General features: G+C 42.0%; 3 protein-coding genes across 3 annotated transcripts; 1 reads left to right on the top strand and 2 right to left on the bottom strand.

Moving 5' to 3' along the window:
• Positions 1–15,687: 15,687 nt before the first annotated feature.
• Positions 15,688–46,561, bottom strand: rnf144aa (ring finger protein 144aa). Its single transcript, XM_075448884.1, has 8 exons — positions 45,942–46,561; positions 29,109–29,259; positions 28,031–28,135; positions 26,057–26,117; positions 24,609–24,825; positions 23,117–23,264; positions 22,586–22,675; positions 15,688–21,081 (listed from the first exon to the last, which is right to left on the bottom strand). Exons 2-8 carry the CDS (start codon positions 29,241–29,243, stop codon positions 20,950–20,952), a joined length of 888 nt encoding a protein of 295 aa, XP_075304999.1. The 5' UTR covers positions 29,244–29,259; positions 45,942–46,561; the 3' UTR covers positions 15,688–20,949.
• A 2,413-nt stretch (positions 46,562–48,974) lies between these two features.
• rsad2 (radical S-adenosyl methionine domain containing 2) lies at positions 48,975–51,192 on the bottom strand. Its single transcript, XM_075447483.1, has 6 exons — positions 50,780–51,192; positions 50,531–50,692; positions 50,139–50,368; positions 49,901–50,050; positions 49,509–49,541; positions 48,975–49,310 (listed from the first exon to the last, which is right to left on the bottom strand). Exons 1-6 carry the CDS (start codon positions 51,102–51,104, stop codon positions 49,146–49,148), a joined length of 1,065 nt encoding a protein of 354 aa, XP_075303598.1. The 5' UTR covers positions 51,105–51,192; the 3' UTR covers positions 48,975–49,145.
• Positions 51,193–52,163: 971 nt separating this feature from the next.
• On the top strand, positions 52,164–56,477 carry cmpk2 (cytidine monophosphate (UMP-CMP) kinase 2, mitochondrial). Its single transcript, XM_075448215.1, has 5 exons — positions 52,164–52,836; positions 53,067–53,181; positions 53,535–53,736; positions 53,898–54,131; positions 55,317–56,477. The coding sequence occupies exons 1-5, from the start codon at positions 52,246–52,248 to the stop codon at positions 55,435–55,437; spliced, it is 1,263 nt and encodes a 420-aa protein (XP_075304330.1). The 5' UTR covers positions 52,164–52,245; the 3' UTR covers positions 55,438–56,477.
• The last annotated feature ends 15,395 nt before the right edge of the window (positions 56,478–71,872 follow it).

Below are 71,872 nucleotides of genomic sequence, written 5' to 3'. Positions count from 1 at the left end.
CTCACACAGAAAATCAGAAGGCTTCAGCCCTGCCCCTCCAAAGCTGTCATGTGAACTCCCGCCTTTTGTTTAATTTACATTTTGAGGCACAGCCCATCAATTCCCCCTCTTCCTGCTGCCCCCTGCCAACACCACCACCCCACCACACCAACTGGCTTCATCCAAAATGCTGAGTTCAAACTAATTAGTGACATTTGGCCATTTGTGAAACTTTTTCCTCTCCAAGCTCAGCTTCTGTTAGGGCATCGTCTCTTAGTTTATGGCGAACTGAGGTATTTTTCATCAGTATGAAAATGTTCGATATTGTAGAAATGTAGCAAAAAGCCTTTTCTGATTAGAAATCTGATGCAGATTACAATATGAGTTTCCACTGACTAGTCAGGTGCAAACAAAGGATAGTAAAGGAATAAAATTCCATTATCTCAATTTCCATTTTTCCAAAAATGAAAAGAACGAGCTATGAAACAATGACTGTGTTTATGTGCGTAAGCATATGCTTTTCAGCAAATGCAAGGGTTTGCTATTATCACAAGAGACATATGTCTCACTGATTAACAGTAGCTCTCACTATGAAGGCAAACATCTGCGGGGACAAAAATAGGTAGATTATGTGTTAAAATGATGATGTGAAAGACTGATGACTTGAATTACACAAATAAGCAGTAGATTTTTATAGCAGTAGAAGTGCAGAACATGGGACTGGAGATGAAACACGCTGTTAAGAAAAGTCTCAGGTGTGTTGACTGTGACTTTTAAGCAAGCCTAGGTAGGTGTTTTTCTACATCCAGCTGTTATAGTGCCATACAGCTACTATACAACCTCAGTTCCAAAAAGGTTCCAAAAAAATCGTCGTAATCCAATATTCTATTCACAATTGAATATGAGAAAAACAACTGATGTTGAAATTGACACATTTCACTATCTCATGAAAAAAATTAATTTGATGGCAAGGCACATATTTACAACTGTGTGGCATCTTCTTTTCTTTTAACAACAGCCCATAAATGTCTGGGAACTGAGGAGACCAGTTGCTGGAATGTTGTTCCATTCTTGTGTAATATAGGATTCTAGCTGCTCAACATCCTGGGTTTTATTGGTCATATTTTGTTTCATGATGCACCAAATGTTTTCAGTTGGTGAAAGGTCTGGACTGCAGGCAGGCCTGTCCAGCACCTACACTCTTGTACTATGATGCCATGGTGTTGTCATAGATGCTGTTTTTGGTTTAGCATTGTTTTGCTGGAATATATAAAGCCCTGTCTTAAAAAGACGTAGTCTGGATGGGACCATATGTTTCTTATGTACCTCTCAGCATTGATGCAGCTTTTCCAGATGTGCAAGTTGCCAGTTCCAAAGACAATGATGCACCCGCATGTCATCAGAAATGCAGGCTTTTCAGCTGAGCGCTAAACAAGATTGAGGGTTCCTCTCTTATTTAGTCTGAAGGACGCGTCGTCCGTGATTTCCAAAAGAAATTTAGATCCGTCCGACTACGGAACAGTATCACACTTTGCACCAGCCCATTTTCAATGAGCTTTTATCCAAGAAGTGGCGTTTGTCGATGTTCACATGTGGCATGACAGAGCTTTAACCTGTATTTGTGGATGGCATGGTGAACTGTGTTTACAGACAATGATTTCTGGAAGTGTTCCTGAGCCCATGCAATGATTTCCATGACAGAATCATGCCTTTCTTTAATGCAGTGCTGTCTGAGGGCTTGAAGATCAAGGCATTCAATATCGATTTTTGGGCGTGTCCCTTGAGTACAGAGACGTCTCAAATTCTCAAAATCTTTTGATGATATTATGTACTGTAGATGATAGAATACTATATCTAGTCTTTAAAAAAATATGTTGAGGAATATATATATGTATATATATGTGTGTGTGTGTATTGCTGCCATGAAATTCGTTATAGTTGAGGATATTTTTGTATTCTATCTTTTTTTCAACCCTAACCCTTTATTACTTGGTTTCATATATATGCTAGCTGTATATGTATGTATGTATGTGTGTATGTGTATATATATACATATATGTGTGTGTGTATATATATATATATTTATATATATATATATATATCTATATATATATATATATCTATATATATATAGATATATATATATAGGGCCTATCCCCTTAATTTGCTCTTCTGTTTCCATTGTGATGTACAGGTAAGATCTTCCAAGACTCTTGAAGTATAATTTTCTGATAATTTTGTGACATTGACAATTAATGTTTGTCAATTCCAAGTGTCCTACTGTTGTGAAGTCATGAATATAAATTTAGATAAACAATAGAACAGCAGTGGAGAGGACAGAAATTGTTATGTTGTTGATGATGGTGTTGTTTGAGTGAGCAGCATCCTGCTGCTCCTCAGCTTGCTTCTGATGGGCTGCTGGTTTTTTGAATAGCTAAGAATGAATGTTGGGTTGCTCCCTCCCTCTCTCCCCCTATATTTCATGTTTGTATTGATAAAAATAAATCATACATATCAACATATTAGTTACAACACAAACACTGAATATTACTGTATACTTTAAGAGGCCAGGAAAAAACTGTCCCTAAGAAGAAGGCTAAGGCTTCTTTAGATATGGTAAATACGTTAATTAAACATATTTGCCATATTAGCTGAAAAGAAAACAACATTATTATTTCTGCTGTACATATGTTTTTTATGCTGGCCGTAAATGGCAGGAACAATTTGTCAGAGTAATACGACGGCTTCTTTGAAATTGAAGTTGAGTGACGAACTTAGCAGTCAGTGTTTGCAGTGCTCTCAGTTTGGAGAAGGCTTCTGATCAAGAATTTATGACGAGAGAGTCTGTTACTCAGACGGGTCAAAAAGGCAAATTCTTAACCATTTGAAACGACTACAAAATTAAAAGATTTGTTTCTTCTTCTTTCCCTGTTAGAGCTCAACCACCCCAATTCTCTGGAGGTAACTAAGTACTTCCTGTAACACTAAGTACCCCCCCCGAAAAAAGAAGGAAAGAAAAAAATCTTTAAATACAGCCTTAAAGGGACATGCAGCTGCACATGTTTACTAGCTATTTGCTGTCAAACTCAGCATGTGAAAACAATTGTATTATTTATGATTTTTTTTTTTCTGATTCGAAAAAAGCCCTAATTTAGTTCCAATGCTGGAAACAGCTGAACTACCAAAAGAGCAGCGATGAAATGGCGTTTCTAGACTGATTGGCACAAACTTTGTGAAATACAATGTTTTAATGACAATAAAAGGTCATTTTCTCTCTCGGCCTGCAGACATGACACTGCTGGCCCTGATGGCCGGCCTGTTAGACACATACTTCAAAAAATCAGATCAGATCCTGCACTGGTTGCATATTATATGTGTTTATCACAACATATTGATATTATGTTATCTGTTTACTATTTCCTGACTTCTTTTATCTTCAAATTCAACTTCAACTCTATGCAGTTTTCAAACAGAAACGCCACACAAAGTACTTTCCAGAGCTGAAGCAAAGCTCTCTTATTTGAAGGTCCCTTCTTGCCTCAAGGCCAAGTTTTCTTTTTGCCCAGAATCTTAATGCAGTTCTCATTTTAAAGGGTCATCAATAAGGCCATCCTAATGGATTTGTACAATTCGGATACCTCTACCAATGCAGATATCTCTGCACAAAACTGGTCTCCATGGACACCGACCAAGGTGAACTCACTTCTCCTAGACAGGCACACAAAAGCTTGCTAAGCCTCTTCAAAAGCTCAATTGGACAAAAACGACAAAAGACAGAATCACTATAGGCTACCCCCAAAATACAATCCTCATGGTCAAACATGGTAATGCAAGTGCAATGTTTTGGGCTTTTTTGTGGCCAATTGACAAAAGAGCATCATGATAAGAGTACTACATTGGGATTCTCAAGGAAAACATCTGGCAGCCTGCAGAAAAAGTTGGCCTTGGTCTATTTCCATTTTCACAGCAAAATATCTAACTAAAATGGCCAACAAATCATTAACACAAAACAATATAAACATTTTGGAGAGGAGACCTGAATCCTATCGAGAGACTGCAGAAGGAACTAAAGACCAGAGAAATGAGAACCCAGGGCTTCAGACCTCAAAGACTCGTAGATGAGCCTCGTAGATGAGCATCGTAGATGAACAGGAGACATGCAAAAAGGGCATTTATTATTTTTGATTGCTTCCACTGATTGTAAATAAGGATATTGCATTGGAATGTTTTATTTTCTTTTTAACGGTCTTAAATCAGTTTCTTTAGATATTCAAAATTTCAGTAGAAGATGCAGTCCTGAATGACTGATAGCCTTATATGTCAGAAGTATGCTCTAAAATGGTTGAATTGGTGAAAAGCCCATTTTAGCGTGTTATGGCTGCCGTATCATTTTCCTTTTTTTTTTTTTTTACATGTTATTAAATTCTTGTCGTTGGATGATGGGAGTCATTGAGTTGCAGATTTTCCTGTTAGACTATCCTCCTGAGGTGATCGGACTCAGATCCATGTGACAGAAGTCAGGGCATAAAACTGTTGTGTCTGTCTGGTTGTATTGCACAGGTGCCTAATTACTCACATTATCACAACACCCTTTCCCCGCCTGACTAGAAGAGTTACATCTTGTCCCAAACTGTGTGCTCCTTAGAGCCTTCCCAACAGAGGTGCATACAACTTGTATGCTACTGTGAGTTTTGATTTGAGTATAGGCCTACCGTGTTAGTTCCTTATAGAACTTTTAAAGCATTTTTTAATCTTCAAAAAAGGTGGCTGCGAGGCTGGAAGTTTCTGCCAAACTTTCTTGTACCGCTGCGTTGTAGTCTGGGTGTGAGGGGATCGCTTGAAAATGTGCAAACAGCAGAACGTGGTGAGGAGTGGAGCGGTGCAGGTGAGGAGAGGGGAAGCAAAAAGCTGACAACGTTAATATGGAACCAAAAGGAGAGTGCAGCCTGGCAGTCACTCAAATCCTGCACCTGCACCTTTCTAAAACAAGCTCTCCGGTGTACTTCTCTGGCTGCTTCTCTTTTTGTTCAGCTCATTTCTCTCGTTTTCCTCCTCCCCTTCTCTCTTCCTTTTCCATGTGCTGTGGCTTGGGGCGTTGTCATTTTCGGCATGTTTTCTCTACACTGTGCACTCTGTGCATGTGTTAATTGCGGCCATCCTTGGGGAAAGGCAGAACGATGAGGAGGACCTGTTTGAGAGCATTCGTGCCAGGTTCTCTGGTACGACTCAGCGTGGAGCTACAGACACCTGGTCTGCCTGAAGGGCAAGAGGAAGGTAGTCTTGCTTTTTCTCTTCTTCCTCCTTCTGCCCTCCCTTTGCTTTTTATATTCGACCTCTCTCTCTCTTTCTTTCTCTCACTTTGACGTATACTCTCTCTGTCTCTGCTCTCCTCGAGCTTGGAGAAAACAGCTGCTGTACAGCCTGTGCACAGGCATCCCACCTTACCAGCCCAACCTATCCCATCAATCATGGCACACTACTTACTGCTGCTTGTATGGATGCAAATCTGCTAGAAAGAAATGTGGAACTTTGTGGGTCAGTAACTTTGAAACAATTTTTCCAGAACGCCCAAGGCCATGGGACCGGCTTAAAATGCTTCTTAAGTTACACCAGTAGTAGTTTGACCATCTTCTGAAAGTTACCCATTCAGCCAAGATTGCATCTTTTTGCAATTCAGATTAAAGTGTAAAAGTAGCTGTAAAGAAGTAAATATGGGTAATAACTTATGGCGTTTATCGTTCCCTGTTACTCCCTCAAAACTTAATCAGGACTTGTTTATAGTACCGTGTACTTTTCTTTCCTTTCCTTTCGATTACAGATGGCGCCCCCCAATGTGGGTTGGATCTAATCATCAAACTGTAGGATATGTTTTCAGTGTGTCGCTGGGCACAGCAGTGATCAAGAGGGCAAACTCTCAGAAGTCATTCTTAAGTATTTGCTTGTGAACAAGCAATTGAAATCTGCATGAAGTGGTTTTGGATGCGAATGTGGAATTTTCTTTGCAGCGCTTTCAATCCCAAATAAATCAAAACTTTGTTTTTCAGTATGAAAAGTCGTGAAAAAGCTGAAAAGAGGGCCGGAGTCACATCTATCTTTCTCCCTCACTGAGAAATACTGAATAACACCTGCCTCGACTTCTGCTAGGGTTGGGTTGACCAAAGAGAGCAGTGCTTGTTCAACATCTGCATCGGCCTCTAAAAAAACTGATGTAAAAGCCATAAATTCAGCTTAAGATGGAGCATAAGAGATTTACTTAAGCTTGAGCTTCAATCAGACCCATAATCAGATAAGGGATCAAAATAGATATTTGTTTCATAGTGGTTAGTAAAGTAAGCAAATTTTGTTCATGGCTGCCAGGAAGCTAGAAAATTCCTAACCCTATCTTTAGATCTTAATCTTAATGTTGGAGCAGATATCATTGAATATATCTGTGAATATTAACGAACATTAATGTTTTCTCTTTGATAAAAATGCTTTTTCTACAGACTCACAGACACACCATCACATTATATCTACATAGGATCTTATTTAACATTCGACTGAGGGTGTAACTCTGTTTGTCACCACATTGTGACTCAGATTTATAGTCTGTGGTGCTTTGTCACTTTGTAACTGTTCCTTGGCCTTTTCACTCAACTTTGACATTCACCATCAGCTTTGTGGCCATATGTGCACATGGTGGTTGAGTGATGAGAAAGTTGCCCGTTTTCATATTCAAGTCTGACATATTGAGGAATGGAAAGATGCTCGTGGAGTGCTTGTGGGCAAAGACAGTGACATACGGACACAGTTTCTCTCCCTCTCAGATACACATGCGCACACAACTCTTGGTCAGCAGCACAGATGAGTTCTGGGAAAACAAGCAGCTGCAGGAGGAGGAAAGGACCATAAGGCTGGACGGCTTGCCAAATTTCATCATCTATTATGGATTGCCTGCGATGCACACTCCACTGCAACCAGGGGCATCTTTTAGATTCTCATGCAATTGCAAATTTGCGTGCACACACGCATGCATGTGCACATGCATGCCTTTACATACAATGTGGTGCTGCAATTTAAATCCCTAAACCGTATATAACTGGAACCTAAAAGGCAAAACTGAGGCTTCAAGAAAATGTTGATGCAATGATGTTGTTCTGGATTTAATTTACTTTATGATCAGATAATAATTCTGCTAAAGTGAAAATGAATTACCGCATTTGGCAACTGCTACAGAGCCAATTGAAGCGTTTCCTCCATCAAGGTTCAATTTTGTAATTCAAAAATAAAAAAGCAACACCATAGCCATCTCTCCACCTTTTCATTAAACTGTCCCTGGCACTTTCTGTTGCACAGACAGACATATACCTATGACATACTTCGACCTCAGCCACCACCGGGGATCCAGAATTAGGGGGCCAAAGGGGCCATTAGCTCCATGTTTTTGTTCTTTTTTTTTTTTCCGATATGAGTTTCTTATTAAATATGTTACATTAACCTTTTACTTTCTTTGACATACTTTTCACGAGAAAGGACCAAATTACTTTTACATCACAACGCAGCACTTGTAAGGATATTCTAACTTAGTTCTATGCATTTGAAGTTTTTCACATCTTATAATTTTCTCCTTATTGGAATATGGTTAAATAGCAACAGGATGCCCACAGTTTGTTGGCATTAGCTCAACTCATAGTGCGCTTCCATCTCAACTGCAAGTTTTTTTCATTTGAACTGTGGTACTACGGGTGACAAGAGACTTTAGTTATTAAAGTTTGTGGACATGCTGTGAGAGAGAAATAGCTGAAAACTGACACCTTGCTACTGATGCAGAAAAGACCAGAATCAAGAGAAGGGTTAATGAGGCACTGAAAGTGTTCAAAGTTGTGATGATGATGTGTAATGGTTGCAATTTAAAAAAAAATTCTCACCCAATGCATACATAAGTGAGAACTTGTTTTTTTAATAAACCTCTCGTCATAATTAGCTACTGTCTATACTCCTGCTGCTCAGCTGTGCTCATTGCTAACTTTAAGTATTAGACATCTAAAGTGTTGCTTTTTGTTGCCATATAGCAGTTAATAAGAGTTTGTTCACTAAACCATAAACTTAAGTGCATTTAATAAGATGAGGCTTTTTTTTTTGCTTAATATCTAATGTATCTCAGTGTCTTGCTGAATATCAGGTCTTTTGTTTTTTTATTCTTATCCATGTCAGTTCACTAGATTTTACAGCAGCCGCAGCAACACCCAATATCTGAGCAACTCCCGAGTGATCGTCTGCCAATCTGAAGGTCGGTGATCGGATCCCCTGCTTCCTCAGACCACATATCATGGTGTCCTTAGGCAAGACCCAAGTTTCCACAGATCATCAGTGTGAGTATGTATGATTGAGGGGAAAAAAAGCACTACATAGCCCATAACACTGTATAAACTGAGAAGTGCTGTATGAGAGTGTGAATGTTGCTCATCGTGTTGAGGCACAATGAGGAGGATTGAGGCTAGAAGAGCATAGAATATTTTCTCTGAGTTGTGTGTTCCCTTTATGCCTAAAGCATTTAAAACATGGCAGTCACATGGTGGCTGAAGCCCTGTCCTCCTTTAGTAGATTATCAACAGTTTAGGAAATTAAAAGTTTTTCCCTTTTTTTTACGAAATTCCTTTATCTATAGGTTTATGATCATATGTTGTTTAGTCCAGTACTACTTGAGAAATACACCCTGCATCTATGCCTGCATCACATCTCAAAAAACTAGCAACTTTCTGGATATCTTTTCGGTATGCTCATAACTGGCACTGGCCTACACTGTCCCCACCCCTGTGGAGTGCAGCACACATCGCATCCTATGTGAAAGCACTTTAATAAGGTTTTTTGGGGACATACTAACGATCAGATGCAAGCCTCAATATTTAACTCTCAAGAGTGTCAGCTGCTAGTTTCCATAGAGCAACTAGCTCTCAGCTGCCGCAGGAAGCAAGATTCTGGCTACTTACAATGGTCTTCTGGGTGCTGCTAGCTCTGTTAGCTGTTAGCTACTGTTAGCTTTTTCTGACTCTGGGAGTGTCATGCTTACTCCAGAAGCCAAATGAATTATAGAAGTTGTCAAGTGAAAGTATCAGAATAGCAGTGTTTCACTTTTTGTTGCTTTCATCAAGCAGTTCTTGAAGACACTAGCCCATAAACTCTGAGTTAGCACTGAGAACTGGCCCAGCTCCCAGAGCTAGCAGAAACTCCAGGTTCCTGGATGATGGAGATGTTCCCAGAACCAGTGCGGCCCCTAGTTCTGTTTATGAGCTCCCAAATTGTTGAAAGCAATAGAAATTTACATTACCATTTTGATACTTTCACTTGCATATGACCATGTAGAATTCCTTCTGCTTCTTGAGAATCCCACTCTGGTTCAAAGAAATATGGCTGAATCGGTAGGCCTATTGGTCATTGCGTAGCACAGGGAAGCATTATCTGCCATCGATGGAGATGTGGGCAAGGCCAGATTTTCATGTATCTCATTCACTGAATGAGAAGAACGGTGTGGAATCATCTTGCAAGCATTTTTGAAGGCATGAAAGTTGTATTCAGACAAAAAACTTTGAAATTTACTGTTTAGAGGAACACAGAACTGCTGGAGTGGGACGTTAAAAGTTCAATTTAGTTTTATTTGTTGATGGGGATATCAGTAATAGGAGCGTTGCGATGTGAATTACAATGGATGCCTTGCTGGCCTGAACATACCTTTGCTCATCCTGTGGTTAAACTTTATATGACATTCCTGTTTCCATCTTCAGGAAGGGAAATGGGATAACTTGTTGTTGTGCATGTTAGTGCATCTTTTCAGGGGGAACACTTTGGCAGGCACCATTACCGCCCAGCGGTAAATTGCCTTGTAAATTACAGTGCCGGGGTAATAAAGCCAGATTTGTATATCACCGGGAGTGGAGACTGTGTCTGTCTTGTAAATTTAATTAAACAGCAGGTGCAAAATCAGGTCATATGGCTTTGATGTGCCCCATGTGAGAATGACAACCAGACAAAGATTCTAATACGAGCAGCATTAACATATTTTTGCATGTGGCGGTCGGCTTGTACGGCTGTAGGGGGAGCCTTGCCTATCACCTTGTACTGTATTAAATTTCCCCAAATTAAAGTGGATTCAAATTAGCTGTCACCTTCAATTTTAATAGATGTACAGCAAAATAAGTAGTTAAGCTCTTTGAAAAAAATTGCTTCTTGATTGTTTAAAGTGCGCATAAACGCCGCCATTATCAACACCTTGCTGAAACACTCAGACTAATTAGCTTTTATTGCCTGTCTATTGTGCTGTACATTGCAGCACACTAGAGCTAACCTGTTAGAATCAAGAACTTCATTAGAACACGAGAAATTAATTCAGTACTCGCAGAAGAGTTTGAGTAAAAACGATTTTTCTAGCCAACTAGAATTGTGTTTTAATATAGAGCTCCCTCATGTTGATGTTCACTGAAGCCAAAAATCATCCTCTTATGGCCATGTTGACCTGTGACACTGTCACTGTGCTGTCTGAGCTCCAGAAGGCCCTTTCCTGTACGTCGGTTTGAGCGCTCTGCCAGAGCCCACGAACATGTCAGCGCCATCAGTTGACCTGTCTGCAACACCTTCGCTTGTTTCTTTTCTTTTTTTTTGTTGGGAGGAAGTGGTTGATAATTACCACCTAGGATGTAGCCATCTGTGCTGCCCTTTCACGGCCTGTTAAGCTCGCTTTTCAGAAAGTTTACTGTTGACAGAGGGCAGGCAAGAGGAGTGAACGCCAGAACGTGCTGTAAGACTGCACACTCAGGCAGTATTAAAAGCAGCGTTATGGAGCTGATTTACAGGGTGGAGGAGGTGAAGGAGTTGGTGTTACAGTAAAGAGGGGGAAGAGCAGGAATTATTGAGGCTGGCTAAACTCATTAATTAACTGGGATTAATAGGGACCCTGGAAATGTACATGTAAATACAGCTTCTGAACTTCAAAGCATTTACGCCAGATTGATGAGTTTCCTCATTACTGAGTCAGTTTCACGGTGACCACACAAGTTCACAATCCCTGTCTTGTTTTCGTCGCAGCATGTGCACTTTCCTCCTGTTCCATCTCTGTAATGTTTCATCAGACCCCGTCCATCACTCATAGCTACCTATTGTCATCAGCCACGGGGGACACCTGTGTGTCTGCAATAAAACAGCAGTTATCGTCAAGCTGTCAGATATCTGTCACTGTGGCAGGATCTATGTGGAAACCTTCACCGGCAAAAGCTGTCAAATTTCACTGATTCTTTAATGAGAAAAAGCCAAGTTGAAACCACAGGCACGAATAGTCTCTCTGTGTTTGTGTGTTTGAGGATGGAGTGGGCTGAGGGAACAGGTGCATGGCTGGAAGCTGTGGTGGTGGAAGGAGCAGTGGGAGCTCGGTACAGTACGTCATCTCTGATAGCTGATGTTTACAGTCCCACTACTCAAACACATCAACTGCCACCGACTAAAAAGACAAATGACTGACATTATTTGAGGAGCAGTACACTGAAAATTGGTTTAGCTCAATTTGACAAACTTTGTTGTTCAATTGACAGATAGAATTAGCCTCAGGTAATTAAAAAAAAAAATCTATTAGTGAACTGCAGTGTAAACTGAACCATGGTATTCCAGTGCAGAATTACCTGCAAAGCCAATGTCTAATCTTCTTGAGTCTGTTGTATTGCATTGCATTGCATTTGCATCAAACCCCATGGTCTTCACTATTTTCAGGGATGTCATCATGACAGAAAACAGTTTGTTAAATTTCCCTGCGGCCCTCAACAACCGTTATCCTCACCAGGCAGACATGCGCTCCCAGCAGGCCTTTCAGAGCCGAGGTAAGGAGGCTCAGGTGAACGACCCCGGGCAAACTTCTCCCAGATAAAATAGAAAGACAGGCGGGAGAGTGGAGAATCAGACACGGGGCAAGGAAAAGCAAAAATAAATGTAGAAAAAGAAATGGTATGAGGTGGATGGGTTCAGGCAGAAGTGTGGAGAGGATGAATTAAAGCAAAGCTGAAGGTAAAGGGAGACACATGACAAGTGGGAGAAGGAAAGGGAGACAGGTGTGGAATCAAATCTGCCATCGACACTGACAGTTAACAATATATAGAGCCACTTGTGCAAAGCAACAAGGATTACTAGTGAATATTTGACACTTTTGTTTGATGAATGTTGGACAATATTAGGCTGGATGGGACTGGAATTTACAGTCTGTGGTGTAATGGTGCTGTCCACTGCTCCTACTGGCCTCCTTATGACTGTTTAGAACATCTGATAGTTGTGCAATATTACATTACAGTTTCACGAAAAGGAAAAAACATAAGCATGCTAGTTGCAAAAACAAAAAAAAAGCCAGACACATTTAATGTTTTTGGTGCCTTAAAAATGTAGTAGCTCAAAAAAGTAGTAGATTTCGTAAGCAAGAGGGTGTACTAATTGTTTCATTTCTGCAACTGCTACGTTTTGTGCTATGGACCAATGTAGCTGTTACACAAGCCGATGTGAGGCTGCATTGTACAGAGACAACATCAAATATTTAACAGTGACGTCTTAAAAAGACGAACAATAGGGAGGGGTTCACCACCAGAATTCGGGGATCATCATCCATGGTACATAAGATTCAGAGAATCCAAATGAAATCTCTGTATGTATGGGACAAGGATGAGAACCGGTAACAAATAGCTGCAATCTTGTTTTCCTAAGGCAGCCCTGCATTAAAAACAAAATAGATTCTGTAGTGCAAATTATTGCATTGGTTCTGAAACCCTTGTGAAAAGCATTGTTAGGGGACAGTCTTCTTAATCTAAAAGGTTCTATAATCACAAATAGAACAAAAATTGCAAGTCTAAATTGATGAAAAAGTTTGCCTCTAAATACTTGCAAATCGTTATATTCATATACACATTTTACACTTTCCCAAGCATGTTGTAGAAGTTGCAGTAGCCTGTAATGCTGATCATTGAAATGCAAACCTCTGACCAGAACTTGTTTGTCACCACAGACATGTGGATGGTATCCATGTAGTCATGCAACTCCAAGCAAGAAAGCGACAGGTTTTTCAAAAATGATTTCTAAAGTATTTTGATAATTACAAGATTTCCATTATATACGTCACCACTGTGCTGCCAACTACTTGCTGGAGGTCTTATCTACGTAAATTATTGTAAGATTATCAAATACAAATGCACATCCTTTTTTTTTTTCCCCCACTTGGCAGACCACAGCCCATCCCGAACAACAAGAAGCTAATGAGAGCTTACAGGTGTCATAGGCTTCAGGGACAATGAGAAGTACAACGACACGCTGAGATAAAATAGATCAGAGGCGGGGGCCCTGTCATCTAATGACAGTCAGTGGCTGCTGTACAATGGCCCCTGGACACAACTAAAGAATCCTGTATGCTTTGTGGAAGTATGCCCAATATTAATCTGAAACCCTTACTGTGAGCTGGCAGGGAGCTTTTAGCTCTTTATGTGTTCATTCAAATGCTACCCATCAGTGTGACATATCAGGACTGAAGACAGCACCATTACAACTCGTATCAAATCTCAAAGGGACGGAAAAAAAAAAGGATACGATTCATATCGTCTTATACACCACTTGAGTGTGTATCCTTTCCTAAATGGCACTCAGGCAAACAAACGATGGTGCTGAACTGTACAGAATGACTTTAGGATTAATTTGAACATGGGTGATTTGAATATTTTTAAGAGGTGTTAGATTTATCCTCAACAAGATAGGAATACACATACTTTTTCATCTGTCTGCAGAAAATGCATCACTTGGTATTGGACTTATTCAAATGCATGATGTGGGACTGTTGACGGAGAGCCTGTGCTCTTTCAGACAGCACTCTAACTCCCCCTTCTGGCATACAGATTTTTAATTAAAAGTAAGTTTATTTGAACATTACTTGCTTTTATTATTATTATTATTACTGCTTTTGAATTCACTATAAGAAAGCTATACACTGAAATCTGGTCATAAAACAATGGAGAGACATTGGGACACTCAAAGCTACAGAAATCTGTTAGTCTTCGATCTGCTACCATTTTGATGAACAAATGTAAATGATCATTTTCCATTCGACTGTAAACTAAGTCTTTGGTTTTTAGTCTGCGCGTCAGACAACAATCGAGACGTTTGACTGCCCGTTTATTGTCATTTTCTGGCTTTTTCTTTATTTTTGATGGATCAGTTTATTGAATAAAAATAAGTGGTTTGTTCATTTTGGTTTTAAGATGAAGCACAGGCACTTCCTTATGATTTGACATGGCCTTAAAGGTCACCACATTTGTGGACCTTTAAGGTAAAGAATGCAGACTCACCATGGAACAGAATGAAACTAGATCGGTGATAACCAATTTAAAAAAGTCTTTTTAAAGATCTGAACTGTTGCCTCGGACATTTTGAAGTACTGCTCTCTCCCTGCCCAGAACGTGTTGATTCAGTGTCTGTTCTAAATGTTTCATAACTATTAGATACCACAGTCATTGTACACATTATGTTCAATTAAAAAAGAAAAGCCATAATGACTTCTGACTGTAATAAGATGTTAAATAGTCTCCTGCAGTGATGCTGTCGATAAAGACTGAAAGGTCGGGAGTCTGTGAGTGCAAAGCATCAGAGGAGAATATGATTTTGGGGAGCAGGAGGACGACTTGGCAGCGGTGTGTTGGAAGGTAAAGGCAGAGCGGACCAGTCTGATGGGCCTACAGCCCGCACATGTGCGATGGCAGTCTTGTGTTCAATACAGAGCAGGTACAAAGGCTTTGACTCCTCTCTCCCTGCAGCGGTTTGGCTCTCCGTCCCCGTTCAGCTCTTTGTCTTTCTGTCCATCCACGCACCTCCTGGCACTCTGTCTGCATCATACTTCATTTGCTTCTGATAACACATCAGCTTCTGCGCCCATCCGCAAACCCTGTCACCATGGTGCCCACAGATGGTAACTTCCTGTGGTCCTGCCCTGTGATTGGTGGAGAGACTTCCAAGCAGAGAGCAGCTGGCGAGGGATGATGTATCGCCGAGCGTTTGCACTTTCATTTTCAGGGTTGTCTTGTTAATGCTCCCAATCCAGCATCTGGCAGGAAATAGACACAAAGGCAGAGAGAGGGAGAGAACAACCTGTTCTTTGGCAGACCTTAACAAAAGGCTGACACATGTCTGATGTACACAAAGAGCTGCAACGCAACAGACAGGGCTTCCGTGAATATGAAGGAAAGGCGCTTGATGCAAGTTAAAGACAAGATGAAAGGAAATGAGTATCTTCTACTAAAAGGTCATTGGTAAGAAAAGAGAAAAGCAAAAAAAAACTCCTTTCAAATACAGCATGTGACTCAAGGTAAGATCAAAGCAATTAAAAGAAGAAAAAGCAGGACAAACTCATTTTTGAGTGTATTGTTTTAAATAACCTTGTTCGTTATTGGTAAAAAATAAAAAAAATAATAATAACACCCTAAAAGGGGGAAAGGAATCATAAAAGACATATAATCCTAACTGCTTTCATGTTTTACAACTTATCTTTTAATTTATAATCTGTCTTTAATTGATCTTTATTTATTTCCAATGCAGCACGTTTTACCACGACATCCTTGTTAACGGGAGAAGAAAAGCACACTTTCAACACCAGGGGGAGACATTTCACACCATAATGAGCCACAAGGCTTCTGTGAGGTAAGTTATAGAAAAAGAAAGAGAACAGAATCACAAAAAAACAATAACTTTTAATACCTGGTGTCACAGTGTTAGTGGAAATGTAGATATACTGAGATGCCGAGTCCGGAGTTGTACAGAACTGATTCAAATATGAAATATTACAATGCTGATCCGTTACCAGGTCAGTTAACTTTCAATTACTGACATTTTTACCATCTCTAAACCCATAAATACTGTGTATTCACAACAGTTTCTCTGATAACCCAGTTACTACGGTAACATACTCTGTTATCAACAGTAATTAATAATTAAGTGACCTCTCAAGCTTAAAGAATTCCACTCTTTAAACAGATGATACAAATACACAAAGGATTATGGAACAGGTGTAATAAAAAAAAACAAAGTAACTAACACATTAGGCCGGCCTCCTAAATGGAGGAAGGCTGACCAAAAATATATGTCATATGGCTGAACATCGAAATGCATCCGCTAAACAAAGGAGAGGTGAAAAGAACAGACAGCTCGATGGCGAGTCGGTCGACGCTACAACTCCGAGGATCTTTAGAGGCTACGATACTGTTATATTCAACATGTAGAGGTCAGAGAAAAATCATGCAGCTTCATCTCTTGACACGGTAAGTTCTAAAATATAGATTGCTGCTCATAACCAAACTTGATCTGAGGACAGTTGCGGAGTAGATCTCGAGCCGCGTAAAATAAACTTTGCCTTGCTTTTCCCCGTTCGAAGTCAGATTATCCTGTTCCACAACACCCGCGCAGACGACCCAATCGGTGCGGAGTGCTTCTGCTCAGAAGGCCTTCAAGTCAAGCCCTGATAAGCAAGTGATTACGCAATGCGACACCGCAGTGATTGTTGTGTTTTTCCTGCTTGGCCCTTATATTTGTTGCATAATACAGAATCTATCGGTTCAGCAGTGTCGGCAAACATCTGTGCGTATAAAATGGATGTTAGACTTTGATAATGAATACGTTGCAGTAATCAAATTAATTTCTATCCAGGTGACATCAAACCCCTGATGTGTCAATTTGTATATAAAGAAAACCCCCAAAAAAACCTTCCGGAGTACAGCTGCAGTCTTATATTTGAACTTTTCTAACGAGCTGACATTGATTTTCGCTGCTAGGCTCTTTCCAAAAAACACACACACACACATACGCCACGTATCATAACAAGAAGAAAAACTAAGAACCCAATATACAGTGTAGTGCTTAGAGAAAGTAGCAATATTTTCCACCCTGTAGAAACTGTTAATGCATTAGTACACGGTCAGAATGCACACACGTCTGACAGCTGAGACAGCTCTGTCTTTTCCAGGAGATCTGCTTGGCACGATTGTCATAAAAACAATGAAAGCTTCGAGGGGAAAGGAATCTTTTAGGGAAGGAAATTAACTTCAAAAACGTGTAGACACTAAACTGGCTTTCAGTGTATTGTATATTCATCATGCTCATTCAGCTGTCGAGGTCTGTGAAAGCAACACAAGCTACGCTTAAAGTCCTCAAGATTTAAGGCTACCACTAATGTCTACTACGCTGCATACATTTACAAAGACCGGTGGGAGTTGCCAATGATTAGCTACTGCTTAGCTTAGATTAGCTACTCGTTAGGTGTTGACCACCTCTTTTAGTAATTGTAGCCATGCTCGTCGTGGAATGCTACACAAACACTGGTGCAGCCGCACCAGAACAGGAAGGAGGACGTAGTGGCTTTATTCAAAAAAAGAATAAACACTGAAACCAGTTTAATCAGAAATTGTGCCAGAAATTAAAGTGGACGAGACAGACCTGACGCGGGTGAACATTTTGAAATGAAATTACTTTACTGGTTTTCTTTTTCTGACTTGACTTTGTAAAAATTATTCAATTGAAAGCAAAAAAAAAAAAATTCAGATACAAAGTCAACTTTTAGGAATATTCAAAGGACAAATGAATAACAACAACAAAACTGTATATTATGGAAATGAAATGAGCATCTTCAGAATAGGTCCCTGATCAAAGGAAAATTCCGGTATTTTTAAAACCTTGGCCCAATTTTCCATCATCTGAGGTCCAAATGATTTATAGGGCTTAAAAAACAAACAAACAAAACACAACTGGCTGCAGCATAATCCATGCAGTCGACTCTGACAGGTTGTGATCTTGGACATTGTTTTCACAGATACAAACTCCTGCCACACATTTAATAGAAGTCTCGCAGGAGGTCAGCTGTTGCAGGAAGGCAACGGGGAGTAAATGGGAGTGAGAATCCGACAGCTGTCAGGGAAAGAGTGGAGTAACATCAGACCTTAGCTTATTGTTGTTTTAAGAGAAAAAAAAAGAGAAAAGGTGCCATATTGTGCAAAGCTTTCACTGTGACCTTTTGGAGGACCACGACATGCACAAGTGGTTGGATGCGTTTCAAGTTGCCAAAAACACTTTGTTCACTTTAACTAACACCCTAGTTTACTGATAACGGGCGCTAAAACAATCTTTGTTAACCAACGTTTTTCTGCTCTGACACACCTTTTGGCTTTTTTTCATAGGCTCAGATGAACTGTGTACCCACTCCATCAGTCAAGAGGAGGAACAAGTCATGGGCAGCTACAGGTACAAGGGATATGAAATGGCAAAAGGCATCACACGATTTGTGCAAATAAGGCAAAGGAAGATCGCAGAACATTGTTCGTTGTGTACGCAGATTTTTATTTTCTATGGAAAATGAATGGGGATGCCTTTCAAACGGGGAAACAAATGACAGTCGGTGTTTGAGGTTAAGGGGTGTGGCTACCTTTCAGGTTTACTGCACACAGACAGGAGCTGAGAAACGCGCCGCTGCGTGCGATTCTGTAAACGCAGAGAGCTCTCGTTCCTATGCGGTACATCAAAACCCAAATGGATATGTTAATATCTTGATGGGCAGAGATATACCTCATTACAACGAGCGCCGCCCGTGAGCTCTGTCCCTTCAGCAGCAGTTGACAACTTTGCCATCGAACCAGAATGAACTTTTGGTATTTTAAATACATAAAATAAAATGTAATAATGTTTTTAACAACATTAAACATCTGTGTTCTATTAGCTGCAACATCAAGGCCAATCATAAAAACATACATGCAGTTTCTGTATCTCCAGCTGACTACAGGTTCTCATGGTGATCAGTTACCATGGTGATTTAGCCAGGTTGAAGGAGAACCAGCTTAATAATGTTGAAAACAGACTTGAAGTTAAACAAACCCTTAACCCATCAATCTCGCTTGCTGCTACACTCCTCAGCTGCATTTAGAGTGGAAGTAATTTCACTAGAATAATTTGAAGTTATTTGGGGTTTGTTCACTTAAGATGAGTCAAACTGCTCCCCTGAAACATGACAGCAGTTCCATGTTCGCTGGTTAAGGTGCTCTCACTCTGCACTGGACCAATTCCAAACTTGTTTTTGCCCGTGTGAATCATTTAGACCCTAAACAAAGAAAAACAGGGCCAGAATTTTCCTTTAAATCCATAATATGCACATACATCTTGACATTCTCCAGCTCTCTTTACATAACCTTTCTCATGACAAACAGTTCATTAGGACCTTTTAAGAATGGCAATGTACAAACTTGCATAGATAAAGTGATATAGAGCAGCTTAATATTTATGAGCCCAAAAACTCAACATTCTTTTACATTTGCTCTTTAGGCTTTTCTGACGTCCCTGCAAGGAATAGCTGCTTGGTGTCGGGAGGGTCTAACAACACACACAACAAAACATCAACGTCTGACCACTAACATATGCAAGTTTGCAGGTATTCGTCAAGAGTCTCAAAAAGTGGGAGGTGTGATCCGAGTTCCACTTCTGAAAATTCACGATGATGGTTGGACTGATATTGATCAGCTCTACTGCTCAAACAGGCTCTGAAAATACAGGCCTTTGGTCATGAAGAACATCATTTTACAACATTTTCGTCTTTCTTTTATTTATTTTTTTAAACTATGGCTATTAACAGAGTGGCGTATGGATGACATCATAGTTCGGTAAAGGGCTTCACTGACTGTCTGCAATGCTTGTTTAAGCATGTTTGAAGATGCCTTTAAACATGCTTTCCCTGCCTTTATTTGGATTTGTTGCTTTACTCTTTCAATGCACGAGGGAAAATGCCCGATTTTGGCTAATCTTGTATTTAAGGCTATTTCATTTCTATTTGGCTAAACCATCACGTGAGAATTACAGGAAGTGACATCTCTTTTTAATGGAGTATTAAAAAGCTTCTACAAAGTCCTTTGATAAACTTTACATATCGCTCTGAGATTAAAGGGCAGTGCCACTCAATCGACAGAAAGTGTATGCATGTCAATAATTCAGTTCATAGCTTGGAGTTCATTTCAATACAATCCAATAACGAAAAAATATTAATGACAAAAAAAAGAGAACAAGTGGGCATAAAATGTTAAAACTAGTCACCATTGTCATTTTACCACACGCACACACACACACACACAAAAAAATAATAATTTTTGGATTTCAGTGGCAATCCCCTTTAATATGTCTGCCTAACAGTTGGAAAACACTATAAAGTACAACACGTAGACACGACTCTGAGCACAGTTCTATTAAAAGCGCGAGATTATAAAACATTGACATCATCAAGAGGACATGCTGTACATTGACTCGAGAGAGAGGCACCAGCCTCTCGTCTCTACCCCAGTCGCAGACATGACTAAGATATCATGCCCCGTGTGCGCGTCGAGTCGAGTGAACACCAAACATGCTCGGCGTAACTCTTCTCTGCTACGGACTGAATCTGTAGAGCTACATCAAGTGTGGCGGTGGAGGAAAAACCTGTTGTGTATGGCCAAAGCAACGAGACGTAGCAAAGTAAAAGTTCTTCCTCGGGTGGCTCCTGCACGACAGCGTCCATACAAGAGAAAAGCATTTCCTCTTTTTTTTTTTCTTTCTTTCTTATGACTCGCCCCCCCTCCCAAAATCCATCAACGCAGTAGTGACCCACAGCGGCCAGTCAGAGAGGTGGAGGTTTTCCCCACATCCAAACAACATAAAAGTCTTACTTGCGTGGACTCGGTGGTTCCCTTGAGAAATCCGACTTCCGCTTACCTTCAAATCCTGCACCTCTCGTTAGAGAAAACATCTCAAGAGTCTTTTCTACCCTTCTCATGCAGAGCAATGGATCCCCAAAGCGGCCAGGCCAAAAAAATTAAGCTCTTCTCAAAGCTGGTGGGAAGAAAAGAATGGAAAGGGGGTGAAAGGGGACAAAAAAAAAAAAAAGGATGGCCCATCCTTGAAATGGCTCAACACTTGAAATTTTCATGGCGTTTAGGTTGGCAATGGGTCGTCGTCGCCTTTGCTGCACTTGCACTTGCAGCAGAGGACAATGGGAGTGGCCAAAAGGAGGAACGGGGAGGCGACTAGAAGGAGCAGGCCGAAGCCAGCGAAGATGCCCACAACCTGTGTGAACACAGCCACAGAGAAAGAAACAAGCAAAATTAATTAGAATTCAGCACAAGCAGTTAAGGGCTGAGTTTAGGGATGTCACGCATTAAACACGCTACTTAATTTTGTGTCATCTATTACAGCAAAACTGCATCAATGTCAAAAAAGGCAAAAACCATCCACAAAATGCTATGTTCTTTTTGCCATTACACATTTATCATTAATTTAGCAACCAAATGGATCACTTTTTTATAGATGTACTAAAAGCTCAGAGTTGTTTACCACATATTGGCAAAACTGCAATAGCACGTAGTGACCAGTGGATGTCAGCCAATGACTCAGAACAGTAACTTTCTTGTGGCAAATACAGAAAAGAAAATACCTTCATGTAGGTTTAGAGAAAGGAAAATGGTTTGACGGGTAAATAAACTATGTGTCATTATCTTATTTACTCATAACAACGTCCGCAATCAACATGGCTTTTGTCACATAATGCCTCATGTTCCACATGTGGTTACATAATCATGCTGTTTTTGCATCATCTGAAACAAAGGTTGGACGTGTGCCTGTGGCAGCATTTTGTCTGTGGGACAGTTACATAATAAATACTAAACATGTTTGTGATTGTTAGTAAGTGTAGGATTTAAAAATTGGATTGTAGTCTTCTTAAAGGCGTAGCTCGCTTGATTCGCCACATGAGGGAGGCAGACGCCTGCAAATACAAAGCCAACAAAATGGACTACAGAGATATTAGTCCCATTCAACAGTGACTTATAACAAAGCAATGGTTTTCCTCTTGTTTTAAGGATAAGAGGACAGTTTTTGGGGGAAATCACTTGCAGGCAGGTTTCTGTTTTTTTGCTTCCATTATACTGGCTGTGCTTATTGGAGCTCGATAGGTTTTTCCTGGCACATTTTGTGTTGATGAGGGAGGGAGAGGAAGACTTTCTTGGATATGAAATGGCAAAAAGAAAAGAGGGTGAAATAAGGAGAGCAACGGAGAGACAAAAACACACGGAGCAGTGAAGCTAAAACTGGCCTCTACGAGCTGAACTGTAATCATATGACTCAGCCTGCCCCAATAGGCAACAGATGCCAATGTTTATGTTGGATAAAGTGACTTGCCATCCCGCAAATAGAATATTTGGCTTAATACTGAGGAGATATTTGTCAACTGAACAATCGAGTCGGTCACATTTAAAAATATTACCACAAGTAGGGAATTATGGGTCATTCAATTGTTATGTAAACTGATTTTGTTACCAAAGAGTAAAAGAATACTTCTGGCTACGTAACCCTATTTTAAAGGAAAGGGCGTCGATAATAGTCATGGTTGGAAACAGCAGGACACTTGGCACCAGACGCTTGCTGCTGCATGTGGAGCAGACTGTTATTTTCCTATTGTGCTGTCAGGATAACAAGCCCATCACAGAAATGTGACTGTTGGGGCCAAAGCAGGGAGCACATGTATGTCCGCATGCTGCGGCGTGGCTAGAAAAGGGGGGGTGGGTGTTCTCACCTGTGTTCTGTGCCAGATAACAGATGCCCTGGAGTGGCCCAGTTTGTTTCGACAGGGCCCTTTGTCGTAGTGGATCAGCAGAAAGTCATCCTGGGGGGAAAAAAAAAAAAAAAAAAAAAACACGTGCAGAGGAAGGGTGAGCATTGGCAGTCTGAAAGACGCTGGTGTCTGCTCTTACACAATTGCTTTTTAAACGACCCGTCTGGCCGAGTCGTCTCTGCTCGCACCTAATCACTCTTATCCAACCTCAGCTGAGGCTGCCATTTTCATAGGTCTTGTAATGAATTGGGGGGGGGGAGGGGATTTAAATGCATTCTATTCCTACCTTATCAGCTTCCAAGGTTAAACAACAATTTCCTGATAAGGAAAGATATTGCTGTCACAGGGAGACAAATGACATCTACATCCAAGGCAGCCACAGTGCACTACACAGCGTCGCAATATGAAACAGGATTTTTTTTTTTTCTCTTATTGCTGGAATCTTCCTGATATTTTTCAGCGAAACCAAATAAGACACAAGGTCCAACTCACATCCAAAGACTCCAAACAGTACCAGCAGAAGGCATGTTTACAGTTCTTGCACATCATCTGCGCACAGCCCTCGTCCCTCTCGATGTAAACTTTACACTTAGGACAGCGCTTGATTGGTGCGTCATCCTCTTCGTTCTTATAGAAAGAGCTGGTTAAAAAAAAAAAAAGGAAGACAAGAGTTAGTCGTTTCTTTTTAGTCCAAAGACGACACGCAATTTCAAATCATTCAATGTTCACGCTGATGCTATAAATAACAGGAATGTACATGGACTCAGTTCAATAGCTAATAATTAATCTGCGAAAAATAAATAAAAATCACTGAAGGCACTGAGCTCATATCAGGTTGTTGTTCTTTCATGTTGCATTTTTAATTTAATTTCTGTAACCTGCCTCAACTGTGCTGGTGAGCTGGTATTTGTTAGGTTCAGTCCAGTTCTACATGAAGCTATTTTACCTTTTGAGTGAGTTACAGAGCCTTTTGGAACACCTTTACCACTTCCATCACCTGGCAAGTGTTGAACTGAAAGACAAACCTGCGTAGCTTGTTTTTGTTTGCAACCGGAGCAAAATCCCCAGTGGCTGTTTTTAGAATAAGATGGAAAAGGAACCAAAACATAATGAGAGGTAAAGTGAGTGTTGTGAATTTTAAGTAAAGCTTATTTGATCTGATGTATAGTGGCGAAGAGGTTCAGAATTTCTCCAGTCATCACTCTCAAAGCTCCCATAAAGTATCTGAGTTGCAAACAGGAAGTTACAGCCAAGGTCTCAGAGACATCCTTACAGCGAGCAGATGTAGTTCGGACACCGAGGCTCTGCTCTTTACTCATTTTAACCCTGTAAAAACGACCTCCAGTGTGGCCTCTGAGCTTGGAGCTGGACCTGGACAGGTGCCAGAAAGCTTGCAGAGCTAATGTCATTTCCACAGTAAGAGGATATGACAAAGAAATGGGTCAGCTGTATACATGTCTGGGCAACCCTTCTCTATCCTCGCAGATCCCTTTATCCTTAAAATCAACCCTAAAGCCATCACAGACTCAGCAGATTGTTTGTGCCTGAGCCCCCTGAGTGCCTGGTGCGATGGATCCTGTCATTTCAGTCAGTGGCGCTCATCATCGTGGCAAATTGTCAGGCGAGTTGGGTGCAATGAAAAGAAGGCCAATGCCACAGCTGTGAGAAACTGAAAATCCTTTCTAAGCAGTGCTTCTGCAGGTGAGGCCTGACAGGTGCTGACGCTGTCGCAACACGCAAACAGGAATGAAATGTTTTTTCGAAAAACTACTAAAAACATGTTAGATAATGTAGACACATTCTCTTCTTTTTAAGAATTTTTTCTGTCTAAACTCTAGTACAAGGTTTTCAGTTAATGATAGTTTCCTTTAGCAATCGGTCACGATAATGATAATGGACAATGATCCAAACTGCCAAAAAGAAAGTTAGGGATGACGCAGCTTTGTTGTGGTGAGTGATGATGGAGGTGAATTATAAGGAGTACCTGTTTTCCCCTGGTAGGAAGGAGGTAATGGGCAGGCTGCTCTCTTGACAAGCCTGCCCGGGGTGCCAGTTGGCCTTGCAGACTGAACAGAACTCGAGGGCACATACAGCACATTGGACCAACTGGGGCAAAGTTGGGGAATCCGTTTCCTTAAGCTGGCATACTGCCTGGCAAGTGGAGGAAGGGCACCACGTCCGGCACGGGTCCAGCAGCACCTCTGATAGTACAGAATAAACGGCAGGTCAGTGCAGCCAGATTACAGGAATAATCTGCAGTAAACTCTACTTCTCACCCTGCAAACTGGGGGAAAACTTTGAAGTTTTCATGGATAATATTTGTATTTGAATGTGCTGGAGGATTATTGTTGTAGAAATGTTAATTGCTGTTCAGCTCTGTCTGCTAGGTAGTTTAATTCCGCGGCTTCTCCGGAACCTTTGGAATATTTGTGTCACTTTCCGAGGTACTTTTAAAAAAAAAAAACATTTGTTTTGTGTATTTTTGTGTTGCTTTTTTTGCCAGATTAAAGTACATGGTGTGATGCCATTCCATCCTGTCCTTCCTTCCTCTTGCTACTCCGCCAAGAACTACAAACGCACACTCCACATGCACTCTTGGCTCAGTATGAGAAATATGGACTGGTTACAACAACTGTTCTGCCTGACCGGACTGGGACATTGATGACGGCCGATTGCACTAATCCAGTCAGAATCAAAAGCTCGGTCTGAGGATTGTTACCCCTATACCAAGCTTGCTGTTCTTTGTTCATCTTCATGTCTGTAAGTGAGATTTATGTGTTCTGTGTTGGTGGGGAGCCTCCACAACGATCACACAGCTTGATTCCTGCCATCTCTGGCAGCGCCGGAACACTAATATTACTGATTAGCAAGTCTGCACTGACATCACGGAGCAAAGCGATTCAGACCTGCTATCATCTTTCCAGCACAGATGTTCAAAGTTCATTTTTTTTGTTTTTACAGACGGTGTAAACAGCAGACAGCGAGGAAAGACATTAAAATGATTTAAAGAAAGTACTTCACCGTGGTAAGAGTCTTGTTTCCTTCAGTCAGACCCAAACCAATAAGAAACACTTCTGAAACTTATTATAAGGAAGGTTTTTCTTCATGCCTTTTCTGTTTAGTTTGTGCATCACAAATGTAGGCACAGTAAAGACAAAAAAAGTAAAGATGGAAATGTATAGGGCAAATGCAGCTCAACACAAAAACATCCACAGGGTGTGAATGTCTCCTCACAGAGCAAGCAGCAGTTGAGCTACATGTGCCAGGTACAACAGTCATCATCCCTTCATGGGTCACAGGAAAATACAGCCTCTCTGGAGGACTGAAAGGGTCCATGTACGAATGCGACTGACAGTCACCGGCCATCAATCAACCACTGGAGAACTCTGGAGCTATTAGTGACGCACTATGGCTGCTTTTATATTGACTCACCCCTTTCAAACTGAAGCTTCTTGTACCTCTGCATCATCTCTGTGGCCACCATGCACTCAATCTGTAGTGAGATGGAAGAGAAGTGGGAGGGAAATAAGCAGGTCATTGTGCTTATGTAGAGGAAAAAGCTGCGAGAAGAAATTATACATACATCATGCAAATTTTACTTCAAGTAACTTTTCAAAATCCAATTCTTTACAAGATCCTGTCTTGCTACTTCTTTACCTTTAAGGCCCTGAATTTCAATCTCAGACTGCAGTAAAAGTACGCACACATGGCGACTCTTGGTTATTCATTTAAGGGTCAATATCATGAACAACCAGGTCTTATAAAAGAGAGTCGATTACAAGGCAAAGGCTCCGCAGACAGGATAGAAAGAGATGGGTCCTGCTTTGCCTGACTGTCAGGAGTAGCTAGCTATTAAATACCAGTGATGCTAATTGATTAGAAACATAATGCTGTGGTGAGCAGAACAACACTGTGCCTTTGAGCCACTGAGATCAAGTTAAAATGTGTGAGCTCATCAGCCGAAATGTCTGAGGACGAGGAAGAGGAGCAGCAGACAGGCTTCCGCTTTAGGGGCAGACAAGCAGCTCATTACGGTGGAATAAACACACTGGCAGGTGGACCGTATCGCTCAGCTTGAGTAGGGCATGAGCTTTGAAGCGGACGTAACAGGATGGAGAAACGTTGGTTTCACCAATATGTAGCTCTTTATACGAGAGGAAAAGGAAAGCAGCATGAAAACAGGACGTGCACTCGTGTCATAACACAAGGTAACTCCAGTGATTTCAAATTTTCATTTCCTGGTTTTACAGGCTCTTAACAGTCTGAGTATGAAGATGTAAATCTTCTTGTATAACATTGATTGTATCAATCTTTTGAATTAGGCAGAGCAACAAAAGAAAAAATAAACACATTAAACACACAGTCAATTTCAGAAGGTATTAAAGACCCACCTCTTCCCACTGGCATTTAACACGGCTAGAGCTCCATTCCGTTTTATTGTTGAACGCTTTTACTACTTTTAGTCAATCGATTAGATTGATATTTTTATTTTTTCCTTGGTGTGTTTAAGATGTGTGTTGTGCACTTTGTTCCAACTCTTGTTTGTTTTAGAAGTGTTTTATACGTAAAAGTGACGATGACGAGGCTGCATCAACTTCATCATTACAAAGACGCTTGCTGTACTCCTGCAGAAGAAACTGGCAATAGCAAGCGGAAACTCTCGGGACTTTAGCTCAGAGTACGGTAACTATGCTATTACAAGCACCTGAACTCTATGCAGCTGATAAGAAGCATTTAAAATGAGATTAACGCTACAGCAAGAGACGACCGGAGAAATTGTGCTGATGCATCTCCTTGGTCGCATGAAGCAGGAAAACCTAACCTAAAGTTTCTTCAGACTGTGGTTCTTTCTGCACATCTGCTGCTGTTCAAAGTCCTGTGAAGATGAGCCAAATTAGTCTGCTAATGTGTGAAAAAGAATGCCCTTCTTACAGCTTTGATGAGGGGCTAAACTGAAAGTCCAGTTCTGCTGCATTTAAATCTGTTAATGTTTTAACTTCCTGCGGGACTGTACACTGTGCTCACTTCCATTCGTACGTTTGAGTGTAGCCGCACTGAAAGAATCAGGAAATTAAAGTTTTACTTTTTGGACAAAATGTAATCCCTGCCCATTGGTGCTATATTTTTTTCCCATGAAACCTACAATACTTCTACTACAGGTACACATCCAGGATCACTAGCATGAATAGTTTACCATTTTCTGAATTAATATGGACAAATGGTGCCAAATACTGTTTCTGCACCAAAATAAAGGAAAAACAACACTGCTCTTACTTTAAGCCGTTTAAGACGTTAAGCCACAGTTTAAAGCAGAGCCGTGACTTCTATACTGGACATTATCAGAAGCTGTAACAGTTTAATCCATCAACAAAGCAAAGAGCAAACATTTTTCCCTTTAATCAATACCTCATTCTCCTGCAGGTGTCCTCTTTTGGGACAGGCAGAGTCCGGACAGCTAATTGCAGTTTCAAGGCCTTCTTTTATCAGGAGCTCCACATACTGCTTCAGGCACTGCGGAGGAACAGACGAGCACAACAATGATTTGTTACGGGATCCTTACAGTCAGCTAAAAAAACAACAACAAAAAAAAAAAAAAAACAGATGATTGAGTGTTTGGAACAAGTCAGTCTGTCTATCACTTTGTGTTCAGTGTGTGCGGACACTGTTTGTTAAAAAGCTGAAGACTTATCAGTGCGTATGACAGTCAGTGTGAAAGGGTTCGCAGATGGTGACACACCATCATTGTTCTGGTATTTATAGTTTGGGGTCAGTACCATCGCTCTCTTCACCTACCCATTAATCTACAACAAGCAGTTCTTTTCACCCAAAAGGCTGAGTACACCCACTAATAATTACCATTACAGAATATAGCAAAGTGAATAGTAAAGATTGGACCTCAACATGTCAGGTGGACAGAAACATAACTCAAAAGGCTGCATGGATGAAAAAACATCAGCTTGCTATCGTTCACACTCAGAGACGTATAATTACTTTTCCTTCCATGCTGATTTATCTATCTTAAATCTTAGCAAACTATACAAAAATAAATATCACATATCAAACGGGTGAGCAAAGCGTGGCTGGGACTTGTTTTGTTTACGTTGTGGTTGTCCTCAGCAGTGAGCTGTGGTAACTGAACTTTGGTAACTGCTGCCGCCACCCTGGCTGTTCGAGGAAGTGGCAGCTATTTTTAGAGCTCACTCTTAGGCATTTGTTTCCCCGTCTGCACACCAGACTGGTCGAGTTCTGATTTCAATACATCCAAGCTCCCTTGCGGCTTTTGCTTTGTGAAAATCTCAAATACGCACATACACACAAGCAAACAACTACACGTTTGTTTTAAAAACCACAGCTTTGTCTCTGCTGTACTTTCGTCTTATCCTTTTCCGATTTGCATGAAGTTGCTTTGTGGATCGCTTATTTTTACTTATTCTGTTCACGTCTGCTAGAAACCGGATGCCATTTGCACGGTGCAAAAACTCACCAGCGTACAGAAGACACATTGGCACTGCGTGATGGTGGTCATCTGCTCCAGAGGGAACTCTCCAAGGCACAGCTTACACGAGACCAGGGGGTCCACGGCCAGCTCCCACGTGGGGCGGTAGCGCGCCGTGGTCATCTTCACCGCCACAGAGCTAAGAAGTCAAAGGGGAAAGCTACAGTTAATCAATCAGTGTGATGAGGAAAAAATAAGACAATAAAAAGTGTTGGTGGCTCCGTTTTATCTGTGTCTGTTACTACATCATATATCCGGAGTACAAGGTGTGCTTTATTTCCTTTGACACAATCAGTGTGACTGCATGAGAACAGCCTGCAAATGCACTGCGAGCGGCGTCTACTGAGGGTGCACACACACACACACACACACACACACACACACACACACACACACACACACACACACACACACACAAACGAGCCTGTGTGTGCAGATTCACACCAGCTTTCGAGCATAAACGGCCAATGTCAGCCGTGTTCATCTTTAATGCAGCCTCACACTTTGTGGCATTAAGGAAAACACAGCTTGAAAGCTACTGAAAATCCTGTGGCCATCTACGTCAGCTATCTCAGCTCCCTGCGAAGTCTTTTTTTCCTCTCCCCTCGCTGCATGTCTCGGTCTGTTTTGTGAGAGCCAGAACGGGTTATTTTAGGCCGTCTCGTCTCACTCTCCCCTTTTTTCTCTGCAGCTGAGAGCAAAGAGCACCCACTCGGCTGTTTACAGGAAGTGCTTCGGCGCGCAGAGCGTCAACACTGTCAAGCTCTCTCCGTGCTGCTAGGCAACCGGCTGAAGGAGGATTTCGCAGGTGGAGGGTGCACGGATGGAAGGGAACATGGCAGAGGAAAAGAGACGAGGAGCATTTGCTGCTTGCTTTCGCTGGTTATAGTCTTTGGTGAGAGAAAAGGACAGCAAGCAGGAGGGGGGGGGGTTCAAAAGTTCACATAAGCGCTCCATGGACTCGTGTGAAATCTGCATGTGCTGCAGAGTGAGGGGAGTGGACAAAACTACAGACAATGTGTTTGCATTCAGCAGAGATATCACTTCAAATCGCACATCTTTCGAGCTCATTAGGTTACTAGTTAGACTGTTTAGACATTCACTTCACGAGGCAGCTGAAACCACACCCAACACGCATGATAAAAATGGAAATTACACCAATGTTAATATGTCAATAGTCTCTCAGCACACAATGCAAAAGCCTCACCACTCAGGATTATTCGAGGGAGGCATGATGACTGAAAAAGCAACTTTAAGAAGAAAAAAAAAAAAAAAGGAAAAAAAAGGCCAGTACCATGGGAATCTGCCTGCTGGATGTGCGGATTTCAGTAAAACACAAATTCTAACTCTAGCTGTCACTGTAGCCACTTAGTAAATTCTTCTTATGTTCAAGTGGGCTAAAACATATCTTCCAATCATATTAGATTCCCTCAGTTATTTCCTCACATCTTTTCATCACATCCACATTTGGAGGGCCGAGGCTGACAATGCAAAGAGAGAAAAACCGCGAGGGCAAGTAAGGGAAATGAGACGCACGCCGTGTCTGACTCACTTGAATGGTCTTTGGTCTCTTTTTGCCCTCCACAACGCTGACCAAAAAGCAGCGATGAGGCTCCATTAAATGTTTGCTGAATTGTATACAAAAGCTTAAATGGCAATTTGTTATCAGGGTGGAGCCAAGGACTTACAAACATGACCCTTGAGGGAGTGAGTGGCAAGATGTGTGCTTTTCATTCCAAAGGGGGAAAAAAAACCATTAAAGGGAATTTAACTGCCAGATTATTTTCATCTAAAGTGCAAATGTAGCAGACCTTAATGGATTTTTAATGTAAGTATCACCTGACAGTTGCAGGATTTAACTAGAGAAATGTATTTAAAACTTAATGACGATCATACTGGCAAAACAAAACAAGAAAACATCTCCAATTCTTAGTGTACGGCTTACACTGTCAATAATAAATATGACAATATCATCAATGAATCACCGTATACAATGTGGACCGACATGCTGATAAGCAAGAGAAAAAGGATGAAAGGAACCAGATCATGTCACAGAATCCCAGAATGTGGAACAGCTTAACGTGCAAACTTAACCACAGACCACCGCTCTTATCCTCATCAGAGCGATGCGACTGCAGAGGTGGACGAGGGATCGCTGGAGCTGACGGTAGGGACGCTAAAAGAATGTAATGCCAGCCAAGCTTTGTGGTGAAATGTTTTTTAAATCTGTTAAACCTTTCCGTTTTTGTAAAAGAAATGAGATTTAATGAAGGAGTAAACAGTAAGTCTGTAAATACAGATAAAGACGTCTTTTTCTACTACATGTTACTGTGTTCGGTTACTGTACTATACTGTTAAAAAATGTGACATCAGGTCATACCTGAGATTTTAAAAAGATATTTCAACCAAGCTGAGATCAGAAGCTGAAGCTAAACAGTTCCAAAGTAAATCCTGATGGGATGACTCGAGCCTTTGTTGTGCACAAATGAAACTGAAATGTGTCCATTTAGTTGCTGCTGCAACTAACAAAGTGAAGCAGCAAATCTGCACTGAACAGAGCAGGACGTTCCAGCTCTTTGAGTGGTTGTTCACTCGAAAACTTTCCTCACCTTGCAGTCTTTATATTGGCTTTGCAAATAGTGACAGACTGGATCGATGGGGACAAATAGAATGGTTTTGTAACGATGCCCTACGGTCGAGAGAGGGAACCGAGTGAGAGACGACAACAAAGGGAAAATTTGTTTTCATGTGGAAAGGCGGTGCAGTGCGATTTCTCTGCTGCATTATTAACTAGATGGTCTATTATCACTGAGAAAACACACACACACATCAAACCCCTCGTACATATACTGTGCAGAATATTCCAAGCAACAGGGCCATTTGTGCACCGTGGCTGCTCATTTCAAATACATCCTTCCCGAGTGCCGTATATGTCTGAGCAGGTCAAGTTAGAGAATTAAAATTCAATGAAGTGGGAGTCAGAAGTCGAACACCCATCCTAAGTGGTGGTCACCATGCGTCAGTTATAAGTCTGAAAGGGATTCACTCATAGATTAACTGGCTTCAGCATTATTCACGCTCCAGAGCCAAGAGGAAAAAACACACACACACACACACACACACACACACACACACACACACACACCCCTGCATAACTGCTGGAAATGTGGGAGTGGCACACTCCTCCAGGGAGCAAGGAGTGAATGGGGTCTCTTGCTTTAGCAGAATCCATATGACGGCCTGTAAAAGTTTTTTTTTGTTTTTCAAAACTCTTCTTGCATATTTGAATCAACGTCAACTTCAGCACACAAAGAAAAGGCGCACGCTTGTGCCAAACGGCATTCCAAACATGCCTTCAACGAGTTTATCGAGTCAACCGCACACAAGTTCTGATCTCGGAAAAGGTTTGAGCAAAAGTCGGCAGCAGTTCCAGCAGCGTCATTTTCAAACTCCTTGTAAAAAAGTTGTTTCTTATACATGTTTGGCGTTTTTCTCGTGACGATAATCTCTCTTGATCCCAAATATCCACCCGTATCAATCATTCTGGATGTGATGAAAGAACTGCTGCCATCAGTATCCTGCAGAGAAACGGTGTACAGGACACTGATGTCACAAAGTTATAAAACTCTGCTTTTATGATGACTTATGTATGTCTGCTATTATGTATGTCATTTAAACTCACTGTTCGTTCAAATGTCAAACGCCGGCGTTCGAGCTGGAAGTTGCCATGGCAACACTTAAATGCAGGTGCATCTCCTGAATCCGAGTCATAGTCAGCCTCATCTCAGCACGAAATCATCACATCTAAGAGACAAACTCCCTCTTTTTGTGTGCAAAAGGGCCTCAGTTCAAGAAAATATAAACAAACGTGGACTAAATCTGTCCGAGATCCGGATCAGGAATCGTTACTTTGTTTAAAGTCATTAATATACAAAGCTGACAAACATTTGTAAGCGGATAAAAACTGCAGACACCTCTTTGTTGGCATCTGACCAAAGCAGTCTGCGTCAGTGCAGAATGATCCGTCCCCGGTGCCGACAATGAGGCCTGAAAATATCGCGGATGAATTATTAATATTAATGTCAGCTAAAATAATAGTTTTCTGCGCTGGAAGAAAACAATGAAAAAGACACCTAAAAAACTGGTGAAACTGAAGCTCACAGAAACTGGAAGGGACAGCACATTTCCCCATTCTACAAAATGAAGCAGTGAACTACGTAACAATGCAGGCCTTCTATTCATTAGGAACTCAACTAATAGGTCTCAATGCAGCAGAGCGTACAGTCTCCACTCTGCGACTTGCTGCCATGCAGGAAAGCAAACCCTGGAAGAATGGAAGTGACGATCTATTTGCTCTCCGTTTTCACGCGGGTTGACAGCTTCTTGTGTGTGTGTAATTATATAATGTCACATCAAAGTGTTGCGTAAGGCTCCATTTATATACCTCACGTAGACTGGATGTGGAAGAAAGCAGCTAATAACTGTTGTGAAAGTGGGAGCAGCCCACACATTCTTCCTTCCCCACACCTCGGTATCCTTTCCACACACACTCGATTTAAAAGAAAACCAGCCGTCAACCTCCCTGGCATGTCGGACGGAGAGCGACGAAGGGCCACGAGTGAGGGCAGCAATGTGTTTGGCAAGAGGTGGAGAAAAAGGCCACAATAATGGAGGTGACATTTTACCTGAAGTCAGAACACGACGCGTCCGCTTGTGTCATCATTTGCAGAAACAGAATTACTGTACAAGAGGTGTGACGTGATACTAGCTTATGCAATCCAACTTTGTTCTGAGTGGCACTATCAGCGAAACCTGATCTCGTCTCAAGTTTATTCTGGTCAACATTTCTCTCTGATATGTGGCCACAATAGTTTTCTTGTTATCGGACTGGAGTTCTTCTTTTTATTGCACTTCACAGAAATGTAAAGGGGCACAAAAAGCATGTGATATCACGCTAATAAACAGCCACACGCATTTAAACACGTGATGTAATGGTGAAAGAACAGCACAGGCAGTTGTGGTTATGTAAAGAAAAATTAAAGCCAGACTGCCCTGTCTGTTCAGTGAGGGCGCTCCAGGGGGCTGTAATAAGTACTTGGTGATCTTTGCTGTCTGCTTCTCCCAGTTCCTTCCTGCCTTTTCACCCTCTGAAGCCCAACTCTTCTCTTCGTGGCCAATTAAGTTGGCTGCAAAGTTGCATCTATGTCATATCCCCTCTGTGTTCTGCAGCAAAGAGGATATGACGAAGAAAAAGTTGGGAACAGGAAAGAGACAAAGAGGGTATTGGCCGTTTTCCGCTGTTTTCCATGCTCCCTTGGCTCACATCAACTGCCTGATATTTTTCTAGTCACATGAAAGAGTTTCCATCAAGCTCATTTCACACATACAACAACAACTCTCGAGGAATAAGCCCAGATGTCGCATCCGTTTCACTTACGTGACAAGCTGACTTCCCGTTCATATTTGTAATTCACATTGAGAGGATGTTAATAGGAAAAAGCGAATGGAAACTGTAGAAATAAAAAGAAGGCTACATGCTTGCTTTAAGTAGTTTTTGCCTGTTTTGGAGATTTGATGCGCTTTAGGGGGGAGAATGGAAACTTCATCTGACCTGGTTGAAAAAAAACAAGAAATGGTGTTATTCACTAGCTGTTTCCGGTTTGAACTGATCAGTGTCTTTCCAGTTATGCCAGATATTCCCAGGGATTAAACAAAAACCTGAGGAAGAGTTCTCTCCATTTTCCTATGATGGATGTCAATCACGTCAACATATTTGCACGAAAGACACTTGAAAGCAGAGCTTTTATCTGTTCATTAGCATTGCTAAACTGCTAAAAAGATACTATTGTATGCTAAAACCGAGTCGATCGACTCTCCAGAACAGTTTTGGAGGCAGGAAAAGGGCAGCACAGGTGATGAGGTAGCAGCTGAAGCAGGGTTTGATAACCTCAGGGATGTGACCTGGATTAGAAGCTACACCAACATGTCACCACTGACATCTCCTGGTGAAAAATGACATCCATGTATACAAAAAAATACCTGCATCTATTAGGAGCACGGCTATGTGAGCAGAATGTAGGTCATGTATTTACAGTTTATGAGCTGTAGATTGATTTAGATGACACACTTCTGAAACAACACCTAAGCCATTTTGCACCAAGCCACAATCCATAAACGCAGAATGACTGTGCTCGTTATGCTTTTGATCAACTAACCCGCATTTATGAACCAAAGCGCACACACACACACACACACACACACAGACTTTACTTTTGGACAGCTCACTTGCTCGAAGTGGAAGATGTCATGCCCTCTCTGATGGACAGCGGCTGGGGACAGATGCCGCCTGTCCTTGACACACAGGGGTGCTCTAAGAGGTTAGCCAAGAGAGGCGATGAGCCTAGTTTTTCCATTCCCGGAGGAGTTACACAATCACCCAAATGCTTTTTGGCATTGTGAGTGGTTTAGAGAACCTGCATGTGTCTATGCGTATCCCGTGTCGCTGCAGTTTGGGGCATACAGACACTGGCAGTGGTCGTATCGGGGTATGTAGGGCAAAATACCTCCAGTGTCGAGCCTACTTGATCTCTTTCCGTTGCTCTGTTTCACAGTGAGCCACAATTCCTGTACTGGGACAGGACTGCTTGGGCTGTTTGTGTTCACTTTATCTGCCAGCTCAGTTGTCGATGTGATAACAGTAAGATAATAAGTGCCAACAAGCCAACGGTGTTAATCTCCTTTTCTCAGCGATGCTAAATTTGTCTCCTGTGATCTAAAAACTCTCATCCTCCGCTCCGTGATCAGCGCTAACAACTCTAACCAAATTAAAGTGTTCATGTAAAAATAATTACCTGAGGCTCACAATGAATCCCAGCGATACAAGAGTTAAATAATTCTCGTGGTAAACTATAAATAAGTCAAAATAGCTTTGACGTCATAGCTGACAATGAGCAGACAAGCTCGATTCCACTTCAAAAGGTCAGTTCGCCGAGAAGTTCTACAAAGCGAGGCCCTCTCTAATGCAAGGAAGGAATCGGGTGACAAAAAAGCCGAGGATGAGATCAGTTCAAAAGTGAGAATGGCCTAATTGTAAATATGTTTGTCACCTGCCTTCTGCAACAGTGGCAACAATTAGTTCTCTACATCCTCCAGCTCTTTCGAGCAGACACGGAGGCGTTCCCAAACCAGCCGATAGATTGAGTCTCTGGAGTAATTCCTGGGTCTGCCCTGAGCTCTCCGTCCTGCGGGACATGTTTGAAACACCTCCTCTGTGAAACAACCAGAAGGCATCCTAACCTGATGTGCAAATTGCTTCAACAGACTCCTTTTGATGCGGAGGAGCAGAGACTATTCTGAATCGACCTTGGGTGACTGAGCTTTTCACCCCAACCCTGTGGGTGAACTAAGACACTCTTCAGAGGAAGCTCGTTTTGCCCACTATCCACAGCTCATTACCATAGGTGAGGGCTGGAACATCAGTCGACTGGTAAATCGACAGCTTCACCTTACTGCTCGACACCGTCTTCACCAGAACACACAGGAACAGGGATTGCTGCCCCAAACTGCCTTTCAATCTCCAGCTCCCTTCTACCAATTTAATTCAATTTAGTTTAATCTATATAGCGCCAAATCACAGCAAATGTCATCTCAAGGCACTTCAAAGATACGGTCTAACCACCATTCATTAACAAGACTCGGAGATGTTTTATCGCCTCCACTTGGGGATGAAACTCACTTGGAACGCTGAGTGGGAAATGCACCCTTTTCCAACCGAGGACCACGAGGAGCTGATTCTCATGCTGGCTGAAAACCACCAAAGTGCCAGCTGTGCCAGTCTTCGCTCAGTGACGCCTACGGGACTGTATTACCCACCCCAAAGCAAAGATGCCTTCCTAAGTTGAACAAACTTGGCTGCACTGTCTAGTACGTGGTGGATTGGGAAGCAGCGCCTGCAATTTTTATGCTCCAAATAGCCAGTTTCAGGTCTAGGCGGTGTGATCCAATACACTATATCATTGTTAATGTGCTTGGTCATACGTGTGACACAAATGCTTAGTTGCGGTTAAAGGGATAATCCGGAGTAAAATGCACTTTAGATCAATTTACGGGATGTTGGGAGTACATACGTTGAGTTGACATCAAAATCATGTCATTCGGATGTGTTTTGAGAATTTCGATTTGACCGTTTTTAGCCAAAAGTCGTTAGCCTGGAAGTGACGGGGGCATATCATTTCGCCGCTACAAAACGCTATTTTTATACCTCTTCTACAGCTCCAAACAACATAACACTTACGTGGTAGTGAGTAGAGGGTCCCTAAAGCCAAACCGAAGTGTCCCGAGGTCTTCATGTGGTCGGATAGAGAGTCCAGAATGAATTTAATCAAGCCAGTACCTTTCCGGAAATGTTGCTGCTGCAGCTGCCGCTAAAGACCGTGGTGAAGTTGGTTTGATATTGAATATTCAGATATTCGACAAGATATTCACAATAAGGAAATAAGGTGTCTTTTTTTTCCAATACCTCCCAACCCTTGTGACCTAGTGGCGAAATGATATGCCCCTCTCACTTCCAGGCTAACGACTTTTGGCTAAAAACGGTTTTGAAAAATGATTTTGATGTCAACTCAACGTATGTACTCCCAACATCCCGTAAATTGATCTAAAGTGCATTTTACTCCGGATTATCCCTTTAAGTAAAAGAAATGTCGCCATCCGTGAGTGGCTTAAATTTTTTTTTTAAGTTTACCACACATCTTTGACCCAGAAAGATAAACAGGTAGATAACCAACTGCACGGCTCTGCATGGTGCAAACACGAAGCGAATGCAGCACAATGCTGGGTTCCTCCACAGAACGGTCACGTGGTGTCAACGCAAACAGAACAAAGCAGATGAGTGAAGCAGGACTGTAAGGGAGGAGGATGGGAGAAAAATCTGATGAAAAAAATCCGAGATAATGATAGTTGATTAAGTGAAGAGCTAGTAAAGGAAAAAACAGAAGACTTAAGGAAACAAAAAATCCCTAAAAATGATTCTTTCTCAGCCTTCTGCAAGCCTTAGTGCAGCATCAGACAAAAAAGAAGAGCCGAGGCTTAGGTAACACTCGATGACTGAGTGTAAATATTCCCCAGACTCTGTAGCATTTGAAATGTTCGGGGTGTATTTTTCCCTCTAAGTTCTAAAGAGTCAACACCGAAGGAATATTACCTCACTGCAGTCTATGTTCAGCAACACTCAATCAAGCTTCAAGTTCCCGGGAACTCTTCTGTCAACTGGCAGAAAGCCACTTCTCAACATCTCTCAGCACCTGAGGGAGAGCAAACAACATCTAACAGACACTGCTGTTTGTTCTGATCTCACCAGAGAGGGGATGGGCTCTCAATGAGACACTTGTGAGCAACATACAGAGAGCAAAACCATTCAGACCGAGGGTGAGCAAGGGGCAGTTCTTGGCCACAGAGTCTTATTGTCCCAAGAAACACAAAACTTGACTTGACTGTGCTGAACAAATGATGACATACAATCAAGTTGCCTAGTGCACAAACAACAACCAATAATACATATGTATGTATATATATATGAAACTAAATAGAAAAGCTTGAATAATGTTGTTGTTTGACAAAATGGTAGAAGACGGTCCTCTGCCCAGTTCGACATGGCTCCGAGCAGACTCGAGTATAAGCTTGCTGTCCTCCCCAAAAAGTTGTCTTGGCTCATCTTGTGAAGAAGTTAAGTGAAGATGACAGACATGCCACACTGAGTCGATTTCTATTGACAGATGCAGGGAGCCTGGGCCTAGGGTCGACTCTGCTGGCAAGCTGTTGTCACTCACTGCTGTGCAACGTTAGTTATTATTTACACGCTCCGACTAAATCACAGCTGATAGACTAAAGTCTCGGGTCGCTGTTGTGCGCGATCTGACATTCTTCAATAATGCTGGTATTTGTATTAAGAAAGGAAAATGTAAAAACACGGTACACTCACTGAGAATAACCATTTTTCTAATGCCATAGTACATCTCAGCTCGTTGTCAGTAAGTTAGAACCCGACTGCCTTTTCAGTTTGTTATTTAAAACATTCAGAACTCGTTCTGCTCCGAGTTGGCCTGTTCCTTAAGAGTTTGAATCCAAACCTAATTGAGAACCTCATTATACTCATAGTGGTTTAATATTCAATAGATGGACAACACTCTCAATGGCCGTGAAAACAGCCAAGGCAAATACGGACACGCCCACGAAGAGCAGCAGCTGAAAACCAGCACATAAAGGCTGCATTCACAGTGTGCCTGCGAGAATCTCCACTGGACACTTTCTGACACAGAAAGAAGACGCCCTTTGGTTACATGTCTGACAGCGACTTCGTAAGAACACTGACAAACCACTTTGTGGTCATCGAAACGAGTGCATGGCCTAGACATCCGTTCTAGTCACAAAACGACTGCTTTACATTTACTAAAATATGATCCTTAGTGCGGATCACGTCTGTAAATTGATAAATCTTGGACTCATCACTACTGATCCAGATGAAAATGGATTTAATCGCCCATTGGGGCAGGTCTGGACACAACTTATTGAGGGTACTGAATCAGTTTCAGTGCTGAGCTGGTTGGCGACACGAGACCAGTGCAGGATTTTGGCCGAAATTATTTATGGGTTCATTTGCCTACAGAGCAAGGAAATGAGATCTGTTCGGAAGTAGTCCCTCAATACTCATGGATAGAGTTGGCAGGTATGAACCTGGCCAGACTGCCTGAGAGCACCTGAAAGGATTAACACTAGCTGAGGTGCCACTTTTCCCCCTTATGTCCAAAAGAAGGATCAACATTCAGTGTGCGACTGGAGGATCTTCATTTCAAGCCTTATCACAAGCACGCACACAGACACACACTGCAGGACAAATCCAGTGTGCCATTGTACAGGGGTAGTCTCTGCACACAAGGAGGCTAATTCATCAGGTTATGGCTAAATATGCCATCAACTATTAACAAATAAATAGATTAAATAAAAACGCATGATCACCTCAGATCAACTTAACTCCCAAGTGCCTGGACAGAACTGACACTTAAACAGAGTCGTGTCATTTATCCTTTTACTGAAATGACTAATGACAAAACTGCACAGGGAGTACTAACAAAACAAAAAAAAATAAGGGTGACTACGGCACAGAGAGGACTGTCACTCCTGTGGACAATGGCGTTTTCACAGTGAGAGGAGGAGAGGGAGCCACTCCAACAGAGAGCCACTCAGAGTCTAATCTGCAGGGTGCAGTGGCACTCACAGCCACAGTGGGATAAACAATTCCTGAGCAATTTCAGTAATCGCTGAGTTACGGCTCTGCAGACAAAACAGAAGTGTGTAGACACCGTGTCACTTCAGGATGTCATGCACACAGAGAGCTTTCTGACAAGCACACCTCTCCACAGCTACACATTTTGTCTCTCGCTGCCTTATCTGCCGTCTTGGCCTGACGTCGCCTGCTGCTGGTGAGCTGCTGCTGCGTAAAGCTAAACTAGTCTCCTTGCACCAGTGCAGGGAAATGAGATGGAGGAAGCCCCAAAAAACCACCTTCAGAAACGCTCTGACATCCTCTTGCCGGTTTTGCTACAGACACACAAAGGATGTTAGCCCACAAAAAGAAAGGAAAGATGATATTCTTCAAAGGCAGATGTCTCCGTGAGACTTTACACATCAGGAAAAAGATGACAACATCTGGGCGATACATTTGAAAGGCAAGGCGACAAACAGTTTTGCCTGCTGCTTGGGCCAATTTAATGTGTTTATTCTGATACACACAAAAAAAATGCAAGTATATCCGTGCTGTATGCGATGGCAAAGGCTGCCTCGTGTGGGGTATTTAATGCCAGGAGTGGGAGGTGATGAATTATTCTGCTGGGGGTGTTTGACAGTCGCAGGCAGACCCAGAAAGGTCAAATCTTTCAGACAAAAAGATGAATTCAGCAGTCTGTTAAAGACGAAATAGATCAGCTGATGAGAAACATTTCTCATTGTTACTTTACAAGAATGCTTATCATGACAAGGTTTAGATCATTTATAGAAATCTCACCTTTTTAGAAACAAGGCTAAAAACCAGCCCTGAAAGTCTGTGATTCTCAGGCCCTCAGGCAGTACGGCACTAGCCTGGGTGCCAGCCGAACTTAGCCCCGCCCATAAAAGTTTTGGTCTGGAAGTTCGGTCTGGCTCTGCTCAGTTGGGAAATCATTATGCCCGACCAAGAATTGGTCGGACCAATCAGATTGCCAGGGCGGGCTTTATACGATGATGGACAGATGATCAACAGGGACATTATCGACTACGTCACTAAAGAGCTGAACACGGCTGCCGCTGGAGAGCTAGGGCGTGTAGATTCTGGCATCGAGTCTGTTCTACAGGATCTCCACATTGCATTCATTTTGAAAGACGAACAGAGGAACGCGATAAAGGCTTTTATCGATAGAAAAGATGTTTTTGCCGTCCTTCCTACAACAAGTGTGTGTCGCTTAATCTACGTCACATACTACGTTGCTCTGATTGGTTGTAGGTCTATCCAATTGAGCGAAGAGGCATTTTTTCTCCTGGTTCGGTTGAAACACGCCCCATACCCAAATCTCTATTGAGCGGTATCAGACTCACATTCTGACTAGAATCGTGAGTATGACGTAGTCAGGCTAGTACGGCACCAAGTGTGGTGGAAATTACAACTGAAACCCTTCAGAAAACCACTGTCAATGAATGCAGGTCACCAGTGCTTCAACAAATGTAAGGTAAAACTCTAAAAAGAAAAAAGACCAATGAAAAAAACATGAGCAAGATCTATAAACACTAACCATACTCTCCAATTTCCAGCTCCATTCCATTTAAGATGGAATGACACTAAGTCTAAAACCGTTCGGTGGTCTGTCAAATCAAAAAGCTCAATTCTTTTTGGAAACCACCAATGTTGTGTTCAGGTGGGGAGGGAGGGACCACCTGGTCACCATTGTTGGACTCCACTGACCTCTTTTTTTCAGCCAATTAAACATGAATCAGTGGTGCGTTTGCATCGAGAGAGCTCACTCCGGTTGGCCGCTCAGCGTGGCAAATGAGTGCAGGAGAACTAAGGGATGCGGAAATGACGGAAACAAGCAAACTTCTAACTCAAAACGCCACACTGAATTGGCGTCTGAATTTCCAACCCCAACCCTGCCCAGCGGTGCCGATGAAGAGCGAAGAAACTGAAGACATGTCTCTTTTAGTCCCTCCCACCAGAGACGAGGGTGGAAGAGGCCAGGACGGACACAAGGAGAGAGGAAGCGAGGTGAGAGGCATTCAACAAAATGAGACGTCCTTGCTTCAGAGCCGTAAACATCAAGTGTCGATCAAATCTGACACGGGACAACTGAATCATCTTACCCTTGTTTAGTTGCATTATACCACTTCTAATCAGCCTTTAACACGCATATATACATTTATATGTAGATTATTTGAGCAGGTACTCAGAAAACGACAAACATGCCATGTTAAAATGTAATCTGATCTCTCCTAACATGGGTCATTTGTGTGCCGTGTATGACAAGTTTTCTGTTGTTTTCCTTCTTGGCACTAATTCATACTTTATGAAACTTTCTGGTTCGTCCAGTTCCGTTAGTGATTTCCAAAGTTCCTGAGAATGACTCCCAGAAGAGTGTGAATGTGTTTTTCATTTCCTGTTTTCACGTGCAGGTGGGGAGCTTCGGGGATCGAGGTCGAGCTCGATCCCAGTGGAGCTCCGGTGGGAACTGTACCCTTCTCAGTAGACATAAAACGTGACGTGCTGTTGGGCCAAAGTCTGTCGAAATTACCGTGAGCGGAAAACTACGATCTCCTCCAACTCTTTTCCAGATTATTCACTTCAGAGAGCGATCGTGGGTGGGGCAGGCACCAAAATCTTAACTTTCCAAATGTGTCATGGGGTGTTATTATTTTCTCCTTCCTGCATGGAAAAAGAAACTTCAATATAGCTATGCTGGAATATCTAAATAAAATTAGGTTGCACTGCTGAAATTTAGGTCATTTTCTGTAGACGTTCTGAAAGAAAAAAGGTCTCTTTTGACCTCTTTCAGCAGCTGGTATGCGTCTGCAAGGACTGTTGCTTGAAAGCACATCATTTTGGGTTCATATGTAAACGCCTACCTTAAGAAAATAAAAAACAGATGGAGCCAAGTTTCTCCCCATCTAAAATAAATTTTGCTTGCCTTTTGTTTGTGTTACGCTCGCTGGGCCCCAAAGGCAAAGCTGTACGCACACGTCGCTGAAATGCTAAATCTTGGGAAGCGTGAGACGGCCAGCAGATCCGGCGGAGCGTTACGCAACCATGTCTCGCTTTACGAGCCATACCTGTCTGAGAAAACGGAGCCTGTGAGAACGGTTCAGGATGCCAAGCAGCCAAGCAGCTGCCTGGAAGGAAATAAAAATAAAGCATGGCGCGCACCGGCATCCCATAATGCTCCCACAACGACTCCTATCTCATCCCAACACAAACCCACCCGACTGGATGCGAGCCACAACACAGAACTGAAGTGCTCTCTGAGTGTTCAACATCACTTTCAGGGGGTGTTTAGGACTGGACAGATGACAGCGTTGACTGTTCAGGGTGTGCTCCCCCCTCCCCTGCATACTATTCACCTGGAATTTGGCACCGCCCTGAACTCTCGCTCACAACACCCCCTCTGAAGTGGCATTTAAGTTGTTGCATAAGCCTTGGCGACCTGACAGTGCAACGGCAGCCCCCCGAAGTCAGATTACACCAGAATGACTTATCTTCGGCGTGTGTAAAGGTTACTAGAATAAAGGGGAAAAGAAAAAACTTCAGTAATGTACTTTATATAAAAGACGGGAGGTCGTTCAAAGAGAGCCTAATTACCTAACTCGGATAGTTTAACATTTAGTGCTGCCAAGCCCTCACAGACCCTCTTAAATTCAGCGCTACCTCACTGACAAGCCTTTACAGACCATGACCTGACGGTAATGAAGTTTTCACTGCTGCTTGGTTGTATTTAAACTGAATGGATGTCACATTTCTAATCTCCTTAACATTGGGTGCTTCTTTATGACCAAGCGAAGACCAGAGTTAAAACTCTTACACTGGCGGCCTCTCCAAGACTGACGGATTCCAGTCTGGGAAAGACCCATCCTTGTTTACCCCAACATACTTTTCTTGATTACACAAGAAGGTGAAGTGACACCCAACAAATCACAAACCAAAAAAAAAAAGAAAAAAAAGAAAAGTATTTCCTATGACTTACAAAAACAGGCCAAGCAGACACTGCTGACACACATGACACTAATAATCCATCATCAGGCCGCAACACAACAAATCAGCACACATATTTTAAAGGTCGCTCAGCCCAAAGCTGAGTGAAGGCAAAAACAAATTCTTTGGTAAACTTTCTGCAGCTGCTAGGTTTATGAAAGGCCCTTATTACCAGCACCACATCTTCGGCAGATCTCTTGGAAAAACCTGACAACGTGGATTTTTCAGTACAAAGCAGACAGAGCCCAGAGAAGCTTTGATTGACACAATCTTTGCTGAGAAAAAGTGAAGTCACAGCACACTTAACAATCACCCTGGTCTATATAAAGAAAGGGAGCCTCAGCCTGCACATGTTTCCATGCACATTCATGTGTGTGTGTGTGTGTGAGACTGTAATGGCGTGCTGAGATCAAGGCACCCTAACCTCATTCCATCACCACTTTCCTCTGGGACCAGGCAGACCGCTGCTAGTCATACCGAGGAGTGCGTTACCGCCTTGTGCAGATCATCCATCTCTTGTTTTGGACAATTCTGTGGAAGTGGATGGAAGTGAGGAGTGGCTGGATGCATTCATTCCCTGAAGGGAGCGAGTTTCTTTAAGAGAAGTGATGGGGAGGGCGTTTTGTAGCATCGCTCGCACGTCTCTAAAATGCAAACACACTATTCCCTTAATGTGTGCTTATGTGTCTTAAAGAGGGGGCGTATTTGAACACGCAACTCCGGTGATATGGCTAGAAGCACGAAATCGGAGTGAGAATCAATAGCACCGGATGAGAGGGGTCTTAAAAGCCCGTTTATGTCCCGATAGGCCTTCCATGCAGAACCAAATAAAGGCCTTCGAGACCCCACGCTCAAACCGTTTTACCCCTTTGTGTTGTGACATTTAATGAACATCACGTCTTCACAAGATGCTGGCCGTCTTTTGCTCCTCCGTAGCTCAGCATTCAGACTGTCACTCCACAAACACGCTCGACTAGCTGCATCAGGGAGGAGGAGATGAAGCACACACCTCAGAGCCTGGCAGACCGCAGGGGAAGCTCTGTTTGTCCATTAGCCTGCTTTCGTAGCAATGTCTATAATCTGACTGAACCTTGAGAGGGACCTGCTGCTTAAAATGGAAATACCAGGGCACTGTATGACCTTTCAGAGCTCAGTGGAGACACCCACACCGTGCATGCTATGCCTGGAGTTCAGATGCAGCTGTTGTGTGGGAGACAAAAGATGATCCAAGGCTGCTGAGGACAAGGATTACAGTAACTGTCAAGTGTCAGCAACGCATCAATATGGTCAATATGTAAAGAGAAAACCTCACTGATGCCATTTTCAAGCAGTTCTCTGCAGTCGTTGCTCTGCCAACCACCAACGGCAGCTGTTCAACCTAAACGAGGCTAATACAGAGTTAAAAGCCTTCACAAATTGACTTACGAACAACTGCCGGTAGCTAGAGTACATCCTAGAGTTAAAAAAGGGGGAGATTGAGGGAAATAAAAGGACGGTATGATTGATATTAAACGGTGAGCTTCCGCTGGGTTACACAGAATAAAAGCACAAAGCCTTACCTGGCTTGCTGAGATAACGCCGTCTCGATGATGTGACCTCAGGAAGGGTTGAAAAGATGATCTCCTGAATTGGATTAACGAAGAGGCGGCCGACCAGTCAGTCAGGCGGAGGGGGAGGACATCTCTGAGGGGGTGATGCCCACGTTCATTATGTATCCCTGAAACGTCGGGGTGGAAACATTTGACCCGCTACTTACTGTCGCCTACAGCGTTTGAGTTCGGACCCTTTTAAAGCACAACACCAACCGCCACCGACGAAAAACAAAACACAACGCAGAAGAAAAAAAGAAAAAGAAAAGCAAACCAGCGGGAAGCCCAGGCTGCAGCCGACTCTCCCCTCTCTGCTCTGCTTCGCAGAGAGACTGTTTATACACCGGAACAGCAGCGGTCTCCTCTCGATTACCGAAGAGTGCGCACAGTCTCGCCTTCAGTGTGCACCGCGAATCCTGCCAAAAGCATCACACTGTCTAGTTGCAAAGACATCCAGGGTCGGCGTGTTTACCTCTTATCTGTTCCTGCTGCTAAGCTCGGTGGGGAATCAGCTGCTTCTCACTGGACGGACGCCATTTGTCTGCGTGAGGCTTCCAGTCTGCTGTCCTACGCTGCCCCTCAGAGGAGAATCCTGTAGCCGCTACCTTCACTCAGGCGACAGCTCCCCCTGCTGGTGACATGCTATAATCGCCTTCCTTGGAGATAATAAGATATATTGTGATCTTAGTTTTAGTAGATAGCCCATATGACAAGACAAGAAGGAAAAAGGAAAATAAATTCATGAATTCTCCAAGGTGTTACATCAGTTTCTGTGACAAAATCTGTCACCCAGGATTGTCACCAAATATCACTGAAGAATGGTTGTCCTGAAGCTGTATTTAATCCAAACTATCATTACCAGGTTCCTAGCAGAAGCAAGTACGCTTGTTAACGTAAAATGTACCTAATGTAGCATTGTTGACAGGGGCACCTGTGCTTTCAAGAGAAACATGGTAATAATAGCACAATTCTCTGTCCACAGTGGGCCTGTTCGATATCAATCGCATGATTGCCTGCAGATGCAAAATTCATTTGCAAGAAGCTGTTCAACTCACCTCACCGGGACTCATATTATAACAAAAGCCAGTGTGATTAGACAAGCTTGATTATCCTCCCCGAGAGGACAACATTCAAAGAAATAAACTGAAGCACTAAAAACTGAAATGATGATCAACATTCCCTGATGGCAGAAGAACTCCTGTAAAGAAGAATAGTTTTTTCTGTGCCATAGTAAGCAAAGTAATGGTTTATTCATGCTGATTTTTCCATTTTCTTTGGAGGTGTTAGGCTGTGTTTGGATTCCTCTAGAGGCTGGCAGAGGGATGTTTTTGCAGTGTGTAAAAAAAATAATAATAAATAATAAATAAAAATAAATGTTTATAATTACATTTGCAAGTAAAATGATGGTTACTCACTTGCTGGATTTGTCCCGTTTACTAACACCAGCTGAAACATGAGAGTTTGATCCTATCCAGCGTGTGGAGAAGTGGGCATATTCTTATTTCTGCAGTAACATCCAAGACTACTTGACCAACCCTAAACGTAACCCTTCAGGGTGAAACTAATATCACCCACACAATAGTTGAGGATTATAGAATCAATGTTGGTCCATAGGTGAAGATGCCTTTGTTGTTCCTGAAAAAAAAGAAAAAAAAACGATTTTCAGCACATTGTTGAATGGAATGAACATAAGAGGAGATTTACAGATGGGTATACTCAGTGGTGACTGAAAATTAAGTGGTTTTACTCCATCTACCTGTGTATACTCTGCACTACACCACTAATTGCTGGCTCATTTTGTCCAGCAATTTTGAGAGGAGGCACGCTAAACTGAAGTGGCGGTGGTGATGCAGAGCTGTAGAAGCTGTTTCGGAGACAAAATCTTCTTGAATTGAAATGTAGGTGGTCACAGCTGCTGTTTCTCCGAAAACACTGACGTGAACAGTGGTCTTTGCCAATTAGATTTATGCTAATGAATGAGTAGAAAGAGTATTCTTTTTTTTAACTTCAGAGGTATGCAGAGTCTCCTATAACATGAAGCTTGGTTTATTTCTACGGAAATTTCCATCTATTTGAGCAGCTCATGAGTGAAATGTTTTATTAATATGGGACAGGGAACAAACTTGTTTGTCTCTTTAAATCATTTCGTCATCTGGATATGACCCAGCCATAGTTACTAGGTTACCAACAGGGCAGGCCAAACTTCTTAGTATAGCTCGGATTGAAATATCCATCGAAGTTGCACTTGCTGTGCTGACTGAATGAGTCATGGGGAGGCATAGGTGTAGGCAACACACTTCTTACTCAAATACACAACTTGCTACAGTCGTAAAAATGGTCATAAAAAGGAGCGGTTCCACTTATTTCCCAAGAAGTCATGTTACAAGAGCGAGTGCGTCCAGACAGCTGTAATTCTCTGCCTTATCGCTGCTTTAATAGGAAAACATCATGACGGGAACAGCTTTATTATCAAAAACCAGTGAGGTCAAGCCATGTATCATAGATTTGTCGCAATAAAAATGCAAAAATCGTGTGAAGGTAAGGTTGTTCATTGCATGCTGGTTTAGATAGGGAAGCATGCAGGTGACACGATGCCAACATGTGATCATATCTGATATACTGCGTCAACCTAACCATGTTGACTTTTTAGGCAGAGCCCTAACAAACTGTGACTGGCTGATAGGGGGAGAAAGTAAGAAGTTGTTGGATGATGTCAGGGTGGATGAGACCCAGACTTGGTTATCTTCAGTGACAGTTCATGGTGCAACTATACACCTCCTATGTCCATCCTTATGTGCATTTTTAGTAGTAAGTGTGGTAATTTCACCATTTTTTTGGGCCTTTAAAGTGAAACTGACATGTTTTATTATCATATTACCATGTTTGTTAAAATTCTAGTGTGAGACTGTGTTGTCAGGATGGTGTCTAATATCGCACAGTGACATAAAGGCCAGGCTGCAGACAACCATCTTAGCAGAAATGAACTTTATTGTGTTTTGCTGGTGCTATGAAGCGTCATGAACACAAAAAAACAGAAACACACTCAAAGTTTCAATCAATCGCAAGCAGCACATAAAGTTATAAAAGAACATACATAAAAATAAAAACATGTTTACTATACAAATTACATGTGCAAATATTTGCCGAAGGTGAACCAAAGCAAGCTGCAGAATTTCACCACTCCAGCTTCATGTCTTCTTTACTCCACACATATTTCCCTCCTCTCTTTAAGAACATTTTCTCATCAAAGCCACTGAAGCAAATGGCCTCCTTCACACCAACATCAAGGATCGATCTGGATGGGTCCTTCCTCCCCTCACGACAGTCCAGGAAACGCATCTGAAAGACAAAGAAGGAGGAAATGAGATTAGGAGTTACACACATAAGGAATCACCAATGTACTACTGTATTGACGGCTTTGAAAAATGTATTTTATTCGCAAGTTGCTAATTTAAATGGTCATACTAATCAAATGTTCTTAAAGCTAACTTCATGGCTCAGTCACATTAACAGCTCTAAACAATATAAAGTACTTACATACTCATCCAGGATCAGATAAGAGTTCCTCATCTGTGAAAACAACAAAAGCCACAGACTGAATTTAGGTTGCTTCGGCTTTTCATTCCCAACATTATCACATTATTTCCAACTCTGCTGATGTGTTTTGCTCCCAACTGAAAACACTCCGTAAGTGTTGCTGACACTGAGTCACAGTCTCCTCATTTGAATGGGAGATGAAAATCCTGAGTCACACTGTCTCAGTATAACAAATGGATTTACTTCAATCATACTACATACAGAGACTACTTATAGTACTGTCCCAAATACCCTGACTTTAATCCAAGAATCAGACATTTCTAAAGATTTGGACAGATGTGTTTCTCAGAAGAACAGAGCCATGTCTTTCACCACTGTTTTCAGTCTCGTACCTTCTCATTCGACTCTGGAACAAGGCAGGAAACGCTGCCGTGTCTGTCCAGGAAATCTTGAAACTGTTCCTCACTGATGACGAACCTCTCTGCCTCTCTCAGGGCTGACTCTCCTGCATTCTCCCCATCAATCAACAGACACTGGAACACCTTCACACCGGGATGATGTGAGACGTGTTATTCATCATTCATTACACCGATGGATACGGACGTGCGCACTTTGGATTCTTATCTTTACCTTCCAGCGGACCGGGTTGAGCTGGTTTATCTCCTCTGTCATGTCTTCATCAATGTTGAAGGTGTTGATGACAGAGTTGATTTTGAACGCCACTTTGTACTGCTGGCACCAGTTGCGGATCTTGTAGAGGCTGTCAACGTGGCTCTTCCTGCCTTGGGCTCTGCCAATCATCTGATTGGTTTCCTCATGAAAGCTGTCACAAGAGACGGCTAAGATGTCCAAGTAGTCCCCTGGGAGAAAGAAATTTATAAGGTGCATCATCAGAATCATTAGTATATGAAATGCACAGACACAAGTTTACAGCATGATAAAGACTTAAAACACCACTGAATGTCATGATGAGCTTGGCCAAAAAAAAAACCCAAAAAACAGACCCTAATTTGGGATCGTACCATATTTCTGGAACCATTTTTCTTTGATCATGCTTCCATTGCTGACAATACTGACACTCGAGAGCTGCAGGTCCAGTTTGCAGTACTGGACCAATTTCCCCAGGAACTCCCCCCTATCATGCAAGAAGGGCTCTCCTCCAGAGAAGTTGATCTTTTCCATGCCTGAAAAGAGATGACCACTTCAAATTACAACAGGCTTGGACAGAGAAAACAGAGAAGACCAGCTGCCACTGATTTGCACATTTGTACCTGCTTCCTTCAGTAGTCTGAGTCCTCGCTGGGCTTCTTCAAGAGGCAAGACGAAGGATGTCTTTGCAGTGTGGAAACAAAACCCGCATTTGTAATTGCATTTGCGCGTAAAATGATAGTTGACGCTTGTCGGGGTCGTCGCACTTGGGTCTTCGTGTGGCTCCGGTTTACTGCAGCCAGCTGAAACGTGTGAGGTCCCCCCCTTGCAGGCTCCTCTTGTCCAGTGACGAACTTTTGAGATGACGCTCGTTAAAATGCAATGAATGGTGCAAACGCAGAGCTGCAGAAGCACTCTCGGAGACGCGATGAGGGATGAGAGAAGCATCTTCAAAGCTTGTTCTGTGGACGATGCAACTTAACTCTTGACGCAGCTTAAATAGGCTGGAGCTGGGTGGAAAGTTGGTCAGCTGGGCAGGCTGACAGTTTCTGTTTGCAAACAACGAAAACGAAACCAGACGGTGACAGGAGATGAAATACCTGCACGGGCACATTACTCGAAGGGACTGTATGAAGCAATTATAGATAACACAGTGCAGATGATATACAGAGAAGCTGATAGTGCATGTGAGGTGACATTTAAAGTGCTAATCCAAAGTTAAGAGACAACTACTCAAAGTGGTTAAATAAGCATTCCCACCCTTTGTTTGAGTAAAGCTGCTAATACAGATCTATAAAAGTCAAAAAGGTCATGTGTGGCTGTCTATTATTGGTGAGGAGTTAAAATAAAAGCCACATTTCTGCCAGTTTATCATCTGATTACTGAATGAAATGTAATACTTTTAGGCTATGAACTGTTATTTGTGTGTGTGTGTGTGTGTGTGTGTGTGTGTTTATTTACTTATCAATTCTTTTTTAAGGTCTTCAGGCGTTTTTCACAGAAAATAACGTATCTCAACAAACTTTTAGAAATCTTTATGCTTTAATCTAATCAAATCAAATCAAATTTATTTGTATAGCACATTTCATGTACAAAATAATTCAAAGTGCTTTACATAAAGTGCAACACGGAGTGGAATAAGCATTAAAAATACATAAAAGAATATAAAGAGAAACAAATAAGCAACAGTCCAGATAAATTAAAAGATACCGTGCAGATTTCATGCATAGACACATGAGAAAATAAATGTTTTTAACCTGGATTTAAAAATGTCTACATTTGGTGAAAGTTTAACGTACAATATGGGCAGTAAAACGCACAATGGCGACCAGACAGGTTTCTATTACATTGTGTCAGAGCGTTTGCTCCGTCATCAACAGTATGTCCAGGTCACATCGCTGTCTTTGAAATATGCTGTTAGTTCTGTTTTTGCGCCTAACTTTTGGGTTCATGTAAACAGTTCCCGGGAGGCGTTGGCTTTTAAGTTTCGTTTATGCCTTTTGCTCAGCAAACTTTCGTTTTCCCGGCAGCTGCTGGTGCGCGGCGCCGCAGATAAAGGGCAGAGTGCAGCGGCACGGTGCAAAAAAAGATGGCAAAAAACGTCAAGTCTCTCCTTTCACGGTGGTCCTCTCGTGTTTTTTTGTTAGAGCTGGACGGGGCGCTTCAATATTTTGGAATTCAAAAGAAGAATTGGGGAGAAGTTAAAGTGCCATGGCCGTTCAGTAAATTCCATAAGCAGGACAGGTGCTACTCTCTCCTTGTCTGCAGTCCGGACAGAATCAGGAAGGCAAAGTTTTACGGGGAGCTGAAAGACAAACTGCTGAGGCACTTGCCTCCGGGGTGCGACTTTGCGGTTATTTCCTCGTTTTTGCCAAACGTGAAGGATTCTCTCATCAAGGGCTACTTCTTAAAAAGCAGCATCGAGAATTCCTCCCAGATCGAGCGACTTTTAAGCGATTTAGAGCAGCACGACCCTGTGTCGGTGTGTTCATACTATGGAGGTGAGGATGGACGGTGGACGCAGCATTTATGGTCACGCGCCGAGAGCGAACTGGGACGGATGACAAAGAAGTACTACGTGGTACCCGCAGAAGTGCCGCCGTGTCACCCGTCTGCTCTCAACATGATCAACTCTGATGTTTTCTACAGCTTTGACGAGGCCTGCGACGTTTTAAAAGAGGTATGTCAAAGAAATATGGCAAAGCTGCCTCAGCAAGATCATGCAAAATGATGCAACCGTGTGGTGAATGAGGGTATAGCAGTGCACAACAAAGCGCTCGAGTCCTCCACTTACTGTATCTAACACCGCCCAGGTGGCCCACAGCAGCGCGCGTGTTCATGCGCACCAGAGTGTATGACTCCCTCCTGCCTCATCTCACAGCAGCAAAACTGATTTTGTCTGTTCTGCAGTGTGGTGACATCATCCCCGAGGCCACGTCTGTGCTGGAGATGCTTCCCAGCAGAGTGGAAGCCATGAGAAAACCAGACTTCCCCGTTGTTGTCATAGAGGGCCTGGATGCCACAGGTTAATGCCATTACCTCATAAATAAACATGTGATCAGTTTGATGCATAGATGTCGGCTAAAGGGATGTCCGCTTGTTCTCGGCTAAAAACATTATCTGCCAGTTAGCTTCCCCAAATGGAATATCGCATATCATGACCTCAGAAAACTTACATCACCATGAAAAGGGTTTATTGAGTTGCTCGCTCATCTAATGCTCTTTGGAATCCTCATGAACACTCCACTACTGGTCAAATGGGGAACTTTTCCAGTGTCGCTTTGGTTCCTTATTAGATTGATTGCAAAAAAAAGAGAGAGAATTCTTGTTTTTGTGTCGTAAAAATATGCCCTGCCTTCCCCTCTCTTCCTATCACAGGTAAGACTACTTTGACGGAGTCTCTAAGGGATACTTTGGGGGCCACTCTTCTGCGGTCTCCCCCCGAGTGCCTGTCCCCCTGGAGAGCCCGCTTTGATCAAGAGCCCCCCATCATTCGCAGGGCCTTCTACGCTCTGGGGAACTACATCACTGCAGAGCAAATAAGCCAAGAGGGCATGAAGACTCCCATCATTGTTGACAGGTAAACATAGCAGACATGTCTCTGTTTTGCAGCCCGTTTTGTCCTGTTTGAAGTTTTGGACCCCACATGGGACCAACTCAATATTTGATGTCAACCGAGTCATCAGATGGCACAGTCATCTGTCTTTCACCTTCACTCCAGCATCCGTTATCTGTCCCCAGATTTTGGCACAGCACAGCAGCTTATGCCATCGCCACAGCGGTAAGCGGCCCGGAGTGCAACCTTCCATCGATGGGCTCGGAGGTTTACAGTTGGCCCAGTGACCTGCTCCAGCCCAGCTTGGTGGTTTTGCTCACTGTGGACCCCGAGGAGAGGAAGAGGAGGCTGAGAAACAGAGGTCAGATGGAGACTGATGAGGAGAAAGAGCTGGATCACAACCGACTTTTCAGACTCAGGTGAGACAGTGCGTTGTCATAACAGACGTTATGGATGGAGTTTGAGTTTTCCTTTTGATCCTGTAAAATGACCTCATTGAATTATTATTTGCATAATCAATCATTATGTCAATTTGTTAATGAAGTAAAAATGAATCACTGAGATTAGAATACTTTAATCTAGATTAACTGATGCAACTGCTGGCATTTCATTTTCTTGAATCTATTATTTGGCATTTGTTTCAGTACTAATACTGGGATTACTTCTGCTCAAGCAAGTGAAAAGTCTAGAAAATATTCTATTTTAAAGGTTAATTGGATTGAAATATTCATTGCGCCTGTAGTTATCCTTTTTATTATAAAAGTCCTCAAACATATCAAAACTGTACCAGAAATGAGTATTTTAGCTAAATTTAGGAAAAACTCAATTTTAAGACTGAGCCGGGAAATGAATATTTTTGCCAGGCACAGACTGTGACACAGAAATTATTCTTATAGAGTGGTTGATGTTAGGATTGAAAGACAATGAAAAAAATTCTACTGACACCCGGAGGGGGCAATGACAGACAAAAGAATGAGGAAAAAAATCTGAGTCACACGTCACATTTGAAGAAATGTTTCACACTTGGTGCGACGAGTTCTCTTTGACTGCGAAACCACAGATGGGCAGATGCCGTACAGCCCATTCAGTCAAGCCAGCTCAGTCTTAGTCTGATCCATCAAACACTTAACAATCAATTACTGCCCCATGAGGGAAGCGGCTGATGAGAAAGAGCAGGTGATTAGTTGCTGAGCTGCTGTGCTCCATTAAGCTGGTCAAAACTCGCAGCCGTTGCCGGCCCAGTTAGACGCTGCTCAGACAGGTCGATGGCTACTTTCATTCATCGTCTTTCCTGACATAATGGCCTGTCCACATGGGACAGCCAGATGTTGGGCCAGCAGAATTAGAAAATAGAGGGAGTTGGCGAGTTGCTCCCAGAAGAGAGAGATTCAGCAAACTGTCAGTCACTATCACAAGGACGGTTGCTCATTGGACTCGGGAAGAAGCTGTACCCCGAGGCGTCTGTGTTGTTTCTCACACTTGTAATGCAGTTTACAGCTTACTGTTGCAGCAAAGCTGTGAGCATCAAACATTCTTGAAGTTGCCCCTTGTTTACATGCCCGCGCTGCTCACTTGTTGACCGATGTGTTTGTGTGTCTATGCAGAGTGGAGGAGGCTTATTGGAGGATCAGTGGCCCAGCTTGCGTCACTGTGGATGCTAGTCCCTCTGCAGACCTAGTGCTCCAACAAGTGCTGCTTTTAATTAGGGGCAAATGCCACTTGTAAACAGTTCTCCATCTCTCCTGCTGGCAGGCAAGCGTCAAGCGGATGCAGTACAATATTTGACCACTAGGTGCCAGTAAGGTGTTGTCAATGTGACTGCAGGAGGGCAGGTGGCCAGATTTAAGTGTGGAGAGGAGATTTTGCTCACAATGAATAAAGGTTGAGTGGCCAGGAGCCAGAACCGCATGCTACAAACAGAAATACATATTAATGTAGACACATACTCACAGTGGAGTATTGTCAAGAATTGTGTATCTAACTGATGTGTGTGCTCTCTAAAAAGAACATATTGCGTAGCCTTCAGACAGTTTGTGTCCTCACTTTTATTTGTATGGGCACTAAGGAAGTTCATAGAAAAATGTATAAGCAAGTTAGTTGGATTTCATTTAAGTACTGCAACAAAAAAGTATGAGTCTCAACAGACTCGACATGAAACAAAACTCTTTATATAGTCTGCCTCTTGGTCAGATGATTGGTCTCACTTAAACTACAAAAAAAAACACTTCACACATGTTTTAAAACAACCTTGTTCAACACAATGCTTTATTGGCTGTACTAAATTAAAGGTAAAATGCACGAATCAGATGAGAAGTGTTTAATCCAAGATCTTTTATTAGTCATATATCTTTTCAATAGTTATTTTTTCATATAAATGTTATATACAAATGAATAAAACCTGAAACTCCAGTGCTTTGATTATCATTAGAGGAAGAGTCATATGCAAAAAAACAAAAAAAAACATTTACATCACTCTTCTGTGAATGTTCTAGTCCCTCATTGTCCTATATTTGCCCAAAACCTAACCAGAATGGCATCTAATCTTATCACCAAGCAAAACGATTTGTTTCTAGTTTTCCAACCAAAACGTGAAACAAGACACACCTCTAGGGTTTCAACTGAAACTGTTCTATTTCAATCAGCTATGCTTGGAGGAATTATTCAATTCAATTGTACATTTACTCTTGAATAAAGAGTTTAGACAGTGTGACCAATGCATGTTACTATGACAACAAAAATAAAGACTGAAAGGAAAGTTAAAACAACCACTTGTTTTCGGTGTCTCCTGTTGTGGTCATCTCTTCTGAAGACCTTCAAAAAAAGTCTTAACTGCAAGGACTGTTCCAACATGTTTGTCCTGTGTTTCAACTTTCAGTATGTAAGTAAATTTAAGCATTTTAAAAAAGATTAAACATTGTTCATGCTTGCTTACAAAAATGCTAGTTTTGTGTGAATTATTTGTTCTGCTGTTAAACAAAAGCAGTGCCTTTAATGGTGTACTGTAGATGGTAAGTTCCCTTGATACCCCCTGTATTGATAACTTGTGTGTCTTATAAAGCACCTACAGAGGTACTGACATCATAAGGCACTCTTTGTGCCTGATGTCCCCATGAGTTCAAGCACACATAACTGTACAGATACACAGGAGTTGTATAAACACACACACAAGCACCCACATTTGCTAAGAGCACATACTGTAACTCATTTATATAGGGAGGAAGTGTATATTTGGCCTATGTGATGGGAAGATTAATTGGGGGTTTTAGTAATTATGAGCTTGGCAAAGCTGCGGGCTGGAGAAGACAGAGTGACCCATCTCTTTTACTGTGATGCATCAGCAGAGCGCCAACCAATGCAGACCCTATTCATATGGCAATTAATGGAGCGCTGTATATCAATGTCATTCCAATGCTCCCCCACATAAGTGCATGAACTAATCCTACTTCCAGTTGCAGCAATTCACAGTGTTTTACTGAGTGCTGTGAATGCAAATCTTACCGTCACATGTAGCCACATAAAGTAAAATAAGGTGTCATTATGTTTATAGAGTATGGATTCCTTCTAGATGAGGTATCTGAGTACAGTTTACTGAACTCATAATCCCTCAGCTGCCTGTGACTCAGTGGATGTGCCATTTACATAGAGAGCCCTAAATGTATGAGAGCAAAGCAATTAGGCTTTAGGCCATATATCATACCTGAATGCAAAGTTGTGTTTGCTTCTGGTGTCAGCCATATTTCCCTGTCAGGTGTTGTTAAGCATTGATTTTCTTGGCAACAAAAAGGGAGTGGTGACATCATGCCATTACTACTCTTCAAAACCCCGGTAATATGACGTTAATGGCCCATAATTACAGTGCATTACACAAGCCGGGAAATAATTCTATTCACATTTGTCATAGTGTTCTTCTTTTTGGGACATTAAGGATTATTTTCAGTTGTTTCTGTTGGGTAGCCAAATACACTAAGAGGTTTTAACACTATTAGCAATTTACACATTCACACGCTGACTGTCTGTTTCAAAGTGGAACTGTTGTTCGAGGCAAAAGCTAATAACTAACGCAATCTGCTTCCAATCTGTGACTTCCCCGCTGAAGTTGCGAGATAAAAGTGAGACCCACATGTAGTAAAAAAACTGGGATCCATCTGAGCACTGCAGAGGAAGCTCAGCTTCACAGACAGTCTCCAAACATACAAATATACAGTTTGCTTGAAAAAAGCAGTGGGGGCAAAGGGACAAGCGAGCACACATGCAGTGCACGGACGCATACACTCATGCCTCACCCTCTATGGGGCCACTTTGCACTACACTCCTCAGCTTCAATATTTCATCTACACAACAGAGAAGGAGCAGCGGTGAGGAGGAAAGCCCTCCATGAAATAATTAAAGATCCAGCGGGGATGCAGCAGCGCAGCAGCCGCTGTCCCATCCTAACTAATAGATCAAATGAAAACTGTCCCTCAGATCATTAATAATGAGTGTGGTATGGAGACTGAAGGGGTAGGGGTGGATGAGGAATGGAAGGGCATGGGGCTGGTACAGGTTGGGAAGGAGGTGGAGAGAGGGCACTGGGGAAGTACAAGGAGTTTTTAATGTGCGCGCGTGTGTATGTGTGTTAGGAGTGCGGTCATGGGGGTTTGAGTAGTTGTGTGGGTCCCCTGGCAAAAGCCTCAGTGAACCTCACTTGGCAGCTATATGAAGCGGCATGGCGAGAGGAGTCATGCATATGATTTGCCACCAAATGTCTGCCAAAGTCTAAAGACCCTTCAGCAATGTCTATATACATCCCTTATCAAATAAACAACATTTTACACAGTGAAAAGGCAGGTTAGCTGGGGCTAATAATGCTCCTTTCAATCAGTGGGGCCTCAGAGCACTGAGGGGGGATTTTTAGAGGACTGATATAGGCAGTGATGGGTTATCTGCGGTGGGGGATGTGAGAGATAAAAGGGGAAAGAGGAGCCGATGGGAAAAGGAGGTGGAAATGGGGATGGGGGTGGCAAGAGTGACGGGAGTTGTTGTGGATGTGTTGTCATCTGTGGACTCATGTCCCTCCAGATTCCTCCAGCTGGCAGGTACGCATGTTTCTTATACTATCCTCAACAACCCCCCCCCCCCCCCCCCCCCTCTGCAGCATTCCACAAGCAGCATCACATACCAGCTGAGGTCTCCCTTACATATTCACAAATCTTACCCTGCTTCTGCCAGGTTTGGAGTGTGAAAGCAGCACGCTAAATAAGATTAAAAAACGCTTAAAACAGTGTTACTGCAAAAACAAAATGTTTACACGGGTATGTGAAACTTAGAAACATATTGTGCTAAAGTAAACTCATACTTAAAGTCAGCAACAAGGAAAAATGATCAGGTTCTGTCACTGAGATTTTATCATGAGACTAAATCAAAGGATGAACATCATAAATTTGTCCATCCAGCCTCGTATGCGAGGAAAGAGGGGAGACTGTAGAGTTACAGCCTCTCCTCTTTTTTCTCACTCCTCACACTTGCACAGATAAAAAACACCACATACACACCAGTACCACATCCCTCTGAACACAGCAGGTGGTGGCAGACTCCCCGGCTTCACTCTCTGTGAATGATGGGTGGTGGGATGTAAAAACATGAAGGGTGTAGGAGTTGAACTGATCGCTGGTGAAATGCCTCTCGAAAAACATGCGGCAAAAACTTAAAGTGAGGAAGAAAACGCAAAAGAGAGGCAGAGATGAGGGAATTACTTTGTTTGAGAGGGAGAAAACTTTGGAAAATATCCCATTAAAAAACAGATTTATAATTCAGCAGCTTTTCATCATCATGCTCACCCCTTTGTCATGGTGTCTGAGCGCTTATTTGCAAGGGCAAAGACACCATCTCTGTCAATAGGAGCAGGTATTAGGCACAGCAGGCTGTGTATTCATAATGCCATTATATATTCAGGTTTGGCTTATTTTCTGATATTTTCAGGAGGCAGGTTTTGTATTGTCTGTGATGATTGCATGAAACCTTACCGGTTCTGCCTGGCGGCTGTTGGGGAGGCTTCACCAGGAACGGTTAAATATTTAAACACCGCTGTGAGATCTCATTAAAAACCACACATCAGCCCCAGTTAGGCCCCTACAGCACCCCCTAACACGCTCCCAAAAACCCAGTTAGAACTCGGTGGAGTGTGACAAAATAGTTATTGTCTATTTACCGTAGAGAACTTGTGATAAATCATCTTATCCTGTCAAATAAGGCAGCTGGCAGTTGTGTTGACGAGTGGTAAGTCGTCATAGCGGGGAAGAAAATGATTGAGACTCACTTCTGTTTGACAGCTGCAGACAAGCAGAAATATGCCAAAACAAAATAACTTGACAACTAGACCAGACTAATATTTCCGTAAAACTCCTATGAAAACAAGGCAACAGAGCAAACTTTGAACCTCCGGAGTCTTATTTTTGAGCGTTCCCTCAAAATCTGGGCAATTATTTCCAACGCAGTTGTTTGGGGCTTCCCTATTTTTAGCCTGGCTGCCCTCTCAAATAAAGTGATTTCCTGTGGCAAACTTGGAATGCTCCATGCGTGCCTTGTCCCCCCCCCCCCCCCCTTAAAACACACAAATACAGTCCTTCTTCCCCTAGAGAAATAAATCAAAAGGCAACACTGCCAAGTTCCACACAGCTGCGTATATGCATTTTTTTAATACTTGAAAATGGTTTATTTTTGTTTCACTTTTATTAATGCTCAGGCATGTCTCCTACTTCAACAGGCATCTGAGAAGCTGCTTGCTTGACAGCCAAGTGAGTGACTCTGAAAATACCTAAACTGACTCGCTTTCTCTCTCTCTGCTTCTCTGTCTCTGGTCTTACTCTTTGATGCAATCTCTCAGGAGACTCGGAGGTCTGTTTTTGTGGTCTTTACCACAGAAATAATGGCTGGGTCAAAACACACTAAACTCTCTCATCGCAGGACGATATTTAAACACCCAGAATGACACATAAATAAAAGTGGAGCAACTTGATCCTGGATTCTTGTAGCGGCGTCTGGGGAGCCACTGTTCTTTGATGAACACTTGCAAAGACAGATGCATGGCGGTTGGGGGATGCTGTGCTTACAGGGAAAGAAGAAGTTACAATGCACAGAAAGTGAGAATGACACAGAGGAACATGAATCAGTAAGCCGAGCAAACGTTTGCTCGACTTCAGGGGGACAACTCTGTAAAAGTGCACTAGTGTTATGCGGGATATCATTTGACATTTTAATTATAATGTTAAGTTGGCGTACCAAATGTTTTTGTACACTCAGTGCGCGTTGTGAAACAACATGACCCGGTGAGACTTAGCCTTCAGTTTTTGTTAGCCTTCGGCTGCTGTTGTCACAGAATGCATTGTGAGAGTTAGAGGATTGTAAATAAGACCTTTGAGGTGTGAACACACATAGTGATAGAAAGAGATGGAGAAGCAGAAGTACAAATAAGAGAAACATACCACTTGAAGCCAGTTCCTTATCCTGACTAAGCCATCTGAATCCCTCTACACCCATTTAGTTAGCTCACTACGGCTCACCTGTGTGGGAGCAGAGGCTTTTGCCTGCTTTACAGTCTGCGCACTGCACCTTGGAAAATATTGAGCTCATAGCTGCTCATCTCCATAATCAACACCTCATACCTAGCAGGCTGCTAAAGGGACTGTGAGCTAACAGGGGATAAGGATTCACAGTGGCTTCACCTCCCAGATCTTCCCATGTACCTTCTAAACAGAGTTTGTGAGAAGTCCTCAGGCTGGTGGAGGAGAAGGAGTGATTTAATAAACTTTCAAAGATGTCCATATAGGTTAGAAAACATTTAATGGGTCAAAGACTTAAATCAACAATGTGGAAACTATGATATGAAGATTATTGTAAGACAGGCAACCCAGACAAAAGAGTGAAGTTTTTAAAGTAAATCATATATATAATTTAGGTGTTTCTGGGAGACTGGCATCTGACTATGGTTTTTTTTTTTTACTTTCCTTCTCACTCACTTAGTAGTGGGAATTGAATGTAACATTTTTTCAGGGAGGAGGACTTAGATGAAAAACACCATGGCAGATTAAGGCCCAGAATTTAATTATATACAGAAGAAAAGCCACACGCAAAATAAATAGTCCCAATAACCAGGTACAAGAGAGGAGTAGAGGGTAGGCGAAAGAGCTAAATCCAAAAAAACAAGCAACAAAAATCAGAAAAAGAGTAGCAAAATGTCTTGACTGGAATACAAAAGCAGTCTGGCAAGAAAACAAGGAAAACATGAGTGTATACAGGGAAGGGTAATTAATCAGTAGAACACAAGTGTTGTGTAATCAACTGATTGAACCCAGGTGGAAAAATTGAAGGCAGGAAGCGAGACTAACTGGGATGCACAAGGAGGAAACATTTAGAAATAAAACACAAGGTTATGAACCAAAATCCATGAAAAGTCAGAGACCATGGTTTGGTGCCGAGAAAAGCCTTTCAAAACCCTGCAAACTCCTCTTAAAGAGTCGCTATGTGATGAGGTGGGACTGACTCCAGGCTTTTAAGGCTGAGAAAAGTTGAGGTTGTATGTATTCAAAGCTTCAAGAAACAGGACCCGAAAATGTTTGACTCAGAGGCTTTCAGTTATTTTAGTTCTCTATAACTACATTTCTTGCCAATAAGAAATGGAAAAAAAGATGAAAAAAATCTCAATTCTTCACGTCTTAAATGAAAAGTGTGTCGCAAAACTTACATTTCAGAAAACAAGATTCCACATAGATGAACCACACTGTAAAGGAGTAAACTGAAACTAAACAAAAAAGAAATAAATAAAACCTTTTGCCTTCTTAACACCCTCTATGGAGCCAAGTGATGATGTTGCTGGCTAAAGCCTGGTTGGAGCAGTTATCCATCTCAGCCTGTGCTGCCAGCTGTCAGAGCACACAGCTCCAGCTAGCCGCCGGTGGCAGGTGTAATCAATATGGACTCCACAGAGAGTTGCACTACCAGAGGCCAGTTTCCACTCTCTAACCCATCTCTGTCTCTCCAGGGGAAACAGTAGGCAGACGGGCAGGGAGAGTACGTTTGATGTCTCCTCCGGGCCAAGATGGAGCTGCGCACTATAGCTCTGTTGCAGGGAGATGATTAATCCTGCCTATTGGATGCAACATCATGTTTGAGTTAGAACAGCCTGTTTTTATCTGATAGAGGTGTTATTTGTATCGCATAAAATCCTGTGGTAGAAAATGCTGTATAGTTTCACTTACTTCTTAAAAAATTTACAGCACCAGATAGATTTTTACACACCAATTTTCTAAATTATTTGTGGCGTTGGTAACGTTTGCCAATCATCCAGCATACATGAAGCAAAATCATAAGCAATTTTGGTGTGAAAAACTCATTAAATACTAAAAAGCAACATAAAAGGCTGAATTAAATTAGCAGTTTTGTCACACATGAGCATATCGGCATTAAACATTGCAATTAAGAATATAATTATGGTTTACTGTCATAAAACACACCGAAAAAAAAAACAATTACAGTTGGAGAATTACATCCTTTTTTTTCCAGGAAGAGATGTAATGGATTTTATTAAACAAGTCATGACACTAGCAGCAAGTATTTTTGTAGGTATGCTTTTAGTTTTATACTCAATTTTTTTCTTTGTGTTGGAGTTTTGACTGATGCATCATTAACATTCATTTGAGACAGTCTTTTAAACCCACGTACTGTACACACACAGTGGCATCCATCCCTGTAGATATTCCTCTAATTTAAAGCATTCTCACAGTGCAGCAATGAAGAAGAGTAAACAGTGAATTTGAATTTCTTTTGTATTCATTACTGTTTGAATGATTTGTTGTTTCCTTTAACCCATTGAGGCCGGGAAAGCGTTGCCGCATTTCTACCTTTAAAGGCACAATGTGCGATTTTTATGTCATTTTGAAGTGTATTGCATACAAAAAACACCTATACATACCATAAGAGTGTGCAGAAATAATCCTACTGGCATGTCCTAACCAAAGTTTGTACGCAGCATTGCTGAGTTTTACTGCAGAATTAGCAGGCTAAACTGATAGTGCCGGATCGGCAGTTTTTCTGGCCAGGAGGTGGCGATATAGAATAAAATCAACCTCCGTTCAACCCTAGGCAGTAGAAGAAATCGCTGGTCTGGCGCTGGCCCCGCCCCCGCCGGCCCACCCCGCCCCCACCCCACTCACTCCTCCTCCTCAGAGCAGGTGCTAGTGGCTTCAGAGAGGCTAACGAGATGGCAGATGCTAGCGGAAAATCCGAAAGAAGTTTGTCTAAAAGAATATCAGACAAAAAAAGGGGGCAAGCCCGCGTTAATATAGGGAATGCTTTCATCAGATGGAGGCAACTAATGGAGACCATGGAAATGCGCTTTGACGCGGAACTGGCGACATTTCTGCTCGACTGGTAAGTAAACATACATTATATTTTATTATCTCAATGTGTTCTTACTCTGGGGACTATATCGGTAAGATTATGTTGTCTATTATGTTGTAAATTTAATTAGGATTCTGTTAAGATGCTGTAGTACTTGGGTAATGTGGCGCAATAAAGGGATTGCGGTGATGAAATGGGCAGCTGAGTTCTGGACTACTTGGAGCTTAAGGGTGGATTTTTGAGGGAGGCCAAAGAGGAGATAATTACAATAGGCATTGCGAGAGGTTTGCTCTCGCAATGCCTATTGCAATGCCTATAATACATCCCAAATGCCTATCACAATGCCTAAAAGAGGGCTTGCCCCCTTTTTTTGTCTGACATTCTTTTAGACAAACTTCTTTCGGATTTTCCGCTAGCATCTGCCATCTCGTTAGCCTCTCTGAAGCCACTAGCACCTGCTCTGAGGAGGAGTGAGTGGGGTGGGGGCGGGGTGGGCCGGCGGGGGCGGGGCCAGCGCCAGACCAACGATTTCTTCTACTGCCTGGGGTTGAACGGAGGTTGATTTTACTCTATATCGCCACCTCCTGGCCAGAAAAACTGCCGGTCCGGGGCTATCAGTTTAGCCTGCTAATTCTGCAGTAAAACTCAGCTATGCTGCGTATAAACTTTGGTTAGGACATGCCAGTAGGATTATTTCTGCACACTCTTATGGTATGTAAAGGTGTTTTTTGTATGCAATACACTTCAAAATGACATAAAAATCGCACATTGTGCCTTTAAAGCCGGGAGCGCTGTTGCGTCATTCTACCTTTAAGGCCGGGAAAGCGTACACGTCTTTTTTCATGTATAAGGTTGTTTTGCACCAATTATTGACCTCTGCACCAATTAAAAGCATTATAATAGACACGTGAGAGTGTCGTCATGTTCCTAGTGTCATTGTTTTGAAGTTAAGTTACATCGAAAACAAAAAAAAAAAAAGTTAAGTTTCATCGAACAAGCATTGAGGACTTTCAGTCCACACACCAGCAGTGAAAGTCTTTACCTGCAAATTTACCTGCAGATGTCACACCGTTGCAGGCATTTAATCATATTTTTACTGAGGAGCTTTGGTCGCATCTCGTTTCTGAGATGAATAGATACAGTGACCAGGTACTTCAGACTCCAGCTCGAGCAAAGATGGCAAGGTGGTCACACGTAACTGTGCCGGAGATGAAAACGTTTATTTGAATGTGTATGGACTCCTTGTGCTGCCAGTACGAAGACATTACTGGCGATAAAATAAATAGATAAATAAATAATTTAAATATAAAATTTGATTTTATTTTATTTTATCACTGTTTTCTAATTGAAAATAGTGCTGTTGCTGCACTTTACTTTTTACATTTTCTATTTTCGTGAAGGTGTATGTAAATAAACTCAATTTCCAAAGAAAGCCACAGGTGTAAGCTCTCAAATACTTTTTGAATTTTGTTTCTATCTGCTACAGGGGCTGAGAAATCAATCATTTAGTAATTGGTGAATTTCCAGAAAAACTTCAGGTTTTAGGAGGTCTTTCTGAAATCGCCCATAGGTTTTACAGGCATTCTTTTCCAGGCGTCTTAGGCCTAAATGGGTTTAAAAAAAAAAAAAAAAAACACATTTTCCATAATGCCTTCACGGACTCTGTGGAGGAGTCAGCTGATTTTAAACAAGCACATCTCGCCTGAAGTCAGAGATCTAAAACATTTGCGTGTCCATTTTCCTAGGGGTGGTGTCGTAGTTAGAAGTGTCAATGTGGAGTTTGCATGTTCTCACTGTACATGGTTTAACATCTAGGTACTCCGGCTTCCTCCCGCAGTCCAAAAATATGCATGTAAGGTTAATTGGTGATTCTAAATGTGAGTATATGTTGTTGTTTGTCTTTGTCGTGTCCCTGCCATAGGCAGGTGACCTGTTCAGGGTCTATCCTGCCTTTCGTCCAATGGCAGCTGGGATAGTGACGGGATGGTGACCCTGAGCTGGATTAGATTGGTATAGTAAATGGATGTATGGATTAATTTAACTGCAGTATGGTAATGTCTGTACTGGTTTTAAAAGTTTTTAGCTTACTTATAGAGCAAATCAAACTATGGTACTGCACAGTATCAACATGGTCATGTGTTCCAGAACAGTACTGCAAAAATGGCATTAGATCAAAAGCAACTGAGTCATCTTCACAAGAGAGTAGAAGGCAAATGCAACTGGTAAATCTCAAAACCACCTGACAAAGAATGACCTCTGGGTTACCTTGAGGGAAGTGTTGCAACAAAAGGCAGAGATACTGTTACGAGGTTAGATCTATCTTACAGATGCATGCATTGAAACTCCACGCAGACTACACACACAGTCACACCAACATCAACACGGGCTAACATTTATAACATGGGAGGAAATCTCTGTGACAAGCGTTTCATTGTGAGGAAGACTGGTGGAAATGGAAAACAGTAAAAATTCAGGAGTGCAAATCTACTGTAAGACACAGATGTAAGCAAAACCAATTCTAGATCAACACTCCCACACGAGGGTAGCTCATGGGAAGAAACTTAAGACACCCTTAAAGTGTATTATGCATCTTGGCATGAATAATACGCACAGCGCAGCATTTTAATCTCTGAAGTCACTCGTCCTTTGGATTGCTCTGTTACGGCCCAGTCAGCCCAGAGAGAGTCAACCACCCTGTTTTACAGGAATATATCACACATTGTTATTTGATCAAAAAACATTGGCATATTTTTCTTTAATCTCTGGTTGTTTCAGTTCTAAAACAACAATATCATCTGTCGTTCTTGTTACATAAAAACTCTTAAAAGTATCAAAAGGATGAAGAAGCCAAAGGATAAGATTCACTGCTTACTTTGGCACAAACAAAAGAGCCGAGCAAAGAGAAACAGAAAGGCTGCATATCAAATAATAGTAAATAAAAATGGAACATTTTGTTTGCAATCATTCGATAGTTTCTAAAATAGTTTAAGGTAGGATTACATTTTAAAGGAGAATGCAACGTGTCCTTAAAAAGTTAATCTCAGCAAACCATTCACAAGGAAAGTGTATCCTCCTTTTACAATGGCGACTGATGCAGCTGTGTGTATATAAGTGTCTTTCATTCACTTTCCCCCCGATCATCCCACACTCCCTTCCCTCTGACCTCGATTTTCTGCCCTCCTAAACGACTGATCTTTTCTTTTCTCTGACCTCAAACAAGTCAGGCTGCTCTCAAAATGATGGATTGGTGCAACACGGTGGCCCATTTAAAGTTAACTCCTCTACTTTACACTACATATGATGCAATGAAGCGCCATGTCTTGCAGCATGCAAGTCTGTTAGCCGCATACGTAGAAAGAGACTCAAAGCTGTCGAGTTTATTAAAAATTCAGATGCCTTCCTTTGGCTGGCATTTTACCGCTTTAAGAAAACCATAATTTGGATTACTTCAATGTGAAAGTGTTGTGGTAACCTGCAGCAGAATCTTAAGCTTGGTATCTCTCATTACCTCTGACAATTGTTTGAAAGCAGAGAGACAGCAGCATTCACACCTGTTCGCATGGTGTATAAAAAGGCTTACAGGAGGGTTGTTCCTGAGTCTAATGTTTATACCATCCTATCGTCCCGATGGGCGATTGAAAACAAAATGGATAATTTAATAGTGCTGTATACTGATAGTAAGCTACAGTTTCACAGGCATTTTATAAGCCAAAGCTGGGAAAGCTATCTTTCAGCTGAAAATACAGAGAACACAAGGAAGAGGTATCATTCATTGCTGTGCAGTGTGCTTTTCACAGTTCCTTATTCCCTTCTGAGGTGTACACAAGTCAAAGGGCAAGACAACCTCACTATGCACATTAAATCTAGGTCTGCAGACAAATTGGTCAGAGCTTGGCTGGAGATTGCTTTGATTTATGGTGTAATTACAGTGTTTTGCTGCAGCATTGATATGCGGGACTGTCTCTGCTTCAATTCATGTGTATGGTTAATAACAATGAAGCTGTCAGGTCTCAGAGGCAAGCAGAAAAGTCTGATGTTACCGGTGGTATGGTGTGTGTGGTGGCATATCTCACGTAGCAACCACAAGTCATATACAGGCATGTTATATTACACTGCAGTCTCCAGTATGTCTGCGCATCCCGGCTGAGAGAGTAATCAGATAAGATAATGTAGTCAGGAGAGAAAGAGGCTGTGAGAGAGAAAGAAAGAGCAATAACTATAACACTCAGTGTCAGGATGGGAGTGCATCCCTTGGAGGGAGGATCTATCTTTCTCAGCACCCACACACAGTCATGCCTGATGCACACACTTACACCCACGCTCAAAGTTGAGCTGAAAAGATGAAGCTGTGAGCACCAGTCATACACAGGGAGGGTGTTTATAAAGCAGGCAGACTCAGCGCATCTTTCAGGTTGCATTACGCTTCCTCCTAATTGGTGGAGGTGGAGGCAGAGGTGGGCCTCACTGGAGGTTCAACCAGAGGCTAGAAGTCTCATGGCATCCCAGCAGCTCGTATTTCACTGCACTCAGTGGACTGAGAGGGTCACACACATGGACTCACACACACTTAAAAGGGAGTGGGTTAATATATCTGCGCACATCTAGTTTTGCAAATAAAAGTATCTAGTACACCACCATCACGACAAACTAATTCACAATCTCACAAATGTGCATTGCATTTTCCAAGATACACATGTGAGTACAGACACACACACACACACACCTCCATGTTCCTTCACAGGTGAGTCCCTCATTAGTATGATCCCAGTACTTTTCTTCATCAGGGAGTTTGGTAAGTCTAATTCCCTTTGCTAGCTAAAGTAACTACATTATTCTAAAGTAACTATGTTTTATTAAAGTGACTTCATGGTCACTTCACGGTTAAGTTTTATTAATCACAGATTTTTGTGTGCATTCGCACCTAACACAGTTTTGGGCATTGAAACCAAACATTTTGGAAAATGTGTTCACTTAGTTTCACTTAGCATTTATGTGTGGACTGGAACACTACGGTTTTTAGCTTGCAACATCAAGCTGTAAGCACAGTGTACTACTTAGCATCAATTGTGTCTGCGCACATTTTAAGGTGGACTGGTAATATCTTTTTGTAAATGTTGCTGTGTGGAATTTGTGTTTTCTTCTTTTGGCAGAGAACTGAGGAGGGAAATACTTTTAAAAAAAATACCCATGTGCATGTTTAGTTAGCCGAACAATAAATGTTTTTTTTTTACTTTGAAATTGTTTCACCACCCAGTTTGTACAGCGGCCTGAGTGGAAAACCCAAACACTTGCTCTTTTCGGTATTATTCTCCAAATTCATTTGGTTACAATCTACCATTTTGCCACCAGATATCACTAAAATCTTACACACAGTTCTTTTAAAAGGATAATATGCAATCTTAGGAAACTACTAATCAGTAAGAACTCAGGCTAATACAAACACAGTTAAAATGGAAAGCTTAATCCAAGATGTGGCTTTTCAAAGAGCTCATAAATTTCTGTCTTAGATAAAACAGGCCTAATTGGACTCAGACTGACTGAAATGCCTTTCTTTGGGGGAGTCTTTTCATCCAAATAAGGTGTGTCACAATGTGTATGACAAGCTTGAACTTTGTGTACTCTATGCGATTTCTGCAGAAGTGTAAGTCTATGTGACAAAAAGCTTATCCGTAAAAAATACAGTATATGAGATGGAGAAAGGCTGTGCGCTAATGTAAGAACATCGGTACACTGCTAGCAAGTACTTGTTTGTTCGTGGATTATGGTTTGAAATATTGTATGTTGGGACTATATATTCCATCTTCAAAATACTGGTGGAGTTATTGAACTTGCTACCTTGTTACTGGATAACAGACTACATTTAGGTGAAACAAGTCTTAAAATACAGATTCAGAACAAATCCTAACAGGAGCAGAAATGTTATTTTAAACAGCCCTCTCTCACAGTAAACACTGAGATACTCGTTAAACCAAATTTAGTTTATGTCTCTAAACTAGTTGAACTGTCCATTTTTTGTGACACTAAGGAATCCATTCTATTTAAAGATTTCTTTGTGCCTGCAAAGTATCTTCTGCTGTTTGTAGAAAACAGAGCTTTCTAACAGGTTGTAGATGTTGTGATGTAGGCCATGATATTTTCCTAACTGCAGTTTTCAACGCCTAAATAAGGGCTGTCACAACACAAGAAACAACACAAACTATCCTGTTAGTCAGGCAAAAATCGGACTGAACTGAATTATACAAATTCAAACTCTGAAAATCAGATGAACACACTTCTGTGTGTGACTTCTGTAGGTATTAAATCAACCAGATTCAAACTGGCTGAGGTGCTTTGCACATTCCCATCCTTTAACCCAGAGATAACAGAAAAAAACAAAACATCTTAGACTATTATTAAGTGTAACTTACTCAGTGTAGTAACACAAAATTGATACCTGATATCTTCATATCATCAAATCAAATCAAACTTTATTTATATAGCACTTTTTGATATCTTGGGGATCTGACCACACCGGGAGCCAGCCCACCAATGACCAAAGAGGCCGCCACCACGGGGAACCGCCCAGATCAGGGCAGGCCGGCATCCACGCCACAGCCAGGGCTGCAGTGCAGGATCCCCCAGCCACCCCGACCAGGGCGATCCCCACGGCAACAACCCCACAGACTGAGTAGGCATAGTCCCCGGTGTGGAAGATCCCCATGTGGAAAAACACTGGATAAATAAGTATATAATATAATAATTAAAAGACAAATATTTAAAAGAATAGATGAAAGTAAACTAAACAAAAACAAACAAAATAAATAAATACAGAAATTATATTAAATTCAGCTGTAAGCTAAACTAAAAAGGTAGGTCTTGAGCCTCTTTTTAAAAACATCAACAGTCTCTGCAGCCCTGAGGTTCTCTGGCAGGCTGTTCCACAGATGAGGTCCATAATAGTGGAACGAGGTCTCACCAGAAGTTTTTTGTTCGAACTTTAGGAACAACTAAAAGGCCGGTACCAGTGGATCTCAGGGTCTGCGAGGGCTTATAATTTACCACCAAGCAGATAAAGATAAATAATAAGGCCCGAGACCATTAGGACATATATAAACAACTAAAAGAACCTTAAAAAAATCACGACATATTAGTGTTCAATAAATTTAACAATGTATGTGTGAATGCAAACAATGTGTAGTGACTGTAAACAGCAAGTGAAATGTTTAATGTTCATGATCTTGCACTCATATACTGACTTATACGATTTGGAAATCTTGAATTTAGATAAGCCTGATTTAGCTTCATAAATAATAAAACTGCACTTATTAAACACCAATTTGTTATGTTAAGTATATCATTTAAAAAAAAACTGTTGCTTTCACTTGCGGTGTGTGGAAAAAGGTGATGCTGACATGTCTGCTGATATGTCAAAGGACAGCATTATAGATGAGCTTCATTGTCCAAGTCTACATGAAGTAGAAAATGAATCCACTATGAATCCTTTTTTATGGGTACTTCAAAGGCTCCCTTCTCAGAGGTAGATGTCAAGTGAAAAGGTAAGTGACAGATACAAGATTGCTGTCTGTTGCAGTGTCTCATCTTAACTTCCACTAGATTCGGGTAAAGTTTCTCCTCTGTGCTCCCTCCTACACACACTGTTCTCTCTAGCAGCTAGCTCTTTGCTCCGGTGCAAAGTGGCTAGCTCTGTCTGATCACTGGGCTGAGCAGTTCCCACTGTGAGGGACTTGAGGGGCTCAACTGTGTGATTAAGCAAGCCTTGGTTCCACCAGAGGGCCACCGGAGCAGA

The sequence above is a fragment of the Odontesthes bonariensis genome, chromosome 17, assembly GCF_027942865.1.
Source record: "Odontesthes bonariensis isolate fOdoBon6 chromosome 17, fOdoBon6.hap1, whole genome shotgun sequence".
NCBI lineage: Eukaryota > Metazoa > Chordata > Actinopteri > Atheriniformes > Atherinopsidae > Odontesthes > Odontesthes bonariensis.
The sequence above is the reverse complement of the archived record's forward strand: the minus strand, read 5'-3'. Positions and strand labels throughout refer to the sequence as shown.

Excerpts from the sequence above, each read along its gene's own strand:
- rnf144aa (XM_075448884.1), bottom strand. The coding sequence starts at position 29,243 with ATGACCACGGCGCGCTACCGCCCCACGTGGGAGCTGGCCGTGGACCCC. Across the intron at positions 23,265-24,608 it reads TTCCTACCAGGGGAAAACAG|CTCTTTCTATAAGAACGAAG; the intron begins GTACTCCTTATA and ends TTTTTTAACCAG. Across the intron at positions 21,082-22,585 it reads TTATCTGGCACAGAACACAG|GTTGTGGGCATCTTCGCTGG; the intron begins GTGAGAACACCC and ends GTGTTCACACAG.
- rsad2 (XM_075447483.1), bottom strand. The coding sequence starts at position 51,104 with ATGCTTCTCTCATCCCTCATCGCGTCTCCGAGAGTGCTTCTGCAGCTC. Across the intron at positions 50,369-50,530 it reads AAAATGGTTCCAGAAATATG|GGGACTACTTGGACATCTTA; the intron begins GTACGATCCCAA and ends TCTTTCTCCCAG. Across the intron at positions 49,542-49,900 it reads TTCCAGAGTCGAATGAGAAG|ATGAGGAACTCTTATCTGAT; the intron begins GTACGAGACTGA and ends TTGTTTTCACAG.
- cmpk2 (XM_075448215.1), top strand. The coding sequence starts at position 52,246 with ATGGCAAAAAACGTCAAGTCTCTCCTTTCACGGTGGTCCTCTCGTGTT. Across the intron at positions 53,182-53,534 it reads AGAGGGCCTGGATGCCACAG|GTAAGACTACTTTGACGGAG; the intron begins GTTAATGCCATT and ends TTCCTATCACAG. Across the intron at positions 54,132-55,316 it reads AACCGACTTTTCAGACTCAG|AGTGGAGGAGGCTTATTGGA; the intron begins GTGAGACAGTGC and ends GTGTCTATGCAG.